At 37.9% G+C, this 72,089-nt stretch overlaps 1 protein-coding gene across 3 annotated transcripts; it reads right to left on the bottom strand.

Annotated features, from left to right (window-relative positions):
• Positions 1 to 17,337: 17,337 nt before the first annotated feature.
• Positions 17,338 to 22,355, bottom strand: LOC114193301 (G-box-binding factor 3-like). Of its 3 annotated transcripts, none has more exons than XM_028083033.2 (10): positions 22,096 to 22,355; positions 21,768 to 21,845; positions 20,832 to 20,963; positions 19,151 to 19,192; positions 18,887 to 19,047; positions 18,696 to 18,744; positions 18,525 to 18,573; positions 18,099 to 18,224; positions 17,775 to 17,826; positions 17,338 to 17,515 (listed from the first exon to the last, which is right to left on the bottom strand). In XM_028083033.2, the coding sequence occupies exons 1-9, from the start codon at positions 22,141 to 22,143 to the stop codon at positions 17,816 to 17,818; spliced, it is 696 nt and encodes a 231-aa protein (XP_027938834.1). In that variant the 5' UTR covers positions 22,144 to 22,355; the 3' UTR covers positions 17,338 to 17,515; positions 17,775 to 17,815. The 3 variants fall into 3 exon arrangements, with proteins under 3 accessions (XP_027938834.1, XP_085521545.1, XP_027938835.1); XM_085665419.1 differs by lacking the exon at positions 17,775 to 17,826 and adding an exon at positions 19,510 to 19,549 and having other exon boundaries at positions 22,096 to 22,353; XM_028083034.2 differs by lacking the exon at positions 17,775 to 17,826 and having other exon boundaries at positions 22,096 to 22,354.
• Between the last annotated feature and the right edge of the window lie 49,734 nt (positions 22,356 to 72,089).

The following is a 72,089-nucleotide window of genomic DNA, read 5'->3' on the forward strand; positions in this document are numbered from 1 at the left end:
GTTTCAATCTTCGTTGGGTCCATTGCTATTCCTTGGATTGATATCACATGACCCAAGAATTGCACCTTATCCAGCAAAAACTCACACTTCGACAACTTTCCATATAGCTGATGCTCTCTGAGAACTCCTAGCACCACTATCAGATGATCAACGTGCTCTTCCCGACTCTTAGAATAGATTAGTATGTCGTCAATGAATACTAAGACAAACTGATCCAAGTACGGCCGGAAGATCCTGTTCATGTAGTCCATGAATATGACAGGAGCATTCGTCACCCCAAATGGCATCACCACATATTCGTAGTGTCCATATCGTGACCTAAAGGTTATCTTCTGCACATCCTCTAGCTTGACTAAGATCTGATGATATCCAGACCTCAAGTCAATCTTAGAGAACACCGCTGCCCCCCTCAACTGATCTAACAAGTTGGCAATCCTCGGTAGTGGATACTTGTTCTTGATGGTCACCTTGTTCAATTGATGGTAGTCAACACACACTCTGGAACTGTCGTCCTTCTTCTTCACTAACAACACTAGTGTTCCCCATGGCAACACACTCGGTCGTACGAACTTCTTTTCTAGCAGATCTTCAATCGGCTTCTTCAACTCAGCTAACTTTGCTGGTGCCATTCGATATGGTGCCATCGATATTGTCCAGCTCCAAGGATGACATCCCTGCTTGGCGGTAGTTCAAGAATTTCATCTGGAAACACATCTGTATACTCATCCACCACTGATATGCTTCTGATATGCTCAGTTGTGCTCTTCTTTTCTCCGTGAGCTACTATCATAAAACAAGTAGCTCTAGCTTTGATCTCCTTTAGTGCCTTTTGAGTTGATATCAACTTAAGTCCTTTTGTATCTGGGAACACCACTATGCGCCGTCTACAATTAATAACAATGTGGTTTTTGGACAGCCAGTCCATCCCAGAATCACGTCCAGTCCCTCCATCGACAAGCAAATGAGATTCACCCTGAACTTGCGGCCTGCAACTTCCTTAGGGCATCTGAAACAAACAAAGTTGGTGGATACCTCGCTAGATGCTGGTGTCACAACTATTAGCTCGCACCCAAATCTCGCATTACAAGTTTGAGTCATCCCACACACTCCTTGAATATGAATGAGTGAGTGGCTACTAAATTGAACAACAAAACCACACAGTGATTAAATAACAAATAGGAATCTTGCACCAGGTTACCTGACTAAGTCGCCTCGGTGCTGGTCAGAGCATACACTCTCCCTACCTTTCAAGGTTGTTCTCTTGGTGTCTTCTTTGTTTGAGCTCCACTAGATGGTTTTTTATTAGGACACTATCGAGCAAAGTGTTTAGTCTGCTCATAAACATAGCATTTGGCAGTTCTAGTACCGCCACCAGAGATGCTAGAGGGTTTTGGACAATTCCTCCTCAAATGTTCTCCCTCACAATTATAGCACTGCAGTTTTCTAGACGAAGATTGTAGATGATTGTAGGGCTTCTTTTGTTGTTTGGTATTTGCAATTGTTTTTTGTGGTTGTGCCACTCTACTGGGCCCCATCCCTAGTTGCTCAACCGCCTTGGCCTTCTCGACCAAGACTGGAATTCTCTGATCCTTAATGGCACGAGGAATCTGTGCAGCTCATGTTTCAGTCCTCCATCGAATTTTTTGCACCTCCACTTTAACATACCGGTTGGATATTACTAATTTAAATAAAAGTAAAATAATATTAAATATGCCATTATTATTCAAAGTTCTTTCCCAAAACGCAGGAAAATTAAAACCTTACTAAAATATCTTGAAATTCATAACCATAAAATAAACTCCATGTTTACATAGTTCAAAAATGATCAACTAAATGTTTACAAAATAGTCAAATATAGTCTATAAAACTTCCCAAGCTAACCCTTCTCCGACTCTAAGTGTCACCAGCTCCACCTGAAACAACGTTTGCTCTCGTGTAATGAATTACACGATCATCACCAAACACACACAGAAAGGGTGAGCTCATGTAACAATATAAACGTATAATTTAATACATAGAAGTTCACCCTATATTACTTTATTTCAACCAATGCTTAACCAAGAAACCTTATTGCCCTATGGTTTCCAACCCACAATTTCATGACCATGCACCCATGATATATGTGCTTCCACGAACCTGCCCGCTCGTGGTCTTGCCTCTAAAAAACCTCCTCGCTCATAGTCCAACTCTACAGACCTCCCTACCTATAGTCCAACACACGTGATCCAACAACCACGAGCCTCCCCGCTTGTAGCAGCCCTCAAGTGTGAGCACGGAACATACCAACCTCCTCGCTCGTATCTTCACACGAGAGCATAATAATATGAAACTCCCTGCTTATATTATTACGTGTTCACCACCAGCCATGAACCTACCCACTGATGACACAATTACGCACCTCCTGGTCCAAGTCCACATCGCAACACATTAAAACGAAATTAAGAAAAACACACTACCCTATACAAGATACACACTCAAGCTAGTCTTAGGGATTTCAATGCTTGCATGAACCTGACGCTTGTGGTCGAACTCTTAGAACCTCCCTACTCGTAGTCACACTCTACGGACCTCCCCGTCCGTAGTCCAACACACGTGATGAGGGAATGAAGGTAGTGGCTAACTGGCCGGTGAGGGGGGATTCCAATGGTTGTTATTATCGAAACTAGAGAGGATCTGGCGGAGGAGATAGCCGAGAGAAACTTGCCGGCAAAAGCTAGGTATGAATGGGTAGTTACTGACGTGTGAACCCAATATTCTCTTTTTAGATGGTCTCGCATACTGACTGCCTGGTTGAACTGCGTACCTGTCCTCGAGAGGGGTACACGGCGGAGCATAGTGTCTTTGGAAAGAGTAATTGTCGTTGATTGTCACGGCCAAGAGGGGGCCACGAAAGGATTCTTATATATGTACATGTGCCATTTCTTCCAACTACATATGCGGGTGCCTTTCAACGACTTCACGATGGGGGTACTTCGCTTACTCAACGTCGCCCCTACCTAGCTACATCCTAATAGCGAAGGTTATCTTCAAGCATTCTGGATGTTGTGCCGGTCTCTATACCTCCAGCCCTCACCATGATGTTTTCTATATTTTTACGACACTCAGCCTAAGAGTCCAATTACTTGTCTGCCATTGATAAGCCGCCCAATGATAAGCAAATTAGATGCCTTTTCCCAATCATTCAAACATTTCAAAGATGGGTTCTTCAAAGTGGTGGTAAAGGAGCCAGGACGCCAACTATTTTATAACGACGATGGAAGTACAAAAATTCCCATTTTGTTAGATCGACAACTCGTGGCGGTATAAGGATATGAAGAGGGATGAGTTATCGGTGGCTGATAGGGAGGTGGTGGATGTGTTGATGAGATTTAGCGATAAGATGCCCACTAAGGGTCTAGTTAGGGTTTATTTATCCATGCACCCACTTGTTGATTTAGAAAGTATCAATTCGTATTTTCACCGTCATGTTGTATTCGAGAGAAATAACCGTTATTGTTTATGCCACAAGTCTCATGGCTCAGCTTGGCAAGAAGAACTTAAACCTGTTCAAGGCTTTGCACAAGGAGCAAGCTGAAAAGGCCAAGAATGCTAGGAATGCTGATGTTCCTAATCTACAAGAACCGTTGGTCGAGGTTCACGTCCACAGGGGATCGAAAAGGAAGGTGATTGTGCCTGTAAAACAAGGTGTCGGAAAAGACCTAAAGTGAGCTAGGGCCACCTTATTGGGGCCGGGATCCGCTTCTGGGCAAAAAAACCTGAAGCTTGCCTTATTGAGTTGCTGGAGACGACTGTGCGTTGTGACATCGAAATCTCCTTGGCTAAATCGTTGGTTTCCTTTATAGACAATATGGAGCCCATTCGATGATAAAGGCCATGCTAGAATTCAATAGGAAGGCCTTGATTTTGGGTCACAGGGTAGGCACTCTTTTGCAGAGGGAAATCAAGGAAGGTGGGCGGGTCAAGGTGGAGGAGCTCCAAAAGGAGTTGAAAGTATAGGTCGCCAAGCATGCTGAGGAGAAGGTGGCCTGGGAAAAGGAGTGGTAAGAATGGATAGTGGAGAGGAAGCAGCTGGGCTCATAGAAGGTTAGGTTTCTAGACTCCGAGAAAAAACTGAATCAAAAAATTTCTAATATGAAGACAAATTATGACGAGTTGAAAGAAAAGAATGATGGATTTGAGAGTGAGCTTGAAGATTTGAAGGGCCATATCATTCAGGAACATATAAACAGGTTCCAGAAGGGTTTACGGCAGGCGGCCTTTTTCTGCAAGGAAGTGGACGTGTCCGACTCTAGATATGATGTTAATAAGGACGTGGTGGACAACCATCTGGTGAATGAGTTGGACTTGAGTCCGGAAGAGGAGGTTGAAAAGGTGGCCGCTACTGTTGATGCGATTCTTGTGAGTGACGGGACCGAGGTGGTGGAAGTGGATTCTGATCCGGTTGTTTAGGGTCATGTTTATATTTTGATTCGTATTCAGTACAAGTCTATAATAATTTACACAATTATTTTACTGTTGAGCAGTCATTTTATGCATTTACGATATTATAATTCGATGGATGCTTTGTCATGCCTACCGCATTGTGTGATGTTGTTCGTTCTTGTTTTACTTTGATTATAGACACGCCGCTTACGACTTATTATTGTGTTGCGTTAATTGTGATTATGTAATATGTTTGACCCAGGCCGCTTACATCGGCGAGTGGTGGGGATTTTAAGAAAATTATTTATGGAAAGGGTGTTTGACCCAGACCGCTTACTTTGGTAAGTGGTAGGGAACTTAATAAAATTATTTATGGAAAGAGTGTTCGACCCAGGCCGCTTACATTGGTAAGTGGTGCGGAAATTAAGAAAATTATTTTTTGAAAGAGTGTTTGACCTAGATCGCTTACTTTGGTAAATGGTGGGGAACTCAAGAAAATTATTCATTTGAAAAAGTGTTCGACCCAAGCTGCTTACTTTGGTAAGTGATGAGGAACTTAAGAAAATTATTTATTGAAAGAGTTTTCGACCCAGGCCGCATACTTTGGTAAGTGGTGGTGAACTTAAGAAAATTATTCATTTAAAAAGTGTTCGACCCAAGCCGCTTACTTTGATAAGTTTTGGCGAAATTAAGAAAATTATTCATTGAAAGAGTGTTCGACCTAGGCTGCTTACTTTGGTAAGTGGTGTGGAACTTAAGAAAATTTTGCACAGACCAATGAATGTGAAGAACCCTTGTTTTTATTCATGACGTTGGGTGCCTTGTTAAAAACTCCCCGACCAAAATCCTCCTTAGGGAAAAATGTCGAGTGAGGAAAAAGAGTACACCCAGGGTTACAATCTATTTGTGATGATTACATTTACGACTTTAACTAAAATAGAATTTGAGGTGAGACACGTTCCACGTGTTCGGTATCTCTTCTCCGGATAGCTACTTTAATCTCTAGGCGCCTCCCTCTGAATCCTCTCGTATTCTATATGTCCTTCCTAATTAGTTGAGAACTTGCCATCTTTCTTTCTTGCGCCGCTGGCCATTCTCCATACCAAGTCCCCTTTAACGAAAGTTCATGAATAGAGATTTGAGTTATATTTTCTCGCCGTTTTTTGCTTAGCTGCCACGTTTCTGATCTACGCTTTTTCTCAAAGTTTTGTTAGTAACTCTAGTCTAGCACATAGGTTTTTTTGGTTTTTGTCGTAGTCATATATTTGTCTTCTCAAGGATGGTTCCCCGATCTCAATTGGTATCATCCTTTCTGCCCCGTAAACTAGACTAAAGGGAGATTCATTGGTGGCTGACTGAGGCGTGCATATATAGGCCCATAGGACTTTAGGTAATTCTTCTAACCATTTCCCCTTTGCTCCGTTTAATCTTTTTCGAAGTTCTATTAGGATGACCTTGTTGGTAGCTTCTGCCTGTCTGTTAGTTTGCAGATGTTCCAAGGAGCTCATTATATGTTGGATTCCCAGACCCGTATAGAATTTCGCGAGCTCTTTATTGATGAACTATCATCCATTGTCCATTATGATGGTATGCGACACCCCGTATCTGCATAATATATCTTTCCAGACGAATTGTTAGACCTGTTGTGCTGTGATGGTGGCGAGTGGTTTGGCTTCGACCCATTTTGTGAAATAATCGACCCCTATGATGAGGAATTTAACTTGCCCTTTACCAGGAGCGAATGGTCCTAAGATGTCCATTCCACACTTTGCCAAAGGCCATGGGGATAGTATGGAATGTAACTCCTCCTATTTCTAATGAATAAGATTGCCATATTTCTGACACGGTATACACTTTTTGACGAAGTTGTGGCAATCAGACTCCATAGTTGACCAATAGTAACCAGCTCATCGAATTCTAGTTTTCATGGATCGTGAGCCTAGATGATACCCACATATTCCCTCATGAATTTCCTTTATGACGTACTAAGCTTGTTGTCCGGTAAAACACTAGAGAAATGGTTGCTCATACCCTCGTTTATATAGGTTGTTGCGAATCATCATGAATCGTGTCGCTTTGGTCCATCATCATTTGTCAACATTAATGGGTAAGTGTCCGATTTTAAAGTAGTGCACATATGGTGACATCTAGTCATGAGTTGGTTCGAGTACTAGACATATGTTTGTTGTGGAGAGTGCCGCCAAGGTTTGTTGCAACAGGGACTTGTACTTCCCTTTATGATTCGTACTCACTAGCTTAGATAAGGCATCAACTTGGGCGTTTTATCCTCTTGGTATATGCTTTATTTTGACATTTTTGAATCCGGATTGTATGACATTTCGGACCAAGTGGTAATATTGGAGGAGTGTGGAGTCTTTAATTTAGAATTCGTCGTTTAAGTGTCCCACAGTTAGCTTGGAATCTATCTTGCATGTGAGGATGCGTATTCCAACTTCCTTTGCTAGGGATAGGCTAGCTAAGATGGCTTCGTATTCAACTTGATTGTTCGAGGTCATGAAGGCGAAATGCAATGATTTTTCGATGAGTATCTGGTTTGGACCTTCGAGAACAATGTCGGCGCCTACTCCTCTTTGATTAGAAGATCCGTCAACAAACAAAGTCCATTGTTCTTCTTGCGGCATGCGTTATAGGTCATTGACGAAGTCTATGAGGCATTGAGCTTTGACAGGTCCGTGCGATTCATAACGAATATTGAATTCAGATAGTTTTACCGCCCATGGAGACATTCGATCAACTAATTCTGGCTTCTGGAGTATTTTCTCGATGGGATAGTCCGTCCTCACGATGACTTGGTGATTCTAAAAGTAGGGTCTGAGTCGTTGTGCCGCGTTTACTAAAGATAGGGCCAACTTATTGACTATCTGGTATCTGGTTTTGCGGTCTTACATTGATTGATTAACAAAGTATACTGGGTATTGGGTGCCAACAAATTCTGAGGTGATGGTGGCGCTAACCGTTCCTTATGTGGTTGTGATGTAAACTATCAGTGGGAGGTTGATGTTTGGCTTTAGTAGGATTGGAGGGGATGCCAGGGTTGCTTTGAGGTCTTGAAAAATATGCTTGCATTCGTCATTCCACACGAACCTGGCTGATTTCTTGAGGAGGTGAATGATGGGTCTGGTTTTGTCGGCTAGTTTAGGGAGAAATTTTGATATAGCGGTAAGACGGCCTACAAATCGTTGCACCTCCTTGATGTTCACTAGGCTCCGCATTTTGATGATAGCTTTGCATTTTTCGGGGTTCGCTTCAATTCGTCGTTGTGTGAGCATGAAGCCCAAGAACTTCCAACTATCGACGTTGAAGACACACTTGTCGGGGTTTAATCGCAGGTTGTATTTACGAAGGGCTGTGAATACCTCGACCAAGTCCTTTGAGTGTTGTAGGTGGCTGGGAGATTTGACAACCATGTCGTCTACGTATACTTTGACACATTTTCCCAACAGGTGATTGAATACTTTATCCATTAGACTTTGGCAAGTGGCACCTACATTCTTGAGGCTGAAAGGCATGACTTCTTAAAAGTAGTTGTAGTTTTCAGTGATGAAGCCGGTTTTAATCATGTCGTATAGGGCCATGGGTATTTGGTTGTAATTGGAGCAGACATCTAGGAAGCTGAGTACATGGTTACCGGCCGCCCCGTCTACTAGCCTGTCGATGTTAGGTAAGGGATATGCATCCTTTGGACATGCTTTGTTAAGGTTAGTATAGTCAACGCACATCCTCCATTTGCCGCTGGATTTTTTAACGAGGACAACGCAGGTTAATCAGGTGGTGTAATGGGCCTCAATGATAAATCCGGCCTCAAGAAGTTTTGTTGTTTCTACTTTTGCTGCAAGCCTTCATTCGTCTCCTAACTTTCTTTTCTTCTGGGAGACGTACCTAACTTCTTTGTATATTGAGAGTTTGTGGACAATTATTTGGGGGTCGACGCCGGGTAGGTCTGCCGCTGACCAGGCGAATAAGTCTATATTGTCATTGAGGGTAGCCTCGATTAGGGCTTGGTTACTATGGCTTAAACTAACACCAAGTTTAAGGCTTTTACCTGGTGAGAGGGTTATAGGTTAGGCATCTTCAACTGGTTCGATGCGAGAATCACAACATATTCAAGGGTCTAGATCTTCACTGGCTATGGTGAGGCCGGCGTTGGGATGTCGCTTAATATTTGTAACCAGAGCGGGTTCTTTGGGTCGTAGGCTAGCAATATAACATTCACGCATGAGCCTTTGATCGCCATGAATTGTGATGATGTCTCCGGATTAGGATGGGAATTTCATAGCGAGGTGGGGTGTGGATACGATGACTCCTAGTGTCTTTAGCGAGGGTCGTCCCAAAAGGACGCTGTATGATGTGTGCGCGCCTACGACAAGGTAACAGATGGGAATGGTTTTGGTTTGGTGGCCTTTGCGGAAAAAGGTATGGAGGTCGATGTACCCGCGTGTGCATACTCTTTCGCTAGAGAATCCATAAATGGGCTCATCATATGGGATCATAGTCTCTAGGGTAGCTACAACTTTTGATAAGTTGCCCAATACAGAATGTCAACTGAGTTGCCTTGGTCGATCAACACCTTTTTAACCGTGAAGTTTTCGATCTCCAAGGTTATGACCATGGGGTCATTTTGTTCGTGATCCATGTCTTGGAAGTCGGCGTCAGTGAAGGTAACTGGCGGCATTTGTCGGCGTCTATAAGAGTGAGAGACAGAGTTGACGGATTATACCCTTCAGAGGCGTTTCTTCCTAGCAGAGGAAGTGGCCCCCAACCAGTGAATCCGCTAGATTTGGTGTTGATAGTACCACGTAAGTGGGAGGGTCCGCGGTACCTACACCTCACCAGATCCACTTGTAATATCATTTGCTCCCGTGTACGATCATCGCCAAACACAAGCAGATATGATGAGCTAACAGTTAAACAACATATATACATATACATCATTCCAATCACACTAAAGGAATTCCATCCTTTGATTTCGTGTCACATGGCCACCACCATGTTACCCGTGTTCTACGTCTTCTGATGAGCATCTCAAGGCGTCCTTTTAACACACCTACTAACCACAATTAATAAAGCACGTGTAGGAAACCATGTTATAGACCACACTCTGTAACGCCAGGTGGAGTTCCCAATATGAATAACATTCGAAACATCCCAAGACTACCAAACTCATCAGTTTAATATTGAGGAGGGCAATCTAACTGCACCCATCAGTACATGTCACAACGCGCATAATCACGCTGGCAACACTTGCCAACCCGAGCCACAACTCAAGAGTTCCTCGTGTTCATCCGCCATCCCGAGCCACAACTTAGAGATGCCATTCCGAGCCACAACTCAAGGAATGTCACGTGCTTAACCCCTATCCTGAGCCAATACTCAAGGGATACGTTCTGAGCCACAACTCAAGGAACACTAACAAGCCGACCTTCAAGATACCACCAAAGCCTTGTAGACCATGCACATCCAAGCATATTAAAACCCAAGTCTGGCCTCTACATTATCGCTTGACATTGCTTAGGAGTCGTGATGAGTGCGTATTTTTTCCCTCATTTAATGTTTAATTCTGGGTATTTAATTGAATTTGTGTGCTTAAAGAGTGATTTAATTGATAATTCTGATAATTAGGTTGTTTGAGCTTGTGTGATAAAAATGTCTTAAAAAGTGATTTTTAGCTGCATAAATTATTTTTGGATATTTTAACGTTTGTTGATGCAGCTGAAGTTAAGTTTTAAGCTCATTTAGAGGTGTGAAAATAAATTGATTAAAGCTTCATGACACCTTAAAGATAAATCAAAGAATAAGAAATTATCAAAAGCACAAAAATTCAGGCCAAGCATTGCATGAAGACGACAAGAAAAACTTGGAAAAGTGAAGAAGTTTGGCTAAACCAAGAAGAGAGGAACAAAAAAATTGGACCTTGCGGTTTTCTTTATCTTTATGATAGAAGATAATTTGGGAAAATATGTCTTTAGATATTTTATTTGATATTTTTAAATAATTATCTTATTTAATTATATCATAAAATATTAAAAGATAATAACTACCAAATCTGTTTAAATATGACAAGATCTTCTTGAATCTTTTTAGTTACACAACAAACAAATATATCTTGAAGATATTGGATTATTTAGAAGATAATTTAAGGAGATTGCAAAGGGTTGATTTGGAAAATTAATACAAATACTAATTGGTGATAATTTATCATATATCTTTAATTAATTAATTAATTTAATTATATTAGATATTGATATTATCAACCAATTATATTTGTCAATTATATTTGTCAAACAGTCTATATCTCTCCAAATATTTTTAAATATTTATCTTTATCTTTATTTTAAAAGATATTTGAGAGATTTTAGCAACAGAAAAGCCCAGTCCAATTCCTATATAAAGAGACCAAGGGAGAAGCAGAAAGAAGGACAAGCTTGGCACTTTGGAATTTAGGAACCCTTAGGGGGGCCTAATTTCTTTCTTCTCTCTATTCTTCTCTCTTTATTTTGCATTATTCATGGAGTTTTAAATTTCTTGGGTTGATTCCATTGTAATTTCATTATGGATTCTGAGGTTAGAATGAATTAATTTCTTTGTTCTTTTTATTATTGTTGAAGTTTTAATTCATCTATGTCTTTATCTTTGTATCACGTAACAAGTAATGATTTTAAATCTATATGCATGTTGATCATATGAGTTCAAGGGTTTTTAAATTTAATTGAGACTTTACTTTGATTTTATTTAGAAACTTTCATTTGATTAAATAAGTTTTTGCCAATAATTGAGACTTTAATTTGATTAGAGGTAATTACTTTAACTAAAATTAGTCAAGACTTTACTTTGATTAATTAAGTTTTCTATTTGGTAAAGAAACAAAGAAATAGACATGATTAGGCATAGTAAAATTAATTCAGACTGTACTTTGATTAAATTTACTATGGACAATCTAAACAATTCTCACTTTTAATTGAGACTGTACTTTGATTAAAAGTGAGGATGCCAACAAATGAATTGAGTCTTTACATAGATTTATTTGTAAATCAACAACAATAATTAATTTAACAATAATCTCTAGATAACCAATGAAGAATCTTATTTAGAAAAAGCAGTGGAATTGACCTATTTACTATTACTGTGTTTACAATCTTCCGTGTCATTTTCTTTGCATATCAAAACCCCCCTATTTTTATAGTTGCTAGTTTTAAATTGCATTTTTGAGAATCAAATATTTGAGATCAATTCCGTATTCGTTGTGAGACGACTCAGGGTTATCTTAACCCTAACTATTTTCTTCACTACAAACTGGCAATACTGAAGTTGCTAAAGTAGTGGTAATTTGATCGCCTAACGACAGCGATATCAATTTTGGCGCCGTTGCCGGGGAATACGGTTAGTATTTCTTTTATTTTGATTCTGTTTTTATTTATTTATTTTATTTTATTTTATTTTATTTTTTATTTTTTATTTTTTGTTTTTTATTTATTTATTTTACGCATATACGTTTGATATAGTTTGTTATTTTGTAGTATCTAGTTTTCTGTTAATATATTCCAAGCAAAGTTCTATTTTTGTTTTGATTAAGAATTTCTTTTAAGAAATTTTTGAGACTAGTTTAGGAAAACTCTGTCTAGGAAAGACTTGGTATTTAAGTTGTCCACTGTGACGCACCTCTCTTTCCTGGGAGTAGACCCAACAACATCTTAACTCATTTCTTTCTTGAAATCTTTCTCTAAAACAAGAATAGGAAGAAAAAAAAACACACAGGGAAACACTTTCAGGTGGACTGCATAGTGCATGACTCGGGCCAATCCGGGTCAATTTTATCAACTTGATTCAGAACTTGAAAGGAACTTGCGTAAATCACGTAGGAGACTTGAACTCAGGTGTTCTACTGAAGGAGCACTCATCATACCCACACACTTTTGTGAAAGAGTTTTTGACCTTGTGAGTTTTGAGCTTTATTGTAAGGATGAACTACCGTGTGTCATTCCTATTTTTCTTGTGTGATTTGCTCATGTCTTGTTGGTACTCAAATGTTTAGCTTGATTCTGTTGTTTTGCATCTTAAGTGAACATGCATGATTTGATATGACTGAGGCATTTCTTGTTTTTAGCTACTTGGCCAAATAAGCTAACCATGACATTGATCCATTGGTAGCCCCTTGAGCTTAAACCTCTTTTTCTTGTTTTAAGCATATTGCTAAACCTTAAAAAGAAAAAGACCATGTTTTTCCTTACATTAGGGAGAAAGAAGGAGCTAGTGGATTATGTTGAGATTGGTTGAGGAATAAAGTGTGGGGGTGAGTATTTCCCCCACAAAGTTGTAAAAATGGCAAAAGGAAAATAATTGTTGATGACAGAGTGTTGAAATGAAAAATGATTGCTGTCTGAAAACGAAAAGAGCAACAAAGGATAAAAGAGAAAAAAAAAACAAAGAAAATATTGTTTTTGAAACTATGCTCCATAACTCTTTCTTCCCTACTATTTCAAAAACACACAAATCCTAATGTTTTTCCTACCTTTGCCTTGGCCTCATTATAACCTGTGAAAAGTCCTCATGATTTTTGAATGCATGTTTTCTGAAAGCTGTGAATATTAGAGTCTTGCTAAGCATTGAGAGTGTTTACTTGCATGGGTATTTTGAGTGAAAACACAAGCCAAAACACTTGAGCGAATCTTGGTGAGAAAATATATATTTAACTTGAGTGTTTCTCTTTCATAGTTGATTATCTTGTAAACTCAAAAGATTAACTCATGTGTGAAAAACAGAATTTTATCCATTTGTTTGTGCATGACAACATGATTTCTAGAAGTTTGATTTGTTTCCATTGGTATTCATTTCTTTAATCCACTGAAAATATGGAATAAAAGACCTCAGAAAAAAGTTTTGAAATTATTCAATTTTGCCCAGGAGTGCAAAAGGATAAGTGTGGGTGTGTGATGAGTTCAAATTTTTGCCCTCATTTAATATTTAAATTTGGGGATTTAATTGACTTTTCTGTGCTTAAAGATTGATTTAATTAGGATTTGTGATTATTGGATTTATTGAGTAAGTTTGGTAAAAGTGGCGTAAAAATTGATTTTAGTTGCATAAAATATTATTGGATGTTCTAACGTTTGTTAATGCAGCTGTAATTTATTTTTGGTCAATTAATAGTGTGATTTTAAAATATTCAAAGTTACAAAATAAGTCCAAAATCAAGAAATTCTGAAAAAGAATAAATCAGGAGCTAAATGCACCCCCAGTTTTTACTTGCACACTCCTTTTAAAGTGGACCACAAAAACCTGTTCTGCACCCCCAGTTTTCACTAAGTTACACCCCTCTTACCACTTAAACTCCACTCAACCAGATTATACCATGTGGCAATCCCCACCTCTTAAAATTAGCCAACCAAAGCAAGCCACGTGGCAACAATCCTTGCACTAACAAGTTGTCCAATGGAAGGCTGCCACGTCATCATCTTCATCTCCCAAAACCCTAACCCTAATTTTCTCCTCTCCTTCCACCACCATGGCAGCCGCCGCCGCACCTCCTCACCTCGCCGGCCACCACTGCATCACCATCACACCATTGCCGGCGACGCACCAGCAGCGACAACACCACCGCAACAGCACTGCGCCATTTCCGTCATCACCGCGCACCTTCACGTCTTCCGGCCACCACGAACAGCAACGCCATCTTCTTCTCGCGTCCAGCAGCTCCGCGCGCCACCACCATCTTCCTCCATTCGCGCCGCCGTTTCCGACAACCATCGCAGCACCTCTCCGTTCACGCTTTGCACCATTGTACCTGCTCCATTTTCACAGATCGAACCAGACACACAAACCTCTGCCACCGTTCTCGCCACCACCACGAATCTGCACCTTGTGCCACCTTCTTCCTCACGCAGCAGCCATGGAAACTGGCGCGCCACCATCTTCGTCAGCTACCATTAGCACCACCACGCAGCAACAACAACACCTCTCCACCTGCAACAGATCGCGCAAGCTCCGCACACCACTAGCGCGAACAGCGCGCATCTTCTTCACTCGCCCCGCGCCACCGCACCTGCAACCACCGCGCCCACCGGAGCAGCCGCCATTGTCGTCAGCCGCGCAGCCAAGGGAGGAAGGAGGAAGGGGCAGAAACCCTAATTCTGGAGAGAGTGTACTCTGCGCCACGTGTCAGCATCTGATAGGCAGTCAACTGGTCAAACTCTGGTCAAACTGGTCAATTTTGTAAAAATGCTTAAATAAGAGGGGCAGAATTGGAAATTGGACAGAAATTAAGTTGCTAATTAATTAAATAAAAATGAAAGATTTTAGCAACTGACAGATAAAGCTCAAAGTCCAGTTGAAGCCTATATAAAGAGACTTAAGGGAGCAGAAGCGGACAGACAATTTACGACTTACAGCTTAAACACTTAGAACTCTCTGGTTTTGGCAGATACCGTCTCCACCACATCTCTCATTCTTTCTTTTATTTTCTTTCCTTTATTTCATCATGTATTCCATCAAAGCCATGGAGGGCTAAGCTTTAAGGGTTGATTCCACTGTAATTTCTTAAATGGATTCTGAGGTTAGATGAATTTATATATTTTGTTATTTTGATTATTGTTGTGGTTTTTGTTTATCTATGTCCTTTGCTTCTTAATCGAATAGAAAATAATGATTTTAAATCTACATACATGCTAATCATATGAGTTAAAAGGTTTTTAAATTAAATTGAGACTTTACTTTGATTTTGTTTAGAAACTTTCATTTGATTAAATAAGTTTTTGCCAATAATTGAGACTTTAATTTGATTAGAGGTAATTACTTTAACTAAAATTAGTCAAGACTTTACTTTGATTAATTAAGTTTTCTATTTGGTAAAGAAACAAAGGAATAGACATGATTAGGCATAGTAAAATTAATTGAGACTGTACTTTGATTAAATTTACTATGGACAATCTAAACAATTCTCACTTTTAATTGAGACTGTACTTTGATTAAAAGTGAGGATGCCAACAAATGAATTGAGTCTTTACATTGATTTATTTGTAAATCAACAACAATAATTAATTTAAAAATAATCTCTAGATAACCAATGAAGAATCTTATTTAGAAAAAGCAGTGGAATTAACCTATTTACTATTACTGTGTTTACAATCTTCCGTGTCATTTTCTTTGCATATCAAAACCCCCCTATTTTTATAGTTGCTAGTTTTAAATTGCACTTTTGAGAATCAAATATTTGAGATCAATTCCGTATTCGTTGTGAGACGACTCAGGGTTATCTTAACCCTAACTATTTTCTTCACTACAAACTGGCAATACTGAAGTTGCTAAAGTAGTGGTAATTTGATCGCCTAACGACAGCGATATCAAGTCGCTAGGCGCACATGCTTCCAAACCGCCTGGCGGGGGACACATACCGCTAGGCGCTATGTGCCTAGAAATCCCTTACCTCTGCAACTATCGCCTGACGGGACATCCCTCACCGCTAGGCACCTTGCGTCATACAGATCCTCTGGAATACTAGCTCTCACTTGGCGGGTTGAACCCTACCGCCAAGCACCACACCAGTACAACGAACTATACTAGTTTTGCTGCACTCCACCGAATTGCTAACCCTCAGTCACGCCACTATACACCTACAGAGTTTCCATTCTCTTAATGGTTGTCTTATTACTAATATTCTTACTCTCACGTGGTTCCCCAATCCCATTATACCAATGAGTTGATTTACTTAGGATAAATTGGCTCACCAACCATTTTGATGAAGGATTGACCCCAACCAAGGATGGAGGCACATGCTTAAGAAGACTAAGCATGTTTAGAAAGGAAGTTCACTAATCCTTCATCCCTTTCATTTGTGTTTGTTATTTTTGATTCCCTAAGTTGATTTAGTTGAATCAACTTTAGTTGACTTGTTGACCTTTGACTAGGTTTGACTTGTTGACTACAGTTGACTTGACTTAAGCCAACATGCTAATCTATGTTTATTTACTTTGAAGGTTAATTAGGAGTAAGAAAGCAATGCTAGGTGGCACATGGTGATTGGGGAGCATAAATGATGTGGAGGAGAGAGTAAAGCAAATGCATAAAGCATAAAGAAAAAGGCATAAAGCAAGTGTACCTATGTACCTTTGGTCTCCTTTGTTTTTAGCACACTTTGGCCACTTTTTGGAGACATATGAGACACATTCTTTGTTTCCTTTTGTGCTAGAACGAAATTAGCCTTGCACACACCATAGTTAGCTCTTTTGTCTCTCATTTTTGTAACCTTATTTGACCTAGTTTCTAGAAGCTAGGGTTAGGTTTTTGTACAGACATCCTTAGGTATCTTTTATTTGCTTAGAGGCCCCTAAACTCTTCTATATAAGGGGTGCTCCTAGACACACTACAAAAAAAAAATCTAAATTGCGGAGGTTTTAATTTCGTTTAGCGGAGGTTTTTACCCTCCACAAAATAATTTGCAGAGGTTTTTCAAACCTCTACAGATAGGTTCCCCACAAGTTATTTGTGGAGGTTTTCTACAACCCCTGGTACCAGGTTTATATTGTGGAAGTTTTTTAATGGAGGGTTATAACCTCTTCTATTCATGACTATTATTTTGTGGATGTTTAAAACCTCCTTTATTTCCATAAACCTATTTGATTCCAAAATTCCTATTTTTTATTTTTTTTTGTGGGGGTTAATACCCTCCTTAATTTGAGGATTATACTGTACAAGTTTTAACCTATTTCGTTTGTATTATTTAATTTGTGGATTTATTATTGCGTTATTCAAATCTCATAAAAAAACAATATTTTGTTTGTAATTAGAATTTGAGGTACTTATATTTTTACATCAACAATATTTTTTTGTAAACTTCAATCAAATACTTCAACCAAAGTGCTCAAATATATCTCATTAGAACTTTTGATTCTCAAAATCAACATATTAACATAAAAGCAATTTAAATTGAAACAATTACAACTTAATCCATATTTACTCAAAGTTCATAATACACTAAAATAGTTTCATCCTAAAAAACATCATCAACACCCTAAATATTGCTACCACCAGATGATCCTCTTGTACCCATGGTAGACTCAGGCTCATTTGCATCACCAGTTTGCTAAAATTATAAAAGATAAATATTAGCTGCAAGAAGGACGTCAACCTCAAATCATGAAATCAACATGCATATACTAAAATAGTTTATTACTAGATCATTGACCTGCACAAAAATCATGATTATTTGGTATCGATGATTAACTCACACCGATACAGTATAATGTACAAACTGGAAAAATTGTGAAGCCAGAGTAGAGAAAAAATTTCTTGAAAAAGTTTTTGGTAGAATGATGTGCGTGCAAGTGAACTAAGTCACATACTTTTTATAATCATTCTAAAGATTCTTCTCCAAATTCCATTATCAGAAAAAACCTAATACAAAAATGCAAAAGTTGGTTAGTAAAGAGTAATCAATTTAAGCTGTTATTGTTTATATCGAAGCAAGTGAAAGGAAACTTACGTAGCCTTAGGAACCATTATTTCACCATATATGTAGATATGGTTAATTGATTCCTTAAAATACGTATCATTACTCAATAATCTAACATTATATTTTAATCTAAACCGCTTAATCACTTCTATCATTATATTTTCCTTAGAATGAACAGTGAAAGAGTTCCTAAGCTCCATTGTTGTGGTCATACCTGAAGAAATTACAGGACCAACAAACTTTCCTGCAATACTAGCTGGGGTAGCAGGCATAATCATTTTCGAAGATGCAGTCTCTTTGGAAATTGGGCCATCTTGTGTCTCAGTTTTCCCTTCTCCATCTGCTTGTACAGTGTGATAAAATATAACCATCAAAACACAAATCAAAACACAAATCAATAGTTTAAGATGTTTAAATATCATGCAAGTGTGCCATTTTCTTCTCAATTTCTTACAAAAGGACCTCAAAAGCTTGACTGTATTTAGACTGAAATCCCGGTAAAAGGCCATCCAAGTATTAACTAATGAACACCCTAGTACCATACTCAATGATCTAGTTGACATCAAAAGTATAATTGTGATCCAAGACAACTAAATCATTCATCAAGATGCAACAGTGAATAGGACTGTTAGAGTCATACCAGTGGTTGATGTTTGCTCTCGGCTTCTTTTCCTTTTTGTTTGATTAGCCTGAACATACAATTATCAAATAGCATAAAAATTAACTCTTCAATTTGTAGAATCATTCTAAATGAAACACTGTTATTGTACAAGGACAAGAAAAAATATGTTAATAGTGAGAAAGTTCTCACCCCTGCAGTGTTGCCATCACTTCCTTCGCTAGAACGCTCAGTATCCACACTGTTCATATAATCATAAAATTATTCAATTACTCATCAACTTACTAGTATAAGTCCTGGACCAAAATTCTCTTACACGGGAGAAGAGGGAAGTAGAGTTCATTCTGGTAATAATCATATAGAAGGAATTTGGATCAACAAACCTCTGTGACAAACTGTTTTCAGCTCCAAGCTCAGCACTCTCTGCATTGCAATTGCCTATTGACATTGCAAGCCCATCAAATCCTTTCAATTTCTTCATTAACCCCTGATCAGTATTTCCAGATAATTTTGTTGGTGAATCTACACTTGAAGGAGTCCCAGCCTGCATCATTTTTCCATGTAAAAATCATCATAATTCATAGTATTCGGGGAATCATCATAAGATTAGGAACTAAGAAGACGGTTAAGAGATAATAAAAACTTACAGTAGATGGAGATGGAACTCCCTGGCCGTGTGAATGTGTCCCCTACATTATACCAATATAATTTATGAGTACATAGAAAATTTTCCAATCACGAAGGTTTGTTATTACATTAAGAAGATCAAAGAATCAAAGGTCAGTAACAGTTGAAATGCACCCACACATAAATAACATGAAAATATCAAGGAAAAAAGGAGTCACGTCTTCACATATTCCTAACCCTTCTGCAGAATAAAGACAAGAATAAAGACACAGATGGTAGTTGTTCTTCTATGTAGGCCACACAAATAATGCTGGTTTTAATAATATAGGCCACATAAACATGACAAATGACAAATGAATAAAAAGATAAAGAATAAAACCAGGATGCTAGTTGAGATAAGGTGATGAGTCCATTGACGGCTGCAAGTAAAAACAAAAGTGAAGAAACACATTAATTGACCATAAGTGATACTCTCAGAAAGAAAGCATCGACCAAGAGATGCTGCAAACAAAAAGACTTGAGTTTTGTGCCACAAAAGTTATCTCAAGTGGCATGCCACAAACAAACAGTGGATTGACTTTGCAGTTACCTCTCCTCACAGGTATATCTATATATATATAAATATAAACTATATATAATGAGTGTTGTAATCTGTATGCAACTTGCATCTGCATGAACCCTACTACTCTTGAACCATAATATTAATCAAGGGATAAAAAAAACAGTGTTGTGTCGTGTGTTGTCAACAATATTATTCCTTAGGACCGGTCCCCGCCCTTAAGAATGTTATGTTGGAAGAGCGAAGGAACTGTCTTGTCTCCAACCTGAGACCAATGAAGGTGCTGCTATGTTCAAACCAAAGACCAGGTTTCAGTTTCAGACACAAATTACATGCTGAAACTCAGGGTGTACTACTTTCAGCAACAAATTAATGCAAGATTTACCTTAAATCCTAATGGAGCATCATTTAGAAGCCAAGAGCACTTGCATACGAAAACTAAGTAAATGAAACCCAAGTAAATAGAAATAAATACAGATGACCATATGAAAAAATGCTTTAAAATCTACATGATGATTTGAGTTTCCTGAAAATAGTAATTATTCAAGTAAAACAACCACACTGTAACAATGAAGACTGAAATGAAAACAATTGGTACCATCAAACTCCTGCTAAAATCTAACAAGGCATGGAAGTTTTATCACTTTTAATAAACCAGTAGGCTTTCATTTTACTAAATGTGTTGGTCATTTATACTCTGTTATTTTCTGCCATCCTGCCTCTCCCCTCCCCAATTTAATCAATTTGACCAAAAGGATATTGAATCCATGAAAGAATAGTTATAATATTTATTAAGGAGATTATAGCAGCATACAAAATTGATGGAATTAGAGTGGCAAAAGTAGGTATCATTTTAAGGATCTAGTTCTGACAAATGGTGGTGACGCAGACTTATTAAAAACATTTTATTGCAGCCTAAAAAAAATCTTTACATGTTATAAGTAAATAAGAAATGAAATCAATTGCATAAGATAAATTCTTGAGTACATTATGTCCGTGTGTAATAGGTTTTATAGAAGTCTTCAACAATAAGATAATAAACAATGAGAAGAGAGTGTATGTGTGTGTATACTGAACAACCTTTGCCAACATATTTGTATCTAATCAAACTTATAATGGAAATTTACCAAGCCAAACATTACCTGCACATCATTTTGATCCTTATTTGCATCACTAAATTCATTTAGTTGTTCTCCATCTACAGGAGCATAGGTACTTTGCACAGAGGAATCTTCCGAAGGTAGTGTTTCTCCATTTTTATATGCTTCTTTCTCCTAGGTAAATTAAAAATTGCATATTGTCAAGGTAAAAGTAAAAGCATGTCTAAATTGTGTTTGAGTGCAAACAATATAAGGAAAATAAAATATTTATTTTTATCCTAATAACTAAAACACAACCCATTAAATTATGTTGAATTAAAATTTGTTGAAAGGTCCACATTCCAACTGACAACTTTTGCCTTTTTGTCCCCTCTCTATCTCTATTCAACGTACAAGCTGTTTTTAAGGCAAGAAGTATTAAATACTTAAGCATTTATTAAATTAAAAGCACAAACACTATATTAAAAGTATTAAATACTACTTAAGCATTGTCTTATTATCATTCGTTAGCTTAGCAGACCCGAAAAGAAAACATGCAAGAAATTTCAAAAGCAATTATTGAAAATTAAATTAAATTAAAGTCAGAAGTCATCATGATATCACACTTCGACTTCTGAAGCCTTATGTCAGTGAAAACGAACATGATGACTCCAGAAGAAAAATCCAGCAACAAAAGGAGTAAAAAAAAATGCTTCTGGGAAATCAGGCATTTTTCTCAAATGTGATGCAGTTAAACAGCAATTATCATGTCTTTGAATTCAGAATCAGAACTATTGTTTTGAATTACAGAAAAAACTTCAACTTCTATCTTAGGATCATATAACTTGAAGAAAAGTAATATAACATCCTTTGTCTTGTCAGGTGGTGCAATAGGACGTAAATCCTAAATATTGATGCAGTTTGTCAGAATGACATAATTTGAATACTCATGTTCATGCAATCAAAGTGGAATACAACTTCCATAAATACAAATATTACCAGCCCAAGCTCCACTTCCAAAAACAATTTTAACTCTGCATTGTGAACCTTGTTTGATACCTCTCTCAATTGTCCAACCTGCAATGCAAAACAGATCAATAAAAAGTATGAACAACATCAGATAGCACAAAAAGACGTGGCAGAAATTAAGCAAATAACATTGATTGCAAAGAATCAGGGAGAGACCAGAGTGGGTTGAGAGAGAGGAGGAGTGCCTCGTGAGGATTACTCACATGATGAAACCTACTAGTGGATGGAAATCCTAAATAAAAAACGCACCCTAAATCAAAGGATGAAAACCCTAAATCAAAATTTTTGTTTGACTTACGATATGCAAATGAAATGCGAGACTGATTGAACATCTACCAAGGAGCATTGATCGATGAGCACCGGCTGACGAGCAAGCACGAAGATGACAGAGATGAACATCGGTACGATGAATCCAATTTGATGAAAGAGTTTTCAAAACGAAAGTGAAAATAAGAATCTCGGGTTTGGAAATTTGAGGGAAACGTTCAGTGAGCAAAGTGAGTGTAAAACATTGGAGGAAAAGGCCGAAAAAATGGAGGGGAATCAAAAGTGTAAAATAATTTATGGAGGTTACAAACCTCTTTGAGAAACTGTTAAAACCTCCGCTAATTTCAGTATTTAGACAATCCAACATAATTATTTTAAATAATGTTAATTTGTGGAGGGTTTTTATAACCTCCACAAATTAACCTCCATTAAATAATATTTTTTTTGTAGTGATATGTAAAAGGGTTGAACATTTTGAAGTAAAAACACTCTTGTGTCTCAACCATTTGTGAGAGTTTCCTCCCTAGGGAGTGAATACTTTTAAGCTTTATCTTGCATAACAAGTGGCGGCACACATCCACTCATCTTCAAGGTTGCCATGACTTCTAGCCTAGCCTTGTAGTGGCGTGCTTCTCACATTTTTTACCATTTCTTTCCTTTCCATTTTATGTTTTCTTCTTCCTTTAATTATTCTTGGTTTTCTATGGTTTATGTGCTTCCATTTCCTTTCTTGTTTTGAATCAATCCATCATCTTCTTCTCTTGAGCTTTGTGAAAGGAACCTTCACATCTACATAGCATGTTATCTTAATGTCCAGTGAGGATTTCACTTAGCTTTCTTAATCAACTCACACCATATTCAATAATCTTAAAAAGGAACAAGATAATCCTTCATCATTTGGTATCAGAGCCTAGGTTATCTTGAATATGGTGTTTGTCATGTTCTAACCTTGTCTTGTGTAGCTATTTTTGAATGCTCCACACAAAAACAGTGCTGGCAGCAACGTGTGCGTTTTTGAAAAAAATACTGCAGCTATCTCAGTGGTCCAAAAGTAACGTTCTTTATATCAAAAGAAAGCTCTGTGAGTCTAGTTTCCAACAAAAAAAGAATTAACGCATTTGGAGTTTTGTGGAGAGAGTTATGATCAAATAAGTGAGAAAAGGTCAGAGCTGCCGAGAATACGAAAAACAACGTTTTCAGGTTATGTTGTGGCAATTTTAGCTTCGGTTTTGTGACTCTTTTGCTCCTAAATGTGGTTGGATAACATGTCTTTTGATGCTTAGTCTTTGAGCCTCAAATCCATGAGTTTAAATGCATGATAGTTACATGTTTGTGTCTTTGTGTATGTCATGTTGAGTCTTTAAATGTGTCTAACTTTTGCTTGAGTCTCTTGTCATATGCTTCTTTGAATTTTCTTGTTCTTGTTTCTAAATTTTTGAACTATTGCATGAGATCTATGCCTTGTGTTGTTGTATGCTCCTTGAAATTGATTTTGACCTAATTTTAAGGAACTAAGTGTTCAAGACACCCTAAAACATCCTTCTCATCATTTTAAGTACCTAGTTTTCAAAAGAAAAAGTGTTTTCAAGACCAAAAACAGTTTGGCCGAGAGCTTTTACAATGCTTGGTGAATCCATTTGACAATTTTTACTAGGTGTTATGCTACCAAATTTTATACTTGGATTTTGGGTGATATTGGCAAATTAGTTCCATGTTTTGACTTGGTTATGATCTTTCATGGTGTATGCATGATTTGAGGTATAATCTTGGCTTGTTCAAATGCTTTCCATAGAGTCCTTAAAAGTGTTTTTCATTGTTTTAGTCTTCTTAAAAGTTTTGTCTCAAACTTTTCTTCTTTAGAGGTTTGCTTTCCTTGTTTTTGTGCTTTTCTTGCTTGTCACTAGGTATTCTTTGTTTTGTCTTAGTAGTTTTCTTTTCTTGAAACTCTTGGGATGTTGTGGCCGAATCACTTGTATTGCATTTGAAAGGTTTTGAACAAGTTTTGAAAAGTGTTTGCTTCACTCCTTTGGTGGATTTTGAGTGCTAGCCTTGCCTTGTTACTTTGGGAGAGTGATCTAAACACTTGGGTTACATTTTGGGCTGGATTTGGTCTCAGTTTTCATGTTGTCTAACCTCTAATCCATTTATTTTGTCTCCAATTTGAGTGTTTTTGTTGTAGGAATCATGGCAAGTTCATCAAATGCACCTACAACAAACAAAAACAATACATTGATGAGATTGCTTCGGAATTTGGAGTTGTCTAGGAAGGAGGCCTTTGAACAATTGAGAAAAGACAAGGAGCAAAGTGACCTAAGAATCCAAGAGCACATTTAAAGGCTTGAGGCTAGGGAGAAAGAAAGAGAGCCTAGGAAAAGAGGGCATTCTAGGCGCAACCCATCACAAGAGAAGCAAACTCTAAAGATTCCTAAGTTCTATGGTGGAAGTGATCCCAAAATCTTCCTTGATTGGGAAGCTAAAGTTGATCAAATTTTCAATGAAAATCATGTAAAGGATCAAGCACAAGTTGATCTAGTAGTTTTAGGATTTTTGGAGTATGCCAATACTTGGTGGCATAAAGTTTGTAAGAATTATGACCAAGGGCCACCCGCGGCTTCTTGGATGGACATTAAATCTCTTATGCGCGCTAGATTTGTTCCTCCCTCCTATAGGAAGGAACTTCTTTTGAAGCTCCAAAGGCTTCACCAAGGTTTCATGAGTGTGAGTGAGTACTTTAAAGAATTAGAGTCTCAAATGCGTAGGGTTGAAATAAAAGAAACTAACAAAGAGAAAATAAAAAGATTTGTGAGTGGTCTTAGGAGAGACATACAAGACCAAGTAGAGTTGTATGAGTACTCCACTCTTGAAAATGTTTTCACACTTGCCCTTGGGATTGAAATTCAATTGAAAAGAAAAAGAAGGGCAAGGAAGAGTTACTCACCCAACCACTACTTTAGTCACTCATGGAAGGGAAAGGATAAAAAGAAACATGATAAGTTCCCTTCTAACTCTCATCAAGAACCACCAAGTAAAAGTAAGTCTCCAAGTGATCACATTCACCATTCCACTTCTCAAAGATCAAGTTCCATTAAATGTTTTAAATGTTTGGGTTATAATCACATTGCTTTAAATTGTCCAACCAAAAGGACCATGATCTTAAAGAAGAGTAATGATGTTGAAAGTGAACACTCATCTCCCCATTCTCTTTCAAAAGAATCTTCTTCCTCTAGTAAAACTAAAATTTTTGAGAAAGACCCTATGTTATTAAGGCGCATGATAGGTCAAGATTAAAGTGAGCTTGAGCCAACTCAAAGAGAAAACATTTTTCAATCTAGATGCAAAATTAACAAATGGGTTTGCTCTCTAATTATTGATGGAGGAAGTAGTACCAATGTAGCTAGCACAAGGTTGGTGGAAAAGCTTTGCTTAGAGACCATTTCTCATGCTAAGCCCTACAAGCTTGCTTGGATAAGTAAAGAGGGAGAAATAGATGTCAATAAATAAGTCCTAATTAACTTCTCTATAGGAAGCTACAAAGATGAGGTGCTATGTGATGTTGTTCCCATGGAAGTCACACATATCTTACTAGGTAGGCCATGGCAATTTGATAAACAAACTTTACATGATGGCCATACCAACCAATACATTTTCTTCATAAATGGGAAAAAGACCACTTTACTACCTCTATCACCTCAAGAAGTTAATAAGGATAGAAATATAATAAGAAAAAATAAAGAAGAAAAAGAAAAAGGGCAAGCTTTCACCAAGGTATTACTTGCCTACAAAAAAATTCTTCCAAAGCAAGATGTACATCACCCTTCCTTCTCTTCCCAAGCCAAAAAGGAAGGCTCAAAGCACAAGCAAGAGAGGAAGAATAGTCTAGAAAATAAAGATGGCCTAACCAAAGCTAGGGGTAATACCCTTAGAAAGGATGGAACAAGAGCTCATAAAGGGGAGGCACAAATCCTCCCCCAAATCAAGTCAAGCTCCATCTACAAAGGCTTAAAGAATTTGTGGTCAAATTCTCTCCAAGGAGGGGAGGATGATGAAGGATTGACCCCAACCAAGGATGGAGGCACATGCTTAAGAAGACTAAGCATGTTTAGAAAGGAAGTTCACTAATCCTTCATCCCTTTCATTTGTGTTTGTTATTTTTGATTCCCTAAGTTGATTTAGTTGAATCAACTTTAGTTGACTTGTTGACCTTTGACTAGGTTTGACTTGTTGACTACAGTTGACTTGACTTAAGCCAACATGCTAATCTATGTTTATTTACTTTGAAGGTTAATTAGGAGTAAGAAAGCAATGCTAGGTGGCACATGGTGATTGGGGAGCATAAATGATGTGGAGGAGAGAGTAAAGCAAATGCATAAAGCATAAAGAAAAAGGCATAAAGCAAGTGTACCTATGTACCTTTGGTCTCCTTTGTTTTTAGCACACTTTGGCCACTTTTTGGAGACATATGAGACACATTCTTTGTCTCCTTTTGTGCTAGAACGAAATTAGCCTTGCACACACCATAGTTAGCTCTTTTGTCTCTCATTTTTGTAACCTTATTTGACCTAGTTTCTAGAAGCTAGGGTTAGGTTTTTGTAGAGACATCCTTAGGTATCTTTTATTTGCTTAGAGGCCCCTAAACTCTTCTATATAAGGGGTGCTCCTAGACATGTAAAAAGGTTGAACATTTTGAAGTAAAAACACTCTTGTGTCTCAACCATTTGTGAGAGTTTCCTCCCTAGGGAGTGAATACTTTTAAGCCTTATCTTGCATAGCAAGTGGCGGCACACATCCACTCATCTTCAAGGTTGCCATGGCTTCTAGCCTAGCCTTGTAGTGGCGTGCTTCTCACATTTTTTACCATTTCTTTCCTTTCCATTTTATGTTTTCTTCTTCCTTTAATTGTTCTTGGTTTTCTATGGTTTATGTGCCTTCCATTTCCTTTCTTGTTTTGAATCAATCCATCATCTTCTTCTCTTGAGCTTTGTGAAAGGAACCTTCACATCTAGATAGCATGCTATCTTAATGTCCAGTGGGGATTTCACTTAGCTTTCTTAATCAACTCACACCATATTCAATAATCTTAAAAAGGAACAAGATAATCCTTCATCACTTTCACCTCATGCAAGTCATACTAACTTATGACTAAGCCTTACCACTCATTCGTAGTATCATAATTAGTCCATTCATGAGCCCACCACAGCCATATATTATGTCTTATCATTTAATATGCCATATGTTCCTTATGCCAAATTGTGAAATTACTTTAAGTCAACCTTCCAAAATACTAGCTAGGCTTATGATGAACATATACCAACCACTACAATATTTTATACTTCAGCCACAATACCATTAAAATTACAGATTCCCAATCCATTCTTTAGTTCTCATCTCATTTCATTAATTGTGTTTCCTCTCCGACTCTCAAAATATTCCAAATCGATCCTTGTCACTAATTTTTCAATACCATTTCATGCCAAAAGTTACCACAGCATCCAACCCGAACTCAGCATACCTAAAATTCCCAGAATACTTCTGGGTGTCGCGCTGTCGCTTAGCGGTACACTATATTCCGCCAGGCGGTGCATCAGTCTTGGGAAAAATCCTAGGTTTTGTTACACCTGCTAAAAACTCCCCTCACCCCCTTTTCGCATTTCTTTGTCCAGTCTTCTTTGTTTCACACACTAACCCGATAACAGTGGTACAATATCCCACTCTGACTATACCCAACAAGGAGTCCAGTTCAAATTCATAGAGTAATCGTACTCCAATAATCAAAACCTCCAAATCTGTCAACCCTAACATGCATATATAACTATTTTCACTTAAATTCGCTCGCTCCACGTTGTAATTTCACAATTATTCATCTCCCTTTAATCAATTTATGATTAAGACACCCTCTCCACTAATAAAAAACAACCAGAACCCAGAAAACCCTAAAATCGAGAAATTTTTAACTCGCGTCGCCTAACGGTAGTTCATCACCGCCAGGCAGCTCAAGCACAAACCAAGAAATTGGGTTGAAGGCATGTGTCGCCTGGCAGCCAGGGTCATGCCACTAGGTGGTTCCTCTTTAGGAACCCAGAACCAATCAAAGATATAGGAGTCGCCTGGCAACAGTTCATCATTCGCCAAGCAGTTTTTAGAAAATTTCCAGAAACTACGAGTTCAAGCAAAAACAGGCAAGGCTCAAGCATGCAATTATACATATATCATGCAAAAAGACTATTACGAATTAAATTAACAGAGTCCAGCTCCCCTAACCTGGAAATTCTTGCTTAAACTTGAATAGCCTTTGATTCTTCCTTGCTCCCAGTGGCTTGCCTTAATTCTCTCTAATTTAGCCTCTATGCTTCACTTGCAACACTGATTTCACTCTGAATTCTCTCTCTCAAATTTGCAGAACAATGGCAGCCCTTCAGTTCTATCTTTTTCCTCTTAATTTACCAATTACTAAACCATAATTATGGATTAATGACTCAAAACAAAAATTCTTTCATTGATGGTGGTAATTACCATTCAAGCACAATTATTAGAAGGTTTTCTAGCCCCCTTTGGCTGCTAGGGTTTCTTTGCCCTTTCACATTCATGCCAAAAGAAATTTTGGCAAAAGAAAGTTTAACTTAGTTCTATCAAGGTTCGAACCCATAACCATGCAAATGCCAACTCAATGCACAACCATTCAACCAATTCATGTTTCATGATAATTCTTAAAATCCTAAGATTATATTATCACTCAGCATGATTAAACATATTGTTAAAATAATAAACAATTAAATAACACTTAAATGGCATACATAGGACTTGTCCCAAGTCCTCTCAATCACAACCAAGTACTCTTAACCACTTGACCTAGTACCCACATTTATTAATTAATTATTTATTTCATTAATTAAATTTAGCGGATCTTACATACCAGGAGAATCCAGGTGGTCGAGGTTCGCGGGGTCTGTATTGTGGCTGGTTGGGTGGTTTGGGGTCATGGGGCTTGTAGTCGGATTTGGTGGTTGGTCGCGTATGTTTAGGGTATGTAGGTTGGTACTGAACACAGAACCGGGTGCAAAGAGTTTTCATTTCCTCCATGCAGATGTAGTCGGCGGCACACAACTTAAGCTCGTGCGTGGTAGCTGGTGATCAAAGGCAAACGTTCTATGTGAATGGTCCTAGCTTTAGAGTAAGTGCCATGCACTAGAGGATCATTTCCTACATGAGATTTGTCATTCAGAGAGTGGCTTTTCCGAATCGGTCAATGAAAGCGTGAAACATTTCGTCATCTTCTTGTTGAACGCTTAGGAGGGACAATTGGGTGGCATGATCGGGGTGACTTACGACAAACTAGGTGATGAATAGGTGGGATAGGGTGTCGAAACAGTTAATGCAGTATGAAGGCAGGGATGTGAACCATTCCAGGGCTGGTCCTTTGAGGGTGGTGGGAAAGGCCTTGCACAAAATGACATCTTCACTTGTGTAGATGCCGATATGAGTGACATATATTTTGACGTGCTTGTCGAGGTTAGTGTTCCAATGTAGCGTTCTATTGTGAAGGCTTCCCATTGGCTAGGGAGAGGGGTTTCGGTTATGCCATCGACAAAAGGTTGATGACGCCTATGTGCATGGGGTGGTATGGGGTGGCGGATGATGGTGGGGAAGGTAGAGGTGAAATGGTGAGGTAGGATGTGGGTGGTTGGGGGGTTGGTTGTGTTGTGGGTGGGAAGGGTGTGGTTGCAGTGTGCAGGAATGGTGGTTGCGGTGGGTAGGAATGGATGTTGAGTGGTGGGTAGTGGTAGTGCAGGGAGTAGGTTGTACTCACGTTCTTCCTCAATGGGTTGAGGAGTAGGGATTTCAGCTTTTTTGTTCTTTTGGGTGGGATCAGCTTCTATCTTCCTTCTTAGCCTAGAGTTCTCTAGTCTTAGTGCTTCCATCTCGTTAGCACTACACTTCTTAAGGTCAGCGAGCTCTTGTTGCATTTTGGCCTACCCTTCCAGAATAGCGGCCAAATTCAAGTTATTGCTTGCAGGCATGCTCAGCCCTGGCTCAGGTTCCTTCGAGATTGTTGTGGTAAGATACTAACTCGTGCCCCACGGTGGGCGCAATTGTTTCTGTGGAAACAATAATAGAATATCAAGGAACATAAATCATATCTTACCCTAATCATTGACTTCTTGGACTAGTTACTCCATGCTTTGGATGTGTCTTCTTCTAATGTTGGCATATTGGACCCTTAGGGGGTTACCTGCGGAAAAGACTCTAATGATCCAGTCAGCAAAGGCTCTCAAAGGTCAAATCACATATTAGTGAATTAATGAAAGTGTACCTTTAATTGTTGGGGTCCACATGTATTTATAGAGATATTAACTATGTTTTTCCTCCTTTATGTGCTAGCCCTTCTTTATTGTGTTTGGGCCAATGCTCAGGCCTGGGCTGAGCCTGGGCCAAGCCTAAGTTCCACGCTTGTGATTTGACACTAGAAGCCCCACTATAATTTTCTAAGTTTGGGGTTGGCGGGTTTTACTTATACGTTATTCTTTGGAGTAGGCGGCGTTAACCGTTATGTGTGTTGTTATTTTGTGCAGTTAACTAACCGTCTATTCTTTTTATGATATGACTAGTCGTAGGCGCTTCGGACCAGGTAGTTAGCTGTATTGATTCTGACCGCTTAGGTATAATACAACTACCAACATGCTTTCTACAATAATCATCCTTATTCCTTCTTACTTCCATACCTTCAAGATTATATTTTAAAATACTATATCAATATACCATTCCACCATATTCATCTAGGATTGTATGGTTTCGTAAAAATCATTCCTAACCTCCTAACCCTCATGTTCGCAAACTCATGAAAATACCTAATCATCATTAGACAGTGGCATTGTTAACATCATATCTCAATCACTACTCAAGAAGACGAAGAGAAACAATTATTCAACATAACCCGCATCACCATAGAAGCTAACAAAATTCATAAACCCCCATGCACTCGCATCGCCTGGTGGACCTTGGTTGCCACAGGCGGTTCTGGGCAGAAATCCAGAAACACGAAAAACAGATAGAATTGGAGGAAAATAAGAACAACCACGCTTAACCCTTTCAAGAAATGCATTATTCATGATTTAAATAAGGGTTAAATATATTTTTGGTCCCTTAACTTTCATTGAATTTTGGAATTAGTCCATTTTGAAACTTTAGACTAATTTAGTCCTTCATCTTTCGAAATACGTTGATTTAGTCCTTTTAATCAAATTTTGTTATGTTTATTTGATGTTTTGTACACTTTTCAAGATTGTATTCATGTTGTTTATACTGTTTGACACATTTTTATTTTAATGTTAAGTCAAATACTATTATGAAACGCGCTTGAAATGTCAAATAAACTTAACCAAATATTATTAAAAGGACTAAATTGGTCCAAAGTTTCGAAATGGACTAATTCCAAAATTTACGAAAAGTTGAAGGTCCAAAAACATATTTAAGCCTTTAAATAATTAGGTGCAGCTCCCCTTACTTAGAACCCATCTCCATTCCTAGAGTCCTCCCTTGCACAAAAATGGATCCACCTTTTGCTTCCATATTAAATATCTCCTCACACACAGAAATATTATATTAAAGATAATATAATATTAAATATTACAATGTTATTGTACTGAGGTTAAGACAATATTATGATATGAATTGATAGCATTGGTAAGATTTATTTTATATTTTAAAGTCAAACCTCAGTTGCGTGGAAGTGAGTATAAGTTATTAAGTGTATAAATGTAAAGGTTATATTAATCTAATAAAGTGGTATAAGGTTGAGATGTATAAATAATATGTTAAACATAGTGGAAATAATTTGTTTTATTTATGTAAGATGGGTGGATTTACTGTTTTGTGATTAATTTATCATCTTTATGTATTTTGGATGTGATATTCTATATTTGTGTTTGAGTTGTAAAGTTAGACTATGAGCGGGGAGGTTTGTAGCAGGATGGATCACGTGTGTTTGACTACGGGAGGGGAGGTCCGTAAAGTTGGACTATGACCGGGGAGGTTCGTAGAGTTTGACCACAAGCGAACAGGTTCATGGAAGCATTGAAATCCTTAAGACCAACTTGAATGTGTATCTTGTATAGGGCAATGTGTTTTTCTTAATTTCGTTTTAATGTGTTATGATGTGGACTTGGACCAGGAGGTGCTTGATTGTGCCATGAGCGGGTAGGTTCATGGTTGGTGGTGAACACGTGATAATACGAGCGGGGAGGTTGGTATGTTTCGTGCTCACACTTGAGGGATGCTACGAGCGGGGAGGTTCGTAGCTTTTGGATCACGTGTGTTGGACTACGGGAAGGGAGGCTTGTAGAGGTAAGACCACGAACAGGTAGGTTTGTGGAAGCATATATATCTTGGGTCCATGGTCATGAAATTGTGGGTTGGAAACCTTAAGGCAATAAGGTTTCTTGGTTAAGCATGGGCTAAAATGAAGTAATTTGGGGTGAACTTCTATGTATTAAATTATACGTTTATATTGTTACATGAGCTCACCCTTTTTGTGTTTGTTTGGCAATGATCGTGTAATTCATTACACGGTAGCAGACGTTGTTTCAAGTGGAGCTGGTGACGCTTAGAGCCGGAGAGAGGTTAGCTTGAGAAGTTTTATAGATTATATTTCACTATTTTGTAAAAATTTAGTTGATCATTTTTGAACTATGTAAACATGGAGTTTGCTTTATGGTTTTGAATTTTGAGATTTTAGTAAGGTTTTAATTTTCCCGCGTTTTGGGAAAGAACTTTGAATAATAATGACATATTTAATATTATTTTACTTTATTTTATTTAAATTAGTAATATCTGGCCACAATGTTAAATTTGGTATCAGAGTAATGGTTTTCAAAATATTTTTGGGGCCTTGGGGAGTGAGCTTGACGCGCTTCAATTGTTAACATGTGTGTTGTGGTTATTAACACCCAATTTCTTCTGGCTAAATAAATAATAGAATAAATAATAATAATTTGTTTTTTCAAGAAAAAAAAGTAAATAAGTTTTTTTTGGTTTTTCTTTGTCTAAATAATAATAATAATAATAAATAAATAAATAAAATAAAGAAAAAAAAGGAGAGAGAGATTGTTTCAATCTTTTATGTATTTTCTTTTGAGGCTTTGTTTCTATTTTAGCCCAAAATACTCTATACACCCACACCGTTTTTTCTTGCAACTAACAACAACCTAAAATTTTATATTTTCACCCTCACCCTATGCTTTGTCGTTTCTGCTCCAGATTAAGAAGTTAGTCTAATAATTAGAAACATAATATGTTCTAATATTTAAAAACATTTACTCTGTTTATGTGCTCTGATTTTAAGACACCTCCTTTTCCAGATGAGGAAAATAGTAATATGTTTCTCAAGAATATCTTTTTCTAATTATAATTAATTTGTCCTGATCACATTTGATTTTGTGCTCTGATTTTTCTGTGATTTGATTCTCGTAATGTGATAATACTAAGACCAGTTCTTGCCTTTTAAATTTCTTTGTAATCAAGACTGACTTTATTATGAGATTACATTAGATTTATAATGTTGTGTATATAAACCCATCAAGCAAAAGAATTATAAAGAATTTTTTCTCTCAGAATTCCGGAGACCTCTCTCACCCTAACCACACAATTTCTTTTAACCCTCGCATATAAAAAACACACTCACCTTCGATCGCCACCCCCACGTGCTTCTTGGTGTTCCAATGCTTGAATTATTGTCATGCATTTTTGGGTTCATTAGTTTTATAATTAATGTTTGTTGATTGCATTAGGTTGTGGACGTTGTTGCATGAATAAGTGAGAGATATCATATTTTAACATTGTATGAATATGTTGTGCCATATTTTTCATATTAAGTGTTTTAAAACTTTTTATAATAAAATAATATGTTTAATCCTAAACGTTATTTCCTAATCTTTTATTTATTTATTTTTCTAATGTTTTCATAAATTATGGACATATAATAGTCACATTTTTAGGTATCATGTCTTATCTCAAAAGTTTTTTTTAAAGGAAGTAATAACAAATTGATAATTTAAATACCCTTTTAACTTTTAAAATGTATAGGTGCTCATGTGACCACTCGCGTCGTCTTAGTACTTAATACATTTGCTCTTTTATAATATTACTAAAAAAAATACAAAATTTTCAAATATTAAAAAAGAGTGATATCAATATCTTCGAACAAATTGTTTTTTTCAAAAAGTTGTTCATAAAGAACTACGTGACCCTGATTCTCCATTATGAATGAAGATATGTAGGAGCAAGGAGTAATCCTTGTCGGGCCCAACAAACAAAAAAATCTTTTTTGTTTCCTTTGTTTTTCTTTGTCATCTTTATTTATTTATTTAATTCATTTTTTTTGTAAAATAAACATTTAAAGGAGACCACATCAATTTGTATTCATTTACTTTGTATGTGATGCATATTACGAATTCTCTCATATTCGTAAAACCACAGGACTTTGGTGAGTCGGGTAAAAAAAGGTTTGTTCTACTATAAGACTTTGGCCTAAGCTTAGTAACAATGCTCTTACCGAGTTTCTCCTTAATCTAGATTTTTAGCACTCTCACAACTCACCATAGGAGTTGTACTTAGCCCTCTCTATTTTCTTCATTAATTTACCCTTTCCATTATCTTTTCCAATCCTAAAATTATTAATTAAGACCTAAAACGAATTTTTATCATTAATGGTCTTCAATAACCATTACATGGAAGTTTTTGCTCAATTATTGCACTACCTTTGCCTCTTGAGTTTCTCAGCCAATGCCAAGGTTTCTATGTTTTCCAATACATAGCAAAAATAATAAAGCATAAAATAAGATCTATTTCGCGCTAGCCAAGATTCGAACTCTCATATGCCCAATTAGGGAGAACTCGTAGTCCAACTCTACGGATCTCCCCTCCCGTAGTCCAACAACATGTGTGATCCATCCAGCTACAAACCTCCTCGTTCATAGTCTAACTCTACAGACCTCCCAGCCCGTAGTTCAACACGCGTGATCCATCCAGCTACAAACCTCACCGCTCGCAGCAACTCTCAAGTGTGAGCACGGACATACGACCCTCCTCGCTCGTATCCTCACACGAGAGTATCATTAATATAAACCTCCCCGCTCATATTAATCACGCATTCCAATCACGAACTTACTCGTTCGTGATACGGTCAAGCATATCCCAAACTAGAACACAACAAGGCATGCAAAATGCAATAAAACAGTCATTGTCCCTATGCTATCGCTAGGCGCTACCTAAGCGCCGCAAGGCAAATTTCGCTGCAGGCCGCTTGGCGAGCACCTCTCGCCACTAGGCGCCAAACAATTCAAGACCCACGATTTTAGTGATTGTTACTTGGCGGTTCACTCCTTATCGCCAAACGCTACACACTTCAGGGACTTTACTAGTAGCGTGACAACTTTTGGTCTAGCACTTCACCACAACTATTAACACCTTAACAACTCAAACACAAATATAGAATATCACATCCAAAATACATAAAGATGATAAATTAATCACAAAACAGCAAATCCACCCATCTTACATAAATAAAACAAATTATTTCCACTATGTTTAACATATTATTTATACATCTCAACCTTATACCACTTTATTAGATTAATATAACCTTTACATTTATACACTTAATAACTTATACTCACTTCCACGTAACTAAGGTTTGACTTTAAAATATAAAATAAATATTACCAATGCTCTCAATTCATATCATAATATTGTCTTAACCTCAATACACTAACATTGTAATATTTAATATTATATTATCTTTGATATAATATTTCTAAAACATAATAAAAATAAAATTATAATATCAACCAACAAAATTGTACCAAAATAATTAAACACATCATATCTAACCATAAAACAATACAAACAAACTTTATAAACTATTTAAAGCTACATTTAATATCAAAAGTGTCTTATAAATGTTTCGCTAAAAACAATTTAATTACTACAAGATCATTACATACAAAATTCATTTATACGTTACATGCTATCACCGCATACCAATTTTGACCTAAAATAAAAATAAAAGGAATGAATCCAAAATCCTTAACTTTAGAAAAAAACATTTTCGCATATATCTATGCAAAATAACCTACATTATTAAGTATTTGCTAAATACCTAATGCAACTACCAAAATTAAAACTAACATTAACGTTTATATTCTTTAAGTATTATAACAATATCAAAATCTGTATTTATCATATTAATAAAAGGAATCCTCCACCGTAAGTTGGTCAATCTCTTTATTTTTTTATATATATTATTCCACGTATATCCAACTTTATCATATAATCTAAATATATATAGAATACCTACTATAATACATAATACATAATATACTAAATACTAACCAGTACAAACTTTCTATTCAAATATTATTATATATGTTGTGTGCCTCAATTTATTTTCGAATCAATAATGCTTATATCCCGAAACCTCCAACGTGCCTAGGATATAATTAATAGTTATTTTAATAACCCAACTTACGTTATACTATAAAATAAAAATTATATTACTTTTTAATATAACATCTTAAATATAATATTCCAAGTTAATTTTACTACCAACATGCTTTCCTGCATTAATCATCATTATTCCTTCTTACTTCCATACCTTCAAGATTATATTTTAAAATATTATATCAATACACCATTCCACCATATTCATCTAGGATTGCATGGATTCGTAAAAATCATTCCTAATCTCCTAACCTTCATGTTCGCAAACTCATGAAAATACCCAATCATCATTAAAGAGTAGGATTGTTAACATCATATATCAATCACTACTCTAAAAGACGAAGAAAAACAATTATTCAACACAACTCGCATCACCACAAAGCTAACAAAATTCAGAAACCCCCATGCACTCGCGTCGCCTGGTGGAACTTGGTTACCACAAGCAGTTCTGGGCAGAAATCCAAAAACGCGAAAAACATATAGAATTGGAGGAAAATAAGAATAACCAGGATTAACCCTTTCAATAAATGCATTATTCATTATTTAAATAATTAGGTGTAGCTCCTCTTACCTAGAATCCAGCTCCATTTCTATCGTCCTCCCTTGCACAAGAATGGATCCACCTTTTGCTTCCACAAAAAAGATTTCTTCACCAGCTCTCTAAGTTCTCCTTAACTAGATTTTTAGTACTCTCATAACTCACCCTAGGAGTTCTACTTAGCCCTCTCTATTTTATTCACTAATTTACCCTTTCCATTATCTTTTCCAATCCTAAAATTATTAATTAAGACCTAAAACGAATATTTAAATTAATGGTCTTCAATCTTCGGAACCCAGAATCATGCAAAAAAAGATGAGTCGCTTGGCGGCAGTTCATTACCCGCCAGGCGGTTTCTGGAAAAATTCCAGAAACACAAAATTCAAATAAAGACAGAGAAATATCATACATAATCATGTTGTACATCAAGTAGTTAATCTTAAACATAAAATTTATGAGGCTCAACTCCTCTAACTTGGATTCCTTGCTCAAAATTGAGAATATGAGAGTTCCTCCTTGATCACCAATGGCATCCCTTTAGCTCTCTCCCAATTTTGTTCCTCTACTTCACTCAATATTCACTATTTTTCTCTAAAATCTCACTCCTCACAAGCTCAACAATGGCAAACTCAAAACTAGTCTCTCTCACTCATAATTGGATACTTAACTAAGCCTTAATGGCCAAAAACGAAAATGCCATTAAAATTAGGTTTTAATTATCATTCAATGGCTATTCCATGGTGGTTTTCCAGCCCCTTGGCTACGCCTTCTGACTGCTAGGGTTTCTTACCTTCCCCCTCTATGCCAAAAAGAATTTTTGGCAAAAGGAGAGTTATTCAACCAATTCATGTCTTGTGATAATTCCTATAATTCTAGGATTATATTATCCCTCATCATCATCAAGCATATTATTAAAATAATAATCAATTTAAAATAACACACAAATGGCATACATAAGACTCAAACCCAAGTCCTCTCAACATAACCAAGTACTCTCAACCATTTAAGCTAGTACTTTTCCACATCATAACAATCAACATTTAATGCCATAAAGGCTCCCACTACCCGCATTTATTTATTAATTATTTATCTAATTAACTAAATTCCACATGTCTTACATAAAAATTCTTAATTGTGTACCTAATCTAGGTGATGTCTTCCCAACTCACCATCACCATCTACAAGCCATAATGCCAAATATATTTCTACCTAAAATTTCATGTTGTTATCCCTGTAGATATTGTATACCTCTATCCTTTTCTACGTTGATTCCTAATTAACAAACCAGTGATACTTCATTTATTCCATATACAATCCTTTTCTACCCAAAAGAGGAAGCCAAAGTTCAATTAAATGAAAACAAAAATCCACGCATTTCCATTTCAACCATATCTCTCACACAGAATCCCATCCTTTGCAAAATTGCATCTATTCAACCACACCATCTTAAAACATAAAAAACAATAGCTTAGTTGGATAATGATTGTAGCCACTCAGAGGAGTAGCAATGTTGACGACCACTGATGCGCATACCACCACCGGTGCTACGTGGACGACCATTCACTAACACAAAAAAGGCCTTTAACGTCACTCCAATAACGTCTGCCTAAAAAAAGCCCAACGTTAAAAACGAGCGGTGGCATTTTTGTAAATAATGAGACATTTTTAACGTCTGACGTGGAGCGAGCAGACGTTACTTAACGTCTGTTCAAAAATACCCCGACATCACTCAAAAAAGGACGTCGGCCCCCAGCTCAACAGACGTCAAGGGACGTCGGACCAGCGCGCGCCGGACGTCACTTAACGTCGGCCCCTCCCACCCCCGACGTCACTTAACGTCGGACATAACACCCCCGACGTTAAGTTTTGCTTTATCTCTACGCGAAACGCAGAAACCCTCGCGCTGTTCATCGTTTTCGCGAGAGTTCCCGCCGGCGACGCCATTTTCGACCCCCTCCAGGTGAGTTTCGAAAGGTTTTCGCCATCAAACTTGTTGGGGTTTAATTATGGGTTGATTTTACGCGTTTTGAACCGATTATTTTCCGTTTTCATCCCCATTTGCAGCGTTTTGAGATTCGTCCCACTTGCTCTTCGTTCCCATTTGGCCAGCAGTGTGCGGAGACCCTAGACTTCCTCTCAAAGTTCGTCTTTCAATTAGAGGAGGTTAGTTTTTCATTGTATGTATATATTTGTTCATTGTATGTATAGAATTACTTGTATTAATTTATAAATGTCATTATAGTTTTAGTCTTAGACTATTTTTTTGTTAATTTTTTTGGCCTATTTTTATATTTTATTTAAAATTTTATAATAATATTTGTAAAATTAGTAAATAAAATTATATTTATTATTAGATATATGCATTTTAAATAATTCTCATTGCATTTTATTTTTGAATATTATTGTTGCAGTGTTATTTTATATATGTATATTTATTATACTTATAGTTTCCGTCTATGGATTCATTGAACCTCAAACAATTCAACCTTCGGGAAACTCACCTGACCAAATCAAACTTTATTTGCAAACATGGATGGTTGAGTCAAATAGAGAGATCTACTTTGCGCCATACATTGATTCGTAAGTGTTTTTGCTAATAATATTTTGTGAAGTATTATTAATTATTTTGGCTAAGTACTTGTGATTGATGGTAGGTATCATTGGCAACTTTCTCTCATCATTCCAAGACAATGCCTAGTTGTATGGTTTTGTTCATGCCATAGGAAGATTCCACCAGCTTTTAAAAACATGTTACAAGAGTAAGTATTATTTTTTTTTCAATCCTAACCTATGTATCTACTTAGTTATAAAAACTTATATATGTTTTATGTTTCCAAAATTTCATTAGAATTGTGGGTAAACCTAGAGGCCAACAACTTAAATTCATATATCCAAAGGTTAGAACTCATTCATTTTAAAGTTATTAATTTCTGTATGTCAACTTATGACTTTGATGTGTTTATTTTATTTGTAATGTTCAGTGTAACAAGCAAGAAGATTCATGGGAATGTGGATATTATGTCATGTCTTGGATAAGAACAATCATTCGAGCTGCAGTTAAAGATGAATGGATAGAGGTAATTATATATATCTTTCACATATTATAAATCATATCAAACTTTAAAGAATGATATTCATACATAATGAAATTGTATTACTTTTTCAGCGATTCAAGAATCCATCACCTCTACCAGATGACATTATCCACACACTAAGACAGGAATGGGCAGCATATCTATTGGAGAGATGGAGTTGATACCACATGAATTAGAACTCGTTTTAAAAACTTTATTGTACAAGAATTTCATGTTGAAACTTTTATTTTGTTGTTATTTATATTAGTTTAGAATATATGTTGAAACTTTAGTTCTATTATATATAACTGTAACTCTAAAATTGTGCTGAAAGTTTTATGAAATTGTTCTGGGAATTTTCTGATTTTCAGGTGTGTGGATATTGTAAAAACAGTCAAATTTTTAAAAAAAAATGGTGCAGTTTGACGTCTGGTGTGCCCTGATAGACGTAATTTAACGTCGGACTGTACCAGGGCCGACGTAATTTAACGTCTGACTGTTGCAGGGCCGACGTTATTTAACGTCTGACAGTCTCTGACAGACGTTAAATTGCTCAGGTTTTTCCCTCTTTCTGGTGCAAAAATTGACGTCTGCTATTACTGGCCCGACGTTGGATAACATCGGACTCCCAAAAGGACCGACGTCAAGTAACGTCTGCTATTTTGCCGACGTTATTTTAACGTCACCCGATACGACGTCGGTGTTTGGGCAGACGTCAAAGGTCGAAAATGTCGGACGTTAAAAGGCTTTTTTGTGTTAGTGATTGCTGATGCGCGATGATGACCTCAGATGTGTAACCGTTGATGTGTGGACCACAACCGCAGATGCACGAATCACCACCAATGATGTGTAAAAGAGCAACCACAGTCGAAGAACATGAACGACGGAAGATGGAGGTTTGTCTGTGTAGTGTGGAAACAAAGATGAGATGACAAGACAAAGGATAAAGAACGAAGCAGAACATAAATGAAAAATATCAATTAGGTTTTTGAATTTCAAACGAGGGAGGGAAATTGATTTTTAATGGTTAATTTTAATTTAAAATAGTTTTTTTAATAAGGTGGGTTGTGAGTTAGCTAACTATAACCCGACTTAAACTAGTTTGACCCGTGAGTTAAGTGAGTTGAACCCATTTTAGTTCATAATCGGCAAATTTGTTTATTTTTCAACCCGGCCCAACTCGAATCTTGTTAAGTCGGACTGACTCAAGTGTTCCGACTCACTTTGACATATCTAAGCATGTCACTGTCTTCATTACATATCACATGGACACGATTAAGGTTTTATGATATTGCATGTGATGATTTATCCAAAAGTTTGTCTATTCAACATGTATTTGATGTGATCTTGAATCGGTTTAAAAAGTTTGATATTGCTGGTAAGGTTGTCATAAAGAGTAAAGTTTGTGAAATTGCATAACCTGATATGACATCAATGTATTTACCTGTAGAGAAAGTAATAAATTTGCAAAATCAACTAACCGTGACTCCTTTTACTTTAGCATGTTAATGACTTGCATTCTCAGCATGATAAATCATCTACTTAGAAATTTAGCAAAGGGTGAAAGAAACATGCTTTAGTAAGGAAATCAATCCCATTGTTGGATCAATTTCATGTTGGGATCCATCCATATATAGTTGAGTCATTATTAGGTATGAGAGAAGAGTCATGGGATATTATTCGTATGAACATGCTTAAAGAACTTACTCAGTGACGTTATGAATAAGTTAATTTATTTGGAGGTGATGAATCGTATGAATATTTGAAAAAGTCACTTCTTGTTGATGGGGTGTTAATGGTAAGTATATGTTTGTAGTTGTATGACTTATCTTTTGCTTGTTTGTAATATATTATATTATGTTTGATTATATTTTTGTTATTTCTAGACAATTGTAGATAAGTTGATAAGTATACGAGATGTGGGATACAGTGGCAGAACATTTAAGTGACGAAACATTTATTTTTTATATTTAAAATTATATTTATATATTATTTATATTAAGTTTATATTATGGAAAATAATAATAAAAAATAAACCAAAGATAAAATAAAAATTTAATGGAGACATTGATTTATAAAACACTATGGTTATTTTTTTCTGGTTATAAGATTTTTCTACCATGTAAGTTATCACAAAAGTGTGTGAGGAGAAATAAATACAAAAAGATAGATTGGAAAACAAAGGTTGGAGAACACATTGATTGAGATTGAAATATACATTCTCGCATGATCTCTCACAGATTAAGGTTAGTATCTTATTATGATATATGTAGCTTAGATTTATGATTCTTCTTAAGATGTTTCCTAAATTAAGTTTATCCCAAATTAGGTATAACCCTTAATTGTGAAATTGGTATGAATCCTAATTATAATTTTTTCCAAATTAGTATAACCCTTAATTGTGAAATTTAGGGATTTTCTGTTTTCCGCTGCCTATGGTAAATTTTTAAATTTTTTGAATTTATGCAATATTGTTGATTATTTAATTAAGGTGGTATGAGTTTTGTTATGTTTTGCAATGTAAATGTGATAATTGTGATTTATGAATATAAATTTTATCCTTTTCTAAATAGGTGAGAGGTGATAAATTTATATTAGAAAGATTATGATAAAGAGTAAAATAATTGATTTTTTTTAAAGAGAAAGGTTTGTGATAAAGATGAGAAATAATACAACTAAACTTGAGAAATTTCATGAGAACCAATAATTCAGACAACGAAAAACAAATCTCTAAAATTCCTAGCATTACATATAATGAATTTAAAAATTCATTAGAACACGATATGTGAAAAGCGTCCTCACATTTGACAATACCCACCAAATTAAATTGATGAGGTCTCTAAAATGGTATTCATGGTTTGGTGTCATAATATAATAGCGAATGATAGTCATATTTTTTGAATTCAACTATTATGTGTTTGTTTTAAGTAGAGGAAATGAAGAGCTTTTTTTTTAACTAAAAAAAATTATATATAAAAAATCTAATTTGGCACTCCTAAATTTTTTGTCCAAGTTCTGCCACTAGTGGGATATGTTATTGCAAATTGATATAATGTTGTTCTTGTGTGTTTATCCCTTAAGCAACCTATTACTCTTTTTCCACTTAGAACCCAACCTCCATTTGATATGAGACATCATCATATTATTTGCATTGGACACATCAATGAGACATTTTGAGTAGGTATAATTCTCATAACTCTACCATTAATTAGATTAAATTATGTTATCATTATATATAAGTTATATTTATTATTAACTATTGTAGGTAATGTTGTGAGATGGTTGGCCTATAACACCAACAAATTTGTTATGGTTTACACATTCTTATCCAAGCACAAAATCTTGGTCATAATTTTACATTAGTCCTATGCAAATATTTTCACAAATAATGATTGTTAGATGACATTTGTAACTCAAATTCTATTTAGATATTTTGTAATCAATAACATGTTTTTTTTATCATGGTGACATGCTGGTAATCTTGAGTGACTGTAATCATCGATAAGTCATTACAACTAAATAGTGAAAAAAAGGCCCAATCATAATAGTTAATATGAAATAATTTTATCCTTTCAAAACAAAAAGTGTTGAAAATTATTTGATATCTTTTAAAATTCGTACATACTTCTAAGAGAATTTGTGCTAAGCAAATAACATTTTTTTAGATTTCTTTAAACAAACTTTAATCGATATATTGGTTGAAGAACAAAACACAATTTTTCACTTGATATACCCTACTAGTGTTGTTCTTATCTTTGTTGAGGTGATATTACAAAAATTATATTTTTTATTAGATGTTGTATTCTAGCAGTTTAAAAAATTACTACAAACACTTTTATTTCTATTAATTTCTATTTAACCTTCATAGTTGTTTTTATATTTTGAATTTAATTAAAAATTTATATTCAAATTTATTTTTTCTTTATGTTTTGTATACCCTTGAATCATTGAGACATTGTAGCAAGGTGTAGGAGTGGTAACAAAGGAGACTATTATTGATCAAGAGGAGAATCTAAGATTATCAAGTTTTAGCAAGGAATCCAGGTTAGGGGAGCTGGAATGCATTAATTTTATGTTTTGGATTTAACTACATGATGTATAGCATGATTATGTACGATTCCTTTCTGCTAATGCTTAATTTCTGGGTTTCTGGAAATTTCCCAGAAACCACCTGGCAGGCCTTCAAAGCCGCCAGCGACGCATGAGCATTGAACCCATTTTCTGGGTTTTGAGATGATCTGCCTAGCGCAAGGATGATTCCACCAAGCAACGCGAACGTTTTGTTTGTTTTCTATGATTTTATGGAGTTTGTGGTATTTTGGGTTTCCTATGAAAGTTCTTTATGCATGATTGAAGGTGTAATGTTGCATAATTATTTATCATTGTTATATCTTATGATGCTTGGATGATTGAAAGGGGTGTGCAGAACATGAAGGGATCTGGTTAGGGTTTGGGAGATTAATTTGTAATTTGACGAACATAGTTCAATCATGATGAGTTGCAATTGTATGAATCGTAAAAATATTATGTGCAGTGAGTTTAATAAATTACATGTGCATCGATGTGATTATGGTGTAATTGGGCAGCTGGATCAATTTCTGGAGACACTAAGTTCCTCGAAAGTACAGAAAACCTGGGTTACGGCCTAGGTACTGATGTACCGCCTGGCGGCACCCTGCTTGCCGTCAGGCGCCAATGTTGAGCAATATCAATTTTGTGATTTAATTAAATAGGTTGCGAGAAAGGTTCATGTGAGTTTAATTGGAATTATGCATGTGGTAAGGGAATAAAATTAGATAATTATAATGTATGGGTTTAAATGACTAAATATGTTTGTGTAACTTGAAGTGGAAGAAGTCTTAGATGAAGGAATTATGCATGTTGTTTGACAGGAGATGTGGTAAATTTACAGATGCTAGTTTCTATCCTTTTCCATAAGCATGATTATGTAAATTAAGATTAAGTGCTAATTTATGGGGATGAATTATATGCATGTTAAGGGTTGTGGAAGTGAGAAGGGGGGGATAACATATATGTTGGACTGACTTATGTTGTGCTTAAGAAGCATGAGCTGTGTTTGTTGTTTTATAATGGTTCCCTGAAAATGTGTGTTGGTTGGTGAAATACATGTTTTAATGTGTGATACTTGTGTACATGTATGCTAAAGCCATCTAAATTGAGATTGTGCATGTGAGTCATGTTGATTTTTGGAAGCCTATATTCTTGATTATGGATATGCATAATTACAAGAGTGGGATTGATTTTACTCTGTTTTGGGTGCTAAAACGAGTAAAGTTTCGCTACTAATATAGCGCTCGACATCATCTGGAAGGCCGTCAACTGATAGGACAATCAGGATCCTTGGAACGCGTGGCGTCTAGCAGTGAGGAGTGACCCGCCAGGCGATAACCTTAAAAATAGTGGGTCAAGAGATGCTTGATTGTGCCATGAGCAAGTAGGTTCATTGCTGGTAGTGAACACGTAATAATATGAACCGGGAGGTTCATATTATGATGCTCTCGTGTGAGGATACGAGTGGGGATGTTCGTATGTTCTGTGCTCACACTTGAGGGTTGTTGTGAGCAGAGAGGTTTGTAGTTGTTGGATCATGTGTGTTGGACTACGGGCGAGGAGGTCCGTAGAGTCGGACTACGAGCAGGGAGGTTCGTAGAGGCAGGACCACGAGTGGGCAGGTTCGTGGAATGTATATCCTGGGTCCATGGTCAAGTATTGGTATGGTGTGCTTGGAATAATAGCTTCAGGTGCATAATGAGACTTAGAGTTTTTCACGACTTATGGCTTGTTTCTTTGTATGCACGTGGTCTACGAGGCTTTGGGTGACATCTTAAGAATGGACTTTGTTGTGACATTCCTTGAGTTGTGCCTCAGAATGGTATCCCTTGAGTTATGGCTCAGAATGATATCCCTGAAGTTATGGCTCGGGATAGAAGGCAAACACGTGACATTCTTTGACTTGTGGCTCGAGATGGCAGATGAATACGAGCATTCCTTGAGTTGTGGCTCGGATCGGCAAGTCTTGCTAGTGTGAGTGTGCGAGTTGTGGCTTGTACGGCTGGGTCTAGGAAGATTGCCCTCTTCGGTATTAGCCGACGAGTTTGGTAGTCTTGGGACAAATACGAACTATGGTTCGTATTGGGAACTTCACCTGGTGTTACGGAGTGTGGTCTATAGCACGTTTCCCGCACGTGTTCTACAAGTTGTGGCTTGTAGGTGGAGGCAGTAAAGGGTATCTTAAGGTATCATCTAAAGACGTAGAACATGGATAACATGGTGGTGGTTATTTGTTATGGAATCAAAGGATAAAGTTCCTTTTATGAGTGTATGCATATATATATTTGAATTGTGTATAATTCTAAATTATTAGCTTACCATATCTGCTTATGTTTGGCGATAATCATGTAATACGTTACACAAGAGCAAATGATGTTGTAGGTGGTTTTGGTGAGGCACAGAACCGGAGCGGGGATGCTTGTAGATTTGATTTTATTATTTACTTTGATTACTTTGTAACTCGGATTTTGATTTTCCCAACTTTGGAAATGTAAACACTTGAAGTTTAAATTATAATTATTATGAATGACGATTAAGGAGGATTTTAATTTCCCACATTTTGAGAAAAACATTATATTAAATGAGGTTTTGTTTTCATTTCCTATTTGTATTTATTAAAATTAGTAATATCTGACCAGGATGTCACAGTATCTTGTGACATATAGTTCTTCCAACAGTTGACACTGTCCAATAAAAAATGTCCCATAAAAAAGAAACCTTGTCTACCGATCAAGCTACAAGATTCCATTCAAAGGGCTATAAGCTACAAACTTGAATTTGTTAGGTTGGGCATGAATTTAGGTGTTATTGTAGACAATAGGTTCTATCTAATTCTAACTTCTCTAGGTTTTTGTTTGTTTTCATAAGCAAGGAGAGATTTTCATAAATGACAACAACACATTTACTTAAGTTCAGTTCTTTGAGTGAGGTGCATGAATGGTTGCTGGCTTTTAATCCCGACTTTACACCCAAAACACAATCGAGTTTCACCAATTGCAGTATTGGAAAACTTTGCAAACATTTTAGCTAGATTATTAATAACCTATGTAAATAAAATTAGAGGTTGTAGAACAAGGAACAGTCCATAAAATGATTACCACATAAGTGACTAGCCATATTCAAAACTTACAACCAAGCAGGAGGATAGGATAGGGTTTTATAAGTTCTTAGCACCATTTGTAAGAGAAGCCATGCAAATATGACCAATGTTTTTGACATTTTGACAAGGTAAGCATATGTCAAGAAAAAAGAGAACATGAGTGTATCAAATGTGTAAAGTGATGAAGGACCAGATTCAAAATTAGGGGAAAATGCTTGCTAGGGTTCATGAATGGATACAAACAGGAAAGTGATGACGAAGTGAACCCACAACATATACAAAACACAAAATTGAAGAAGGGAATAATGTGAATCGTGTGTGATGTCGAAAAACACAAATCAAATAGAGCGAACGAGAGATGGGGGATAACGCCAAGATGAATGATAGGGGAGTCACCACTTGAGCTAAACGCTCAAGATAAGACCATAGTCGCCACTTGGATGGAGCATCCAAGATAAGACAATGAGATTTGACACACTCGAAGGTGTAGAGAAACTCTGAAATTCATCAAATCTGTCTTTACAAACAAGGTAACCCCTTATTTATAGTTTGAGGGTAAACTGATCTAACAAGATTAACTCACACTTAAAAAAAAGTCAAGTCCTAATTACAAGACATTAATTAAATTAAAACTTCAACACGTGTAGGCCTCTTAGAAACATGTGACTCGACAAGCTTGTTGGGTACTGTGTCAGCAATTGGACGTCTTGAAGGAAGCCCCTAGCTTGGGTTGTGCTAGTCTCAGGTCTTTGCAATTGATCGTGTAACCATCATCCTTCCCTTCTTAGAGAGAATTCGACTTCCAATTCTAGCTCTTGAGTACCTTTAAACAAACATACAAACATAAGTGTTGCAGTACACAAAACTATACAATCTAAAAACAAAAATGCTATCTAAATTGAGATTTGGATTGTGATAAGTCAATCTCTTATTATCAAGGTGTTGGGAGATCGTCCTCCAAGATCAAACACTAACCTAAAAAACACATCAAAGAGTTTCATCAAAAATATTCTATTGAAATTGGGAAAAGAAAGAAGAACATCCATATATATCACAAAAGAAAAGGAGCGCCTATGAATGTCCATAGTGCTTTCTTGATAAGATAGACAAACAAATAGATCATTAGGAACATGATCATGTTCTTCCAAGTTAGTTTATTCATTTGTTATCATCCTTTCTTCACCCTGTTGTTTTTGCCATTGCTCCCTGATGTACAAGTCTTTATTGGGAAATAAACCAAGAGATAGGTTAATATATTTCTTTCTCGCTCTTTTTTGTTCTTCCTCTCTCTCCTTCCAATCTTTTTCTTCCCTTTCTCTCATTTCTTCTATGGCTTTCTTCTCTCGTTTTTGCCTTAGATTTCGTTCTTGTTTTTCTCTTTCCAACCCCTCCAATTGTTGCAATAGTTGCAATATCCTTTGTACTATCTCTTCTCTTTTTCTCTCATTTTCTTTCTATTTTTCTCTTTGTGCTCTCTCCTCATTTTCTCTCTTTCTCGCTCTCTTTGTGCTTTTTTTACTCGTCTTACTTTTCTTAGCACTTCGAGTTTGTGTATGGCACTCCTCTCCACCTCTTTCAAGCATATAATGTAATTCTTGAGAGCTTTATGAGTCATGGGTCTTGCTTCCGAATTGGGACATCGATGAACTTCGTGTCCATAACCTTCACATTTGGCGCATTGAAAAGTACATGTTCTGTTCCTTGACATTGAATTGCAATCATGTGTGTGCTTTCTCCTAAGCTTACTTATCTTGTTGTGTAGAAATACTATGCGTGACACAACGACATTGGCATCTTCCATTAAAGTTAAATAATCACTAGGTGCATTTCTTCGTTCCACCCTATGGACACCTTCAAGTTTGCTATCCACTGGGTTCTTATAAGGAGAGGAATGAGTTAAACCATGTGATGAAGATTTGAGACTATGGGAAGAGTACCGATACTAGAACATTTTGAAATTAGAACATGTTATATTCTAGGAAAAGTGCACACCGAGAGCCAAAAGATTTGCTAGTTGAAAGGCCAAAAGGAAGTGAATCATGTCACCACAAAAAAGGTAACCAATTGCTTCCACACGTGTTCAAATTTTTCTATTGGACCATGAAGCACTCATGTTCTGCCATTGAGAGAAATTGCTACACTAGAGTTCTGCATTTTGTATAGTCAGCTTTGTTTCAGATTGGTGAGATCATGTCACTAGATCATCCACAGAGTCACATTGCCCTCTTTTTCTGCACTAAATTTCACTACACTGCATGGACCAAGTAGCCCTTGCTGTCACTGTATAAACCAGGGCATTCCCCTTGGTTCAACTCTTATCGACTTCGTTCTATGTGGTTGAATTCTCACTGCTACTACAATGTGCCCAAACCAATTGAATCATACGACCACACTATGCTGCCAGCTTAAAGGACCAATTCAGATTTAAGCTACGTGCATCTGCTGGCATATGGGAAAACTCCAATAGTTGGAATTTATCTCCAGAAACACTTGTTGTTGTCCCAACCATGGTTATCAAACTCGCAAGTTAACTCGTTAATTCGGACGAGTTTACGATCATAGACATGGTTTCCGAGTTAACTCAAAAGCAAACTCGTTTTTTATGTAAATTTGGTGGAATCAAAAGTGGGCTCGTTTGAATCGCACAAAATCGTGAGCTTGCAATGTGTGTACGAGTTTGAATGGGTGAAAAAATGAAACGAAAACGACGTCGTTTGTAGGGAGATCTGACATAATTTTTCCACGATTTGGAGATTTTGGTTTTCAATTTCTTCATTTGCATTTGTCGCTCGTTATCGTATGTGAAAGCTCTCGTCGTCGCGTTTAGATCTCTTGGCCACCGCACTCGTTGTCGCGTCTAAAGGTTCCCACCACACTCACGTTCGTGTCCGTTGCAGTTTGCTTTGTTCAATCGTGTCTATCTTGCCTCGTTGTCATTGTAGTCATCGTCGCGTCCCTGTTTGTGATTGTTGTCGTTGCCGTCGGCCACCATCTCGCCATCAGTCGTGGTTGCATCTTCCCTTAGTAGTGCTTTGTTCTCTCCCTTGTAAAGCATCTTCCAATCATTACCTCTCTATTTACTAAATAAATACTATTAATTACTTAATTTTTTTATTTCTTTAATAGTTGCAATTTTTTTTAAGCCCTTTGTAGGTTCTGCTGTGTTTTTTTTTCAATGGATACTAATCCAAGTGCATCCTCATTGGTTAAGAGTAGAAGTAAAAATGCTTCAAAAAAATGGTCTAATATTGGATGGAAACACGAGTTTGATGTTAATGGAAATGGTAGAAGAGTTAAATGTAACTATTGCTCAAAGATTGTGAGTGGAGGGATATTTAGATTTAAACATCATCTTGGTGGAACTAGGGAGGATTCTGAACCTTGTGCCTCTATTTTAGAAGAAATTAAAAATTTGATAATAAAGATAGTTGCAGAAGATAAGCATGATGCATTAAAGAGGAGAAAGTGGATTATCATTGATGAAGAAGATATAGAAACTGAGAGTGTTGAAAGAGGACATAGGCTGTTTGGCTTTAAAGGAAAACAAAAAATTGGCAATACTAATAAAGGGGGAGTCCAAACAACTATAAATCAAATGGTGAAAAAAGGATTCAAATAAGAGGTTGATGCCGAAGTGGCTGAAGTCTTTTAAATCGGTTCTGGAACAACCGATGTAACACATGGTATTAGAAAAAAAAATACAAATATTCGAGTGCTCTAGCTATACCAATTTTCATGGAAAAAGAATCAAAACTTATGACACATCCACTTTAGCAAATCACAATGAAATTGTGGGTACTTAATACAAATATATTCATATTAAATAGAATAACAATCCAGCTAGCTTGAGCCAAGATCCACCCAAATATTCTCGACATGAATACATAGTGCTCTTGCGGAGAACAAATAAGATATGTCAGACACAAGCGTTACCTTACCCCAATCTGCAATCTCCTTAGTAGGCTTCCTCCCGGCTGCTATATGTCATCTATGGATATCTCGGTGTGGACCGGTTTGGACCCGAGAGGGGTTACCTGCGAAAGAGACTCTGACGCTCAAGTCAGCCAAGAACTCTCAGAAAGTCAAATCTCGTAATTAAGGGAGTAATGAATGCGCACCATTAATTGTTGAGGTCTATACATATTTATAGATTATTAATTATGTTTGGCCACGTCATGGGCTGGGCCACTGTTTGGGTCGTAGGTAGGCCTGGGTCTTAGGGCAGGACCTCAGTTCGATTATCGTGGGCCCTTATGAGCCTTGCTGGTAGTGCTCTAACTTTGTCAAGTTCTTGCTTAGTTATCCTAAGTTAGCGGCTTAGGCCAGTTACCCTTTAGTGCTTAGGCTGGGTACTGGTGATTAGTTGCGTCTTTGGGGGCTGTATAGACGGGTTTTACGGCTATAATCAGGCTAAGCCGGCTAGGTGTGGTACACCAGTCTCCCAGTCTTTGTCGGTATAGCTATAGCGACAAAGGATAAGAAGTGTGTTTGGCTAGGCCGGCAAGGTGTGGTACACCAGTCCCTCAACCTTTAAGTGTGATGAACAGTGTTAAGGCTTGGAATCTAATAAGTTTGTAGCAGGTGAAAGGGTGGTAGATGTCAGAGGTCTAATCGATGGGGTTTTGTGCCGTCATTTTTAAGGGTTGTGACCTTTGGTGTGCATTGTGACGCTTCATATGGGTTGTGACTTTTGGCGGGAAGAAGTTGTGTCGTTTGGAATCATCGCTTATAAATGCGGATTGCGTGGATGGTTTGCTTTTGTTGACTCATTTGTATGAATTCTGAAATTAGAGATCTGCGTGTGTTAGAGTTGTCCGATCAGTCTCTTGTATCTGTCGGCATCTTTCATTCTTAAAAGGTATGTGTAGTACTAGTGATAGTATGTCGTTGTCATCGTCGAGTAGTGGGAGTATGCGGTCTAGAGAGAATGTAGGTAGGCGTCCTGAGGAGGGGAATGCTAGCCCAAGGGCTCTGGTAGGGAGAATTCCTATGGAGACGATAACTGAAGTGAGGGAAGACCCTCCCAAGGAGATAGCAGAGAGTAGTTGGCCGGTGAAGGCCGGTTAAGATTGGGTTGCGGCCGATGTTTGAAACCAGTCGTCATTGTTCCGATGGTCCAGGCTGCTGAACTCCTGGCTGAATTGTACGCCTGTCATTGCGAGGGACGTGGACCATGATATAGTGTCGTTGGAGCGGGTGAGCGCTATTGAGTGCGTTTGTCATGGTCAAGGAGGAGCTGCCGACAAGTTCTTTTATATGTACATGTGCCATTTTTCACAACTGCATGTTAGGTTGTCGTTAGATGACTTTGCTATGGGGGTGCGCCGCCTATTAAACGTAGCGCCTACCCAACTGCATCCGAACAGCTGGGTGTACTTGCAGGCCTTCCATGTCCTGTGTTAGTCGTTATATCTGCAACCTTCTGCTCTTGCATTTTTATACTTTTACGACACAAGGCCCCGACAACCGACAACCAACAACATGGTTATCCTTGGTGAGCGGGTCGAGTATAAGCAGGCTAGACGTGTTTACGCAATCGTTCAAACACTTCAAAGATAGGTTTTTCAAGGTTGTTGTGAAGGAGGGAGGGAGGTCATACTTCCTCAACGCAAATGGGAGTACTAAGTTCCCTTTTAGTTGGACGGGTAACCCCTATCATAGGGATGTCAAAAATATCCGTACCCGCAGGTATCCGCGGATAAAACCCGTAATGGGTAGGAAACGGATATTAAAAATGGATACCCACTATCCGCGAGTACGGGTATTCTTGATACCCGCATGTTAACGGGGCGGGTACGGGTATCATAGTATCCGTACCCGTGGATACCCGTACCCGCTAAACTTTAATTCACAAAACTACCCTTATATATATAGGGTTAAGTATGTTTTTAGTCCCTGAACTTTGGTTCAAAATTGGAATTCATCCCTCGTCGAAACTTTGATAAATTTTGGTCCCTTCACTTTAAAAATGCATGAATATAGTCCTTTTAACCCAATTTTGTTAACTATTTTTTAAGTTTTGAACGCATTTCTCAGTAAATATTGGAATTGTTTACACTGTTTGACAAATTCTCGACTCAATATTTACTGAGAAATGCGTTCGAAACGTAAAAAAAAAGTTAACAAAATTGGGTTAAAAAGACTATATTCATTGATTTTTAAAGTTTAGGGACCAAAATTTATCAAAGTTTTGACCAGGGACGAATTCCAATTTTAAGTCAAAGTTTAGGGATTAAAAACATACTTAACCCATATATATATATATATATATATATATATATATATATATATATATATATATATTAGTAAAAAATATCCTTACCTATTTTTTCTCAGGAATCAATCGAAGAAAGTGGACTTGTTGATTAAAGCATTAATTAAAGAATTTCCATTGTATTTAACGTCATTTTATATTTATATTTTTATGATTATTTGGACTTGAGTTTGTTTGAACTTTATTTAAAATTTATGACACTGATGTATGTCAACACCCAATTTCGTCCGGCTAAATAAATAATAGAATAAAAAATAATAATTTGTTTTTTGAGAAAATAAAAAATAATAATAATAAATAACAAAAAAAGTAAATAAGTTTTCTCTTTGTTTTCTTCTTTGTCTAAATAATAATAATAACAGATAATAATAATAATAATAATAATCATAATAATAAATAAATAAATAAATAAATAAAAAGAGAAATTTTGTTTTAATCTTGTATATATTTTCTTTTGAGGCTTTGTTTTATTTTAGCCCAAAATACTCTGTATACCCACACCGTTTTTCTTGCAACTAACGGCAGCCCAACATTTAATTTTCGCACCCCCACTCTATGCTTTGTCATTTCTGCTCCAGATTAAGAAGTTAGTCTAATAATTAGAAATAGAATATGTTCTAATATTTAGAATTATTTACTATGATTTTGTGCTCTTTATTTTATGACACCTCCTTTTCTAGATGAGGAAAATATCAATATGTTTCTCAAGAATATCTTTTTTGTAAAATTATAATTAATTTGTCCTGATCACGTTTGATTTTGTGCTCTGATTTTATGACACTTTTTTTTCCAAATAGAGAAAGTAGTAATATAATTCAAAACAATATCTCTTTTGCTAATTAAAATAAATTTTGCTGATCACGTTTGATTTTGCGCTCTGTTTTTTTCTATGATTTGATTCCCATTTTGTAAAAATATTAAGACCAGTTCTTGCCTTTTAAAACTCATTGTAATTAAGGTAGACCTTTATTGTGAGATTACATTAGATTTATAATGTTGTGTATATAAACCCATCAGAAAAAGAAGCAAGAAATTAATCTTTTATCTCTCAAAAAATTTCTAGAGACCTCTCTCACCCTAAGCACACATTCTCTTTTAACCCTCGCACATAAAAAACTCACTCACCTTCAATCGCTACCCCCACGTGCTTCTTAGTGTTCCAACACAACTATTGTAATTATGATCTCTCGTTCAGGTTCGCAAAATTAATTTTTTATTGTGTTATGTAGTATTTCTCGATATGTGTTTTTTGATCTTGTTTGAATTTGATGTTTTCGCTATTTCTCTTTGATATGGAAAAAAACATTACTGTCATGCATTTTTGGGTTCATTAGTTTTATAATTAATGTTTTGTTCATTCCTTTGGGTTGTGAACGTTGTTGCGTGAATAAGTGAGAGATATCATGTTTTGACATTGTATGAATATGTTGGGCCATATTTTTTTCATGTTAAGGGTTGTAAAACTTTTTCATATTAAAATAATATGTTTAATCCTAAACATTATTTCCTAATCTTTTATTTATTTATTTTCCTAATGTTTTCATAAATTATGGATATATAATAGTCACATTTTGTTGGGTATCAATGTCTTATTTCAGAAGTTTTTTTAAAGGAAGTAATAACAAATAAATATTTTAAATACCCTTTTAACTTTTAAAATGTATAAGTGCTCGTGTGACCGCTCGCGTCGTCTTAGTACTTAATACATTCGCTTTTCTATAAGATTACTACAAAAAATACAAAAATTTTCAAATTTTAAAAAAAATGATATCAAGTTCTTCGAACAAATTGTTTTTTTTCAAAAAGTTTTTTTATAAAGAACTACGTGATCCTGATTCTCCATTATGAATGGAGATACATAGGAGCAAGGAGTAATCTTTGTCGGGCCCATAAAACAAAAAATCTTTTTTGTTTCCTTTGTTTTTCTTTGTCATCTTTATTTATTTATTTTATTTTATTTTATTTCTTTTTTTAAAATAAATATTTAAAGGAGACCACATCAATTTGTATTTTAATTAAAGGTACTGTCTTAGGATGGGCGTTGTAGGGTGCTAACACCTTCCCTACGCGTAATTAACTCCCGTACCCCCAATCTCTGTTTTCGTGTGCTCTTTTTTTTTATGGTTTTCCATAGTTTCCTATAATAACTATGGTGGCGACTCCAAAACTCTTTTTTACAAATTTTGTTTTTTTTGGTTCGTCATCCCGTCACGATCTCAGTTGTGACAATGTATTTTATTTTATTTTATTTTATTTGAATTTATAATTAAATATTTATTTTTTAAATTATTTTGTAAATACCCGTGAGTATTCGTGGATATCCGCGGATATAAAAAAAAAAGATAGGTACCCGCATAACGGGTACCCGACGGATATGGATATAGGTACAAGGCGAATATTTATCCAGCAGGTAGGGTACGAGGAAGCTACTACCCGTACCCTACCTGCCCCGTTGACATCCCTACCCTGGCGGTATAAGGACATGAATATCGATGAGTTGTCGGCGATAGATAGGGAGGTGGTGGAAGTGCTGATGAAGTTTACGGATAGACTGTCTACTAAGGGCCTAGTTAGGGTTTATAATTCGGTTCATCCGATAATTGATATTGAAGGTATCTATTTGTGATTTCAACTGTTTCAATGTGTCTAAGTTAACTAATCAAACTTCGGTGTGTTCAATGTAGAACATATGGCTCAAGTTGGGAAGAAAAATCTGACCCTTTTCTAAGCACTAAGGAAGGAGAAGGTGGTTAAGGCGAAAGCGGTCGGGAACACTGAAGTTCCAAATTTATAAGAGTCATTGGTGGAGGTGCATGTACATGGCAGCACCAAGAGGAAAGCCGAGTAGCCGGCCAAGCCTGGCAGAGGCAAAGATGTTAAGAAAGTGAGGGCTGCGTTTTTAGGGCAAGGGTCATCTAGTGGCGTGAAGGGGCTGGAAGCCGGTTTGATTGAGTTGTCGAAGATGTCTGTTAGGAAAGATATTGAGATTACCATGCCGGAGACGCTGATTAACTCCATTGATAGTATGGAGCCAGACCACCTGGTGAGGACGATGGTGGAGTTTAGCAGCAACGCTCTGATATTGGGGCGTCGAGTTGGGTCGTTGTACCGAAGAGAGCTAAAGGAAGGGAACGTGAGAAGTTGGAGGAGCTGCAAGGTAAGGTTGATAAGTTTGCGGAAGAAAAGGCTGTGTAGGAGAAGGAGAGGGAAGAGTGGAAGGAGGAGAAAAAGAGATTGGGGACCTAGAAGGTTCGCTGCTTGGACTCAGAGGAGAAGCTTAAAGGGAAGATAGCCGACCTTGAGGCAGATTATGATGAGTTGAAGGAAAAACATGAAGGTAGAAGTCGAGCTTGAGGACTTGAAAAGCTGCATCATCCAAGAGCATATGAATGGGTTTTAGAAAGGGGTGAGGCAGGCGGCCTTTTTGTGCAAGGAGGTGGATGTGGCGGATCCGAGGTTTGATGTGAACAAAGATGTAGTCGACGGCCAGCTCATCAATGAAGCCGAGAGCAGCCTGGAAGAGGAGGCAGAGAAGGCCATGGCGGATAAGGACGTGAATGCAACGGCGACCGTGGAGGGTGACGACGACAAGACGGCTTAGGATATAGTTTTATGATTTCTATTGATAATGATTCCTAAGTTTGTAATAACTCGTACAATATTTTTCATTGCTTTTTAATGTGATGCATATTTGTGGATATATTTATGTTATGGTTGTTTGACGATAGCATACATGATAGCAACACGCTTGTTTGGTAATGTTGTTATGCATGCTATACGCTATGTTTTATGTCTATTTATCAGGATATGTATTATTATTGTCGTATGTCGGTTAATGGGAGTAGTCGTCTCGAGTCGCTTACTTCTGGTAAGAGTGGGGAACTAAAAATGAATTTAAAATTAAGTTAAAGGTGTTCGACCCAGGCCGCTTACTTATGGTAAGGTGATGAAGGATTGACCCCAACCAAGGATGAAGGCACATGCTTAAGAAGACTAAGCATGTTTAGAAAGGAAGTTCATTAATCCTTCATCTCTTTCATTTGTGTTTGTTATTTTTTATTCCCTAAGTTGACTTAGTTGAATCAACTTTAGTTGACTTGTTGACCTTTGACTAGGTTTGACTTGTTGACTATAGTTGACTTGACTTAAGCCAACATGCTAATCTATGTTTATTTGCTTTGTAGGTTAATTAGGAGTAAGGAAGCAATGCTAGGTGGCGCATGGTGATTGGGGAGCATAAATGATGTGGAGGAGAGAGTAAAGCAAAGGCATAAAGCATAAAGTAAAAGGCATAAAACAAGTGTACCTATGTACCTTTGGTCTCCTTTGTTTTTTGCACACTTCGGCCACATTTTGGAGACATATGAGACACATTCTTTGTCTCCTTTTGTGCTAGAACGAAATTAGCCTTGCACACACCATAGTTAGCTCTTTTGTCTCTCATTTTTGTAACCTTATTTGACCTAGTTTCTAGAAGCTAGGGTTAGGTTTTTGTAGAGACATCCTTAGATATCTTTTATTTGCTTAGAGGCCCCTAAATTCTTCTATATAAGGGGTGCTCCTAGACATGTAAAAGGGTTGAACATTTTGAAGTAAAAACACTCTTGTGTCTCAACCATTTGTGAGAGTTTCCTCCCTTAGGAGGGAATTCTTTTAAGCCTTATCTTGCATAGCAAGTGGTGGCACTCATCCACTCATCTTCAAGGTTGTCATGGCTTCTAGCCTAGCCTTGTAGTGGCGTGCTTCTCACATTTTTACCATTTCTTTCCTTTCCATTTTATGTTTTCTTCTTCCTTTAATTGTTCTTGGTTTTCTATGGTTTATGTGCTTTCCCTTTCCTTTTTGTTTTGGATCAATCCATCATCTTCTTCTCTTGAGCTTTGTGAAAGGAACCTTCACGTCTAGATAGCTTGCTATCTTAATGTCCAGTAGGGATTTCACTTAGCTTTCTTAATCAACTCACACCATATTCAATTATCTTAAAAAGGAACAAGATAATCCTTCATCATTTGGTATCTAGAGCCCAGGTTATCTTGAATATGGTGTTTTTCATGTGCTAATCTTGTCTTGTTGTAGCTATCTTTGTATGGTTCAAATCCACTACCATTGCACACAAAAACAATGCTGGCAGAAACTGTTTACGATTTTAAAACATGAAACTGCACCTGCTCATTTATCTAAAAATTACGTTCTTGATGTCAAATGAAAGCTCTGTTAGTCTAGTTTCTAACAAAAAAAGAACCAATGAATTTGGAGTTTTGTGGAGAGAGTTATGATTGAAATAGTGAGCAAAGGTCAGAGCTGCCGAGATCACCGCGAATCAACGTTTTTCAGGTTATGTTGGGCAGTTTTGGCTACTGTTTTTGTTACTCTTCTTACTCCTAAATGTGGTTGGATAACATGTCTTTGGATGCTTAGTCTTTGAGCCTCAAATCCATGAGTTTAAATGCATGATAGCTACATGTTTGTGTCTTTGTGTATGTCATGTTGAGTCTTTAAATGTGTCTAACTTTTGCTTGAGTCATATGTCATATGCTTCTTTGAGTTTTCTTATTCTTGTTTCTAAGTATTTGAGCTATTGCATGAGATCTATGCCTTTTGTTGTAGCATGCTCCTTGAAATTGATTTTGACCTAATTTTTAAGGAACTAAGTGTTCAAGACACCCTAAAATATCCTTCTCATCATCTTAAGTACCTAGTTTTGAAAAGAAAAATTATTTTCATGACCAAAAACAGTTTGGCCGAGAGCTAATGTGTTGCTTGGTGAATCCATTTGTCCATTTTTACTAGGTGTTATACTACCAAATTTTATACTTGGATTTTGGGTGATATTGGCAAATTAGTTCCATGCTTTAACTTGGTTATGATCTTTCTTGGTGTATGCATAATTTGAGGTATAATCTTGGCTTGTTCAAATGCTTTCCATAGAGTCTTTAAAAGTGTTTTTCATTGCTTTACTCTTGTTCAAGTTTTGTCTTTAAAACAAAGTTTCCTTAGAAGTTAAACATTCTTGTTTTTGTGCTTTTCTTGCTTGTCACTAGGTGTTCTTTGTTGTGTCTTAGTAGTTTTCTTTTCTTGAAACTCTTGGGATGTTGTGGCCGAATCACTTGTCTTGCATTTGAAAGGTTTTGAACAAGTTTTTAAAAGTGTTTGCTTCACTCCTTTGGTTGATTTTGAGTGCTAGCCTTGCCTTGTTACTTTGGAAGAGTGATCTAAACACTTGGGTTACAATTTGGGTTGGATTTGGTCTCCGTTTTCATGTTGTATAACCTCTAATCCATTTATTTTGTCTCGGATTTGAGTGTTTTTGTTGTAGGAATCATGGAAAGTTCATCAAGTGCACCTACACCAAACAAAAACAATACATTGATGAGATTGCTTCGGGATTTGGAGTTGTCTAGGAAGGAGGCCTTTGAACAATTGAGAAAAGACAAGGAGCAAAGTGACCTAAGAATCCAAGAGCACATTCAAAGGCTTGAAGCTAGGGAGAAAGAAAGAGATCCTAGGAAAAGAGGGCATTCTAGGCGCAACCCATCACAAGAGAAGCAAACTCCAAAGATTCCTAAGTTCTATGGTGGAAGTGATCCCAAAGTCTTCCTTGATTGGGAAGCTAAAGTTGATCAAATTTTCAATGAAAATCATGTAAAGGATCAAGCACAAGTTGATCTAGTAGTTTTAGGATATTTGGAGTATGCCAATACTTGGTGGCATAAAGTTTGTAAGAATTATGACCAAGGGCCACCCGCGGCTTCTTGGATGGACATTAAAACTCTTATGCGCGCTAGATTTGTTCCTCCCTCCTATAGGAAGGAACTTCTTTTGAAGCTCCAAAGGCTTCACCAAGGTCCTATGAGTGTGAGTGAGTACTTTAAAGAATTAGAGTCTCAAATGCGTAGGGTTGAAATAAAAGAAACTAACAAAGAGAAAATAAAAAGATTTGTGAGTGGTCTTAGGAGAGACATACAAGACCAAGTAGAGTTGTATGAGTACTCCACTCTTGAAAATGTTTTCACACTTGCCCTTGGGATTGAAATTCAATTGAAAAGAAAAAGAAGGGCAAGGAAGAGTTACTCACCCAACCACTACTTTAGTCACTCATGGAAGGGAAAGGATAAAAAGAAACATGATAAGTTCCCTTCTAATTCTCATCAAGAACCACCAAGTAAAAGTAAGTCACCAAGTGATCACATTCACCATTCCACTTCTCAAAGATCAAGTTCCATTAAATGTTTTAAATGTCTAGGTTATAATCACATTGCTTTAAATTGCCCAACCAAAAGGACCATGATCTTAAAGAAGAGTAATGATGTTGAAAGTGAACACTCATCTCCCTATTCTCTTTCAAAAGAATCTTCTTCCTCTAGTAAAACTAAAATTTTTGAGAAAGACCATATGTTATTAAGGCGCATGATAGGTCAAGATCAAAGTGAGCTTGAGCCAACTCAAAGAGAAAACATTTTTAAATCTAGATGCAAAATTAACAAATGGGTTTTCTCTCTAATTATTGATAGAGGAAGTAGTACCAATGTAGCTAGAACAAGGTTGGTGGAAAAGCTTAGCTTAGAGACCATTCCTCACGCTAAGCCCTACAAGCTTGCTTGGATAAGTAAAGAGGGAGAAATAGATGTCAATAAACAAGTCCTAATTAACTTCACTATAGGAAGCTACAAAGATAAGGTGTTATGTGATGTTGTTCCCATGGAAGTCACACATATCTTACTAGGTAGGCCATGGCAATTTGATAAACAAACTTTACATGATGGCCATAGAAGTCACACTAATGGGAAGATGATGAAGGATTGACCCCAACCAAGGATGAAGACACATGCTTAAGAAGACTAAGCATGTTTAGAAAGGAAGTTCATTAATCCTTCATCCCTTTCATTTGTGTTTGTTATTTTTGATTCCCTAGGTTGACTTAGTTGAATCAACTTTAGTTGACTTGTTGACCTTTGACTAGGTTTGACTTGTTGACTATAGTTGACTTGACTCAAGCCAACATGCTAATCTATATTTATTTGCTTTGTAGGTTAATTAGGAGTAAGGAAGCAATGCTAGGTGGCGCATGGTGATTGGGGAGCATAAATGATGTGGAGGAGAGAGTAAAGCAAAGGCATAAAGCATAAAGTAAAAGGCATAAAACAAGTGTACCTATGTACCTTTGGTCTCCTTTGTTTTTTGCACACTTTGGCCACATTTTGGAGACATATGAGACACATTCTTTGTCTCCTTTTGTGCTAGAATGAAATTAGCCTTGCACACACCATAGTTAGCTCTTTTGTCTCTCAGTTTTGTAACCTTATTTGACCTAGTTTCTAGAAGCTAGGGTTAGGTTTTTTAGAGACATCCTTAGGTATCTTTTATTTGCTTAGAGGCCCCTAAACTCTTCTATATAAGGGATGCTCCTAGACATGTAAAAGGGTTGAACATTTTGAAGTAAAAACACTCTTGTGTCTCAACCATTTGTGAGAGTTTCCTCCCTTGGGAGTGAATACTTTTAAGCCTTATCTTGCATAGCAAGTGGCGGCACTCATCCACTCATCTTCAAGGTGGCCATGGCTTCTAGCCTAGCCTTGTAGTGGCGTGCTTCTCACATTTTTACCATTTCTTTCCTTTCCATTTTATGTTTTCTTCTTCCTTTAATAGTTCTTGGTTTTCTATGGTTTATGTGCTTTCCCTTTCCTTTTTGTTTTGAATCATTCCATCATCTTCTTCTCTTGAGTTTTGTGAAAGGAACCGTCACATCTAGATAGCTTACTATCTTAATGTCCAGTGGGGATTTCACTTAGCTTTCTTAATCAACTCACACCATATTCAATTATCTTAAAAAGGAACAAGATAATCCTTCATCATAAGGGTGGGGAACTAAAAGCGAAGTAAAGATAAATGCAAGGAGTAGACGTGAGGTTAATAACCCTTTGTTTTATTCATGAGATTTAGGATGCATCATTAAAAACTCCCTGGCCAAAACCCTCCTTAGGAAAAAAAGACTAGGTGAGGATAAAGAGTACACACAGGATTACAAGTATTCGGTAAAATATATGTCTTAACTGAAATAAAACTTGAGATGGGACACATTCCATGTATTGGTTATCTCTTCCCTTGATAATTGTTCAAGCTTATACGTTCCTCCTCCAACATCTTAACGTATTCGGTACGGGCCGTCCCAATTGGCGGAGAACTTGCCATCCTTCTTTCTTGCACTATTAGCCATTCTCCAAACTAAGTCTCCCTTCGCAAACGATCTTGGGCATATGTTCGCATTATATTTTCTGGCCGCTCTCTGTTTGGCAGTTAAGTTGCGCATCTAGGCTTTTTCTCTTAACTCAGGTAGGAGGTCGAGGTGGGTGCTCATGTTTTGGTGATTTTGAACTGGGTTGTACAGTTCTCGGCGCTGAGATGGTTCACCAATTTTGAATAGTATCATGGCGGTTGCGCCATATATTAGGCTGAACAAATATTCGTTTGTTGCTGATTGAGGGGTACACTTGTAGGCCGATAGCACTTCCACTAATTCTTCTGGCCATCGGCCCTTGGCACTGTCCAACCGTTTGCGCAATTCTACTAGTATAACCTTGTTTACTGCTTCGGCTTGTCCATTGGTATGTGGGTGTTCAATAGAGTTAGTTACATGTTTGATGCCTAGGCTGGTATAGAATTTAACGAGTTCTTTGTCTATGAATTATCGACCATTGTCGGTGATAATCATATGTGGGATGCCATAGCGGCATATAATATCTTTCCAGACAAATTGTTGGACCTGTTAGGCGGTAATGGTGGCTAATGGTTTGGCCTCTATCCACTTGGTGAAGTAGTGGACAGCTACTATAAGGAATTTTACTTGGCCTTTTCCTGCGGAAAAGGGGCCGAGAATGTCCATTCCCCATTTTGCGAAGGGCCACAAGGATAGTATAGAATGAAGTTGTTCTTGTTTTTGATGGATGAGGTTGCCATGTCTCTGGCAGGGTATACATTTTTTGACAAAAGTGTGGCAATCGGCCTCCATAGTCGGCTAGAAGTAATCGGCGTGAAGGATTCTTATAGTCATGGTGCATGCGCCGGAGTGATAGCCGCATATGCCTTCATGTAATTCTTTAATGATGTACTGGGCTTGCTCTGCTGTGACACATTTGAGAAGTGGTTGGCTGTATCCTCGCTTGTATAAGTCATCGCCTATCATTGTGTACCTACCGACTTTAGCAAGCCAACTCTTGTTGGCGTCAGGCGGGGGGTTACCGGTTCGGAGGTACTGGATATAGGGGGTGGTCCAGTTGTCGGCTTGGTGTTGGGTTAGGGTATCACAAGTATTTCTTGTGGAAGGAGCAGATAGTGTTTGTTATAAGAGGGATTGGTGTCGGCTTTTTAGTTTAGTGTTAGCCAGCTTGGACAAAATGTCAGCTCTAACGTTTTTGGATCGGGGGATGTGTCGGATGGAGACTCGTTCAAAAGCAAATTGTATAACATTTCGGACCAGGTGATAATATTGTAGGAGGGTGGGGTCTTTGATCTGGAATTCGTCATTTAAATTTCCTACTGTGAGTTTGGAATCAGTTTTGCACGCCAGCGTTTTAACGCCAACTTCGCAAGCGAGAGACAAGCCGGCGAGGTTGGCTTCGTACTCGGCTTGGTTGGTTGATGTTCTGAAGGCAAAGTGAAGGGATTTTTCGATGAGGATGTCGTTGGGGCCTTCAAAGACGATACCAGCACCTGCTCCTTTTGGGTTTGAAGAACCATCAACGTATAGTGTCCATTGGTCCTTTGTAGGGGTTTGTTGCAGATCGTTGACGAAGTCTAGGAGACATTGAGCTTTGATGGGGTCGTGGGATTCGTAGCGGATGTTGAACTCGGATGACTCTACAGCCCAAGACGACATGCAGCCGGCAAGGTCTAGCGTTCGAAGTATTTTCTGGATTGGGTAATCAGTTTTGACGATTATGTTGTGGTTTTGAAAATAGGGACGTAGGCGTCGCGCTGCGTGTACTAAGGACAAGGCTAATTTATCCACCATCTGGTATCTGGTTTCAGGATCTTGCAAGGTTCGGCTGACGAAGTACACAGGGTTTTGAGTGCCATCGACCTCTTGGACTAGCGCGGCGCTTACGGTGTTATCTGTGGCGGTGATGTAGACGAGTAGAGGTTGATGAGTGTCCGGCTTATGAAGGATAGGTGGTGAGGTTAGGGTGATTTTTAGTTTTTGAAAAACTTGTTCACATTCGTTGTTCCACGAGAACTTGGTCGATTTCTTTAGTAGTTGAATAATGGGTTGGGTTTGTTCGGCCAATTTGGGAAGGAAGCAAGAGATGGCAGTTAGTCGGCCAATGAGGCATTGCACTTTTTTGACATTGTTGGGGCTGCACATCTCAATGATGGCATTGTATTTGTCGGGGTTAGCCTCTATGCCGCGTTGTGTGAGCATGAAACTGAGGAATTTACCATGATCCACGCCGAAGACGCACTTTTTGGGGTTGAGGCGAAGGTTGTATTGTCGTAATGCAGAGAAGACAATGGACAAGTCTTGAGCGTGCTAATGATGACTCGAGGATTTGACGACCATATCGTCGACATATACCTCGACACATTTACCCATTATGTGGCTGAAGACCTTATCCATTAGCCGCTGATACATTGCTCCTGCGTTTTTTAGGCTGAATGGCATGACTTTCTAGAAGTAGTTGGCATCGTCTGTAATAAAGGCGGTTTTATTCATGTCGGATGTGGCCATGGGAATCTGGTTGTAACCAGAGTATACATCAAGAAAACTGAGAACTTTGTTACCGGTTGCACCGTCAACTAGCCTGTCAATGTTGGGTAAGGGGTAGGCGTCCCTAGGGCAGGCTTTATTGAGATCCGTGTAATCGACGCGCATGCGCCACTTGCCATTAGCTTTCTTGACCAAGACTACATTAGAGAGCTAGGTGGTGTAGTGGGCTTCTTCGATAAATCATGCATTGAGTAACTTGTCGGCTTCAACCTTGGCTGCTAATCGATGCTCTTCACCAAATTTTCATTTTTTCTGGGAGACATATATGGCCTCCTTGTAAATGGAGAGTTTGTGAGATGCGACTTGAGGGTCAACGCCGGGTAAGTAGGTGGTTGACCAGGCAAAGAGGTCTGTGTTGTTGATGAGGGTGGGGGTAAGGATGACACGTTATTCGGGTTGTAAGCCAGAGCCGAGTTAGATGGCGCGTCTATTAGGGAGTTCCAATGGTGTAGTTTCTTCGACCGGCTCGAGGCAGGCATCCTGACCTACTCTGGGGTCTAGATCATCTCCAGATAAGGCTATGTTAGAGTCGGGTGGTCATTCAATATGATTAGTTTGAACGATGGGAAGTTGTGGGCGGAGGCTAGTCATGTAGCATTTGCGCGCGAGCCGCTAGTCGTCGTGGATGGTAAAGATATCTCCAGATGGGGATGGAAATTTCATGGCCAGATGAGGTGTGGATACGACTGCACCAAGAGTGTTGAGGGATGGTCGGTCGAGGAGGACATTATAGGATGTGGGCGCGTCAACGACGAGGAAACGGAAAGAAATTGTCTTGGTTTGAGCGTCATCGCGGAAAACGCTATGGAGATCGATGTAGCACGGGTGGAGACCTTTTCCCCCGAGAAGCCATATATGGGTTCATCGTATGGAACCATGGCGGTTGTGGGGAGTTGGAGTTTCTGATATGTTGCGCAGTAGAGGATGTCAACGGAATTGTCTTGGTCAATTAAGACTTTTTTGACGGCATAATTTTCCAAGTTAACCGTGATGACCATGGGGTCATCCTACTGGTGATCAAGGCCATGGAAGTCGTCGCTTGTGAAGGTTGTGGGGGGCATGCGGCGTCTGTGGTGGGAGTGGGTGATATGGTTGATGGGTTGCATATGGCAGAGGTGTCTCTTTCTGGCGGATGAGGTGGATCCGCCACTAGCATAGCCACCAGAGATGGTGTTAATGGTGTCGCGTAGTGGGGGGTCGGTCGGGGCAATATCAGTGCGAGCAGGTTAGCGGTCGCGATTAGTGGGTTGACTTAGACGTTTGTCATGGCGAGGATCACAGGGAGAGCGTCGGTGGTCAAAACGTGGAGGGTGATCAGATATTGGAGGTTGGTCGTGTAAGACCCGAGAAAAATTAAATAGTTAATTAAATAATTATTTAATAAATGCGGGTAATAGGAGCATTTAAAGAATTTAATGCGGATTGCTATGACGTGGAAATGTACTAGCTCAAGTGGTTGAGAGTACTTTGATTGTGTGTGAGGACTTGGGTTCGAGTCCTATGTATGCCATTTATATGTTATTTAATTTATGAATTTTTATGATCTATATTTGGATATGGGACGTGATAACATAACCTTAGAATTAGAGGTATTATCACAAAACATATATTGGTTGAATTGGTTGTGCACTGAATTGTTAATTGAAAGGTTGTGAGTTCAAACCTTGCTAAGGACAAATTCATCCTCTTTTTGCTAATTTCTTTTGGCATGAATATGAAAGGATTGGGAAACCTAGCAGCTAATGGAGAGGCAACGTAGGGGCCAGAAAACAATGGGTTAATATCCATTGAATGGCCTTAGTCAGAATTTTTATTTAACAAAATTCGTTTTAGCAAATTAAAGAACAATTAGGGCAAATTAAGCTTGAGAGAGAAGAGAGAAGGAGAGGAAAATTAGCCTGGGGAAAGTGCAGACAGTTTTGAGAGTGTGAGGGGGTGATTTTGGTTCATGAAAGAGGCCAGGGAGAGAAGAGTTAAAGTGCTTCTTTTTAGCAAAGGGAAGAAGGTGTGTAAGGAGAGTGAGAATATCAATTTGGAGCGGGAATTTCAGGTAAGGGGAGTTGTTTTTAACTCTGTTGATTCGTGTTTATTGTAATGTGTTGATATGAATCAAATTGTATGAATTTTCCTGTCGAATTGTGATGTTATCGCGAAATTCTTGAGATCTGCCCATAAACCGCCTGGCGGGCATGCATGTGCCGCCAAACGGCACATCAGTATTAACTGTGTTTCTGGGTTTGCTCTTGAACTGCCTGGCGGTTCAGCCTCACCGTCAGGCGATATATGGTGTTAGGGCACTGTTTCATTGTATTTCTGGGTAGATTGAGATATATCGAGTTCCAAGGTAATTCTGTGTGGGTATGACTGCGAAATTCATTGTTTTAATTGGTTTTGTGGTGTTTGTAAATTATACTGTGAGGGTATAATCGAGTGAATTACGTTTAAATCTATAAGTTCCATAATAATCTGGTTTAGGGTACGAGGATAGGAGTGAAGGGTTCATGATAGAGGAGGTTTCATAGAAATCAGGATTTGAAGCTGATAAAAACAGGAAAAGAAAATGGTAATGGGTTGTTGGATATTTTTATGATTTGAACATGGATTGAATTGATGGAGAGTTGGAGAATTCATAAGTGCAGCAGAGAGAGATGGAACCAGAACCTGATACGTCGCTTGGCGATTTATGACTTGCCGCCAGGCAATGACTGGAGTAGTGGCCTAGTTTGTGAGTTGAGAAGTGGAGGATGGAAGGAGAACCTAGGTGAGTGAGTGGTACAAGAGAATTGTTAATGAAACTGTAAGGAACGATATAAGTCTGTTACTGAGTTGTATGAATTAGAATACGTGTGAAGGTATGAGCATAGTATGATGTGGTTGTAGGAAAGTTAAATTCAAGATAGAGGAAATAATGATCCTAAAGCAGAGTTTTGGGGTTAAAACGTATAGCTTGGTTGATGGTGTATAATTGGAACATGAGATGGTGTGTCTTAATGAATTGAGTTAATAGTTAAGATTTGTGTAAAAAGGATTGAATGCTAATGGATAGACGTTGTACTACTGTTGTAGTGTGAATCAGGTACGTAATGTGCTATAAGATATTGTACGAGTAGTCTCATTTTTGGGATGAGTCATTGGTTATGGATAGAGGAAATGGGAAAAATCCTATGTCTTGTTGTGTGGTTAGGGAAGGGAAATTTATAGGCAATGGGTTCACTAGTGGAGTGCCAAGGAGGCGAGAATATGAATTAAATTGATTCGGGTATGGCTGGGTAGTTTTGCATAAAGTCATGATGAATGAGAAGAGTGATGCTTGTGGTAGTGTTCTAATTTTGGAACAAATCAATGATTGTGCCAAAATCAGCAGCGAGATACTTCTGGTGTGACGCCTGGCGGCCTGCTAGTGCCGCCAGGCGATAGGAACAACAGGGAGGATCTCTGCGCTGCGTGGCGCCTGGCAGCAAGGGTGTGCCCGTCAGGCGGTGTCTGAAAAACAGTGGCACTGGAAGGGCGCTGGCGCCTGGCAGAGGGTTGGTACCGCCAGGCGGTCTGGGCCTATGTCGCCTAGCGGTGCTAAGTGTTACGCCGGGTGAAAATCTAACAATCTATGACGTGTGTTGTGTTGTGTTTAAGCAATGATGCTATGCTTGGATTGGGTGATGATGTGCCATAAGCGAGTAGGTTCATGGATGGTGGTTAACATGTGATGATATGAGGGGGAAGGTTCATATCCAGTTACTCTTACGTGGGAATACGAGCGAGGTCGGTTCGTATGTTTCGTGCTCACTTTTGAGAGCCGCCACGTGCGGGGAGGTACGGGGTTGGTGGATCACATGTGTTGGACTACGGGCGGGCAGGTCCGTAGAGTAGGACTACGAGCAGGGAGGTTCGTAGAACAGGACTACGAGTGGGGAGATTCGTAGAGGCAGGACCACGAGCAGGTAGGTTCGTGTGAGCATCATATTCCCAAGTCAAGGCTAACCATTTGTGTGATTTGAAGGCTATAAAGCCTTGGGTTTAAGGTCTTGGCCAAGAACTAAGTAGATTGAATAAGATGGGTGTATGACTTATCTTGCCTATTTTATATATGTTATTTTATTTTTCTCAGCTCACCATTTTTGTTTGTGTATGGCGATGATCGTGTGATTCGTTACATGGGAGCAGATGTTGATACAGGTGATGTTGTGGATGCTCAGGCGACGGAGTGAGGGCTAGCTTTGGGATTAGAGCTAGGAGATTTTCATATGTATTTTATCATGTTTTCGTTTATGAATAAGAAGTTTGGAATTTGTAACACTTTTATTATTTATGTTATAAACTTTGGCACGTATTTTCATAGTTTAAATTTTTCCTGCGTTTGGGAATAATAATATTGCGACCTTTGATATTCAATATTTTTCTTTTATTTTTTATTTTAAGTAATATTCCTTAGGGATGTTACATGTCGTCTCGAAGAATGAAGCGGCGAAAGTGGCCAACACGAACCAATTCTTCAATCTTGTCTTGGAGTGTTTTGCATTCCTTTATGGTATGGTCGTGGTTTCGGTGCTAGCGACAGTATTTAGTCATGTCCGCTTTGGGGGTAGTGGTGGTCTTGCGTGGTGGTGGTATGAGGTCGGCCTGTAAGGCTTCGTTAAGGAGACGAGATCGAGGAACGTTTAGGGGTGCATATCTGGTGAAGCGGGGTTCTCGGGGTTCTCGGGGTCTAGGATCAGGCCGAGAAGGTTGTGTAGGGGGGTTATTGCAGAGGGTGTATAGTCATTGCAGAATTTGGTATAGAGAGTTTGCATCTCCTCCATGCAGACGTAGTCAGCGACGCGGAGTTTGAACTCATGCATGGAGGCGGGTAGGTGGAGGTAGACGTTGTTAGCGAAGGGGCTGGGTTTGAGAGTGAGGGCCATGCACTGAAGGATCATTTCCTAATTGAGGTGTGGTGTGCGAAGGGCAACCTTACTGAAGCGGTCAATGAAAGCCTGAAGTGTCTCATCTTGTTCTTGTCTGACGCCAAGAAGGGAGATAGTTGTAGTTTGATGTGGGCAGTTGCCGGCGAAGTGAGTGGTAAACATGTGGGAGAGGGTGTCGAAGCAGTCGATAGAGTAAGGCGGAAGGGTGGTAAACCATTCGAGGGCAGGGCCTTTAAGGGTGGTAGGTAAGGCCTTGCAAAAAACGGCATCATGAGAAGTGTAGAGGGCGACGTGGGTGATATAGACCTTGAGGTGCTCGTTCGGATCAGTCTCACTTGTATAGCGCTCTAGGGTGAAAGGTTCCCACTGGGTAGGGAGGGGGGTGTTGGCGATGAAATCAGTAAAAGGATGACGGCGTCTGGGTTGTGTGGATGGGAGCGGGTGAGGGGGGATGGGATGGTGAACCAGGGTGGGAAAAGTGGATGTAAAGTTGTGAGGGGGGATATGAGTGTTAAGGAGGGTGGGAGGCATGTTGTAGGGTGGGACATGGGTGGGCGTAACGTGGAAGGTATGTTGTAAGGTGGGATGTGGGTGGTGGGAAGGGTGGCAGCAAGGTAGGAGCCGTAGTGTTTCCTGGAAGGGTGGGATGGAAGTGTGTATGATGGGTTAAGAGGATGGGAGTTTGTTGAGTGGTGGTGAAAGTGTGTGAGGTAGGATTGTACTCGCTTTCCTCTTCAGTGGGCTGGAAAGTTGGGGACCTTGCGGCATCAGATGTTTCCTTAGCCTTTCCCTTTTGAGTGGGATCGGCTTCGATCTTTCGCCTTAGCTGTGAGTTTTCTTGTCGTAGTGCCTCCAGCTCATCAGCACTGCATTTTTTCAAATCAGTCAGTTCCTGTTGCATCTTGGCTTGACCGTCTAGGATAGCGGCCAAGTCTGGGGTGGTAGTAGCAGGTGTTGTAGGACCTGTTTCAGCTTGCTTGTTAACTCATGCTCTGTTGCGGGTAGAAACCATCTTCAAGATAATGCGGGTTGGTTCGTAAAGTATTATCTCGTGCCCCACGGTGGGCGCCAATTGTTCCTACAGAGAACAAATAAGATATGTTAGACACAAGCGTTACCTTACCCCAATCCGCAATCTCCTCAGTAGGCTTCCTCCTGTTATATGTCATCTATGGATATCTCGGTATGGACCGGTTTGGACCCGAGAGGGGTTACCTGCGAAAGAGACTCTGACGCTCAAGTCAGCCAAGAACTCTCAGAAAGTCAAATCTCGTAATTAAGGGAGTAATGAATGTGTACCTTTAATTGTTGGGGTCCATACATATTTATAGATTATTAATTATGTCTGGCCACGTCATGGGCTGAGCCCCTGTTTGGGCCATAGGTGGGCCTGGGTCTTAGGCCAGGCCCTTAGTTCTATTATCGTGGGCCCTTAGGAGCCTTGCTGGTAGTGCTCTGACTTTGTCAAGTTCTTACTTAGTTATCCTAAGTTAGAAGCTTAGGCCGGTTATCCTTTAGTGGCTTAGGCCGGGTATTGGTGATTATTTGCGTCTTTGGGGGCTGTGTAGACGGGTTTTACGGCTATAATCAAGTTAAGCCGGCTAGGTGTGGTACACATAGGAAAACATTTACAGAGGATACTCTTTAGCTGAAGATAATCAAATCAAATGTTTAAAATTTAAATAATATTTTAACTAACACTTATGATGAACCAAGCATCAATGATGTTGAACTGAGAAGCCTCGACGTCGAACGGAACAACAGTTGCATCGAACAGAGCAGTGGCGACGAGTAGAGCAGCAGTGGTGGCGAGCAG

This window comes from Vigna unguiculata, chromosome 8, assembly GCF_037176805.1.
Source record: "Vigna unguiculata cultivar grain cowpea cultivar isolate G323 ecotype 2 chromosome 8, ASM3717680v1, whole genome shotgun sequence".
Taxonomy (NCBI): Eukaryota; Viridiplantae; Streptophyta; class Magnoliopsida; order Fabales; family Fabaceae; genus Vigna; species Vigna unguiculata.

Coding starts and splice junctions, on each gene's coding strand:
- LOC114193301 (XM_028083033.2), bottom strand. CDS start 22,143: ATGCTCCTTGGTAGATGTTCAATCAGTCTCGCATTTCATTTGCATATC. Junction 21,846..22,095: donor TCGCATTTCATTTGCATATC/GTAAGTCAAACA, acceptor TTTGCATTGCAG/GTTGGACAATTGAGAGAGGT. Junction 18,225..18,524: donor AGAGCAAACATCAACCACTG/GTATGACTCTAA, acceptor CTGTACAAGCAG/ATGGAGAAGGGAAAACTGAG.